The 72089-nt window shown below is 40.3% G+C and overlaps 1 protein-coding gene across 2 annotated transcripts; it reads right to left on the bottom strand.

The window, feature by feature from the left end:
* Positions 1 to 18242: 18242 nt before the first annotated feature.
* Positions 18243 to 54655, bottom strand: MYB (MYB proto-oncogene, transcription factor). 2 transcript variants are annotated; one of them, XM_066248354.1, is made up of 16 exons: positions 54278 to 54655; positions 49723 to 49840; positions 47865 to 47936; positions 45170 to 45262; positions 44703 to 44923; positions 42751 to 42982; positions 41459 to 41539; positions 40897 to 41001; positions 39340 to 39594; positions 38076 to 38426; positions 36433 to 36575; positions 35161 to 35275; positions 34944 to 35069; positions 33957 to 34067; positions 31694 to 31801; positions 18243 to 18551 (listed from the first exon to the last, which is right to left on the bottom strand). In XM_066248354.1, exons 1-16 carry the CDS (start codon positions 54298 to 54300, stop codon positions 18435 to 18437), a joined length of 2271 nt encoding a protein of 756 aa, XP_066104451.1. In that variant the 5' UTR covers positions 54301 to 54655; the 3' UTR covers positions 18243 to 18434. The 2 variants fall into 2 exon arrangements, with proteins under 2 accessions (XP_066104451.1, XP_066104452.1); XM_066248355.1 differs by lacking the exon at positions 38076 to 38426 and having other exon boundaries at positions 54278 to 54653.
* Positions 54656 to 72089: the final 17434 nt, after the last annotated feature.

Genomic DNA, 72089 nt, shown 5'->3' with positions numbered 1-72089 from the left:
TTCAAAGCCAGCAATGTGAGTCTCTCACACTCTGACTCTGACATCCACTTCTGCTTTTTCTGGAGAAAATTCTCTGCTTTTAAAGGCTTACTTGTGTGCGTCAAGCTCACCAGTAGAATCTCCACTAAGGTCCACTGACTTACATCAGCAAAATCCTTCCATAGCAGCACCAAGATTAGCATTTGATTGAGTCTTCAAGGTGCATATAGGAAATTTGGGGGGAAGGGGCATCTTTAGAATTCTATCTACCACCGCGACCAACTTGAAAACACCTTCGTCCCCTTGAGGGGTCTTGGATTAGCACGGAAGCCTCCCTACCCAGAGCTGGTGCGAGTGTGGTCTCCCAGCATAGCTTTAGCTCAGGGGTTCCCAAACTACGGCCCACGGGCCGCATGCGGCCCCCTGAGGCCATTTATCCGACCCCCGTCGCACTTCCGGAAGGGGCACCTCTTTCATTGGTGGTCAGTGAGAGGAGTATAGTTCCCATTGAAATACTGGTCAGTTTGTTGATTTAAATTTACTTGTTCTTTATTTTAAATATTGTATTTGTTCCCATTTTGTTTTTTTACTTTAAAATAAGATATGTGCAGTGTGCGTAGGGATTTGTTCATAGTTTTTTTTTTTATAGCCCGGCCCTCCAATGGTCTGAGGGACAGTAAACTGGCCCCCTGTGTAAAAAGTTTGGGGACCCCTGCTTTAGCTTATGGAGTCGCCTGCTGCTCACCATTGAGAGTTTGTCCGCTACGCTTCAACATCTTATTCTGCCTTCTTTGAGTTGGGGGATTAGAGATTCCTCCTACTTTCTTGTTACACTAAAAATTATTTTAAAAATATTTGTTAAAATTTATATAAGATTTAGTTATGTTGTAATAAGAGGAGATTTGTAATATATATGCCCCTATAATGATGGGTTCAATGTCCACTGGTTCTTCATGAATTAATTGAATTTGTGTTGTGTGTATGCGTGAATTTACCAATGGAACAACATGGCAACTGAGCAGCAACCTGGACATTAGCCATGAACGTCCAGAGCAGATAGATGGCAGCCCTGCTATGCGCCAGTGTCTAGGAAGCACTTTGCAAAGTGCAATGGGAGATACAGAGATAAATGCAAGAAGATCTGACATAAAAATCTGGTGAGGAAAATGAGCTGCACATGTAAAGATAATGGAGAAATTTATGTGTCAAAGGGGAGATACGATGAAGTCAGAGGGGAGAAAGATGATTTCTAGCTAAGGGATCAGAAGACAGCATGGCAGTGCAGCTCGTGAGGTGGGGCCGTGGGGACCAGGCATCTGAGGCCTTTCACACTCTCAACTAAAGAAAAGCCGTTTGTCAAGATTCTGCCAGAACTCCTGCTATAACATGCATGTCAATGTGCTGGCAAATTGGAAAAGGTACCTTCACCTCTAATGCAGGAGTAATTTTTCTGAGTTAGATTTAATTGTGATTATTTAAAGATAAACTATGACATCAAGACATCAATTTCATGGCATTAAGAGACTCAGAGAGTCTGACCTGTGGTGGAGCTTTGACCTGGAATGCCAAGGTCACCAGTTTGAAACCCTGGGCTTGCCCAGTCAAGGCTCATATATAGGAAGCAACTATTAAGAGTTGATGCTTCCCATTTCTCCCCCCCACTTTCTCTCTCTTTCTCTCTCCTCTCTCTAAAAATAAATCCACAAAAAGATCTTAAGAAATAAAAAAAGAAATTCAGAAGCTAGCCAACAGATTATTTGTTGCTATATTAATCTCTGTCCCAAGTGTTATTATAAGATATTAGGTATTATCACATAGGTTTTCTATAGCTCACAAAATCTTTGTTTCAGAATTCTCACCTTTTGATGGGCAATCCTGAAACAGGATTTGGTCCACAGCTGCACATCTGCTTTAAAGAGGAAGCTGTGCTGACCTTTTTTAGTAGCATCCTCTGGGGGAAAGGTGAGTGATGTGGTGAGAGCTTTGGTAGGCTGCTTGCAAACATGGCTGCAATTATTCGGCTCCCTTCACATTCTGACTCTGTAGCTCTCCCCAGCAAGGGGTGGAGTCTGTTTTCTCTCCCTTGACTTTCGGCTGGTCTTGTGGCTTGCTTTGACCCATAGAATGCAAAAGAGGTGACTGAGACCTGGTGTCCAGCGACTGTGTCCCCCGGCCTGCCCTTCTGGAACTCTGCGGAGCCGCGGGGTTTGCAAGCCCAGCACCCACACGCTGGATCCAAAGGCAGAGCTGGATTTCAGTGCTTAGGGAACCTAGCTGGGAACAGCCTGCAGAAGTGTAGGCTCACAGAAATAATTCATGGCAGTTCGGTTAAGACACGGAGTCTGGGGTTGCCTTCTCATACTATCAGAGTTCCAGTTCTCTTCTGAGGCAAGTTAAAAGGGCAAGTTCCACTCTGTTCTTTAGTAGCAACATTAAATAGTGATCAGGGACAAAGATTTCTCACAGAAATTTGGCCAGTGTGACATATTTTGTTTCAATAACGTGCAAATTATCTTTTTGTGATAGATCCACACAAATGTTGTGTAATTTACTTAAGAAGTACAGTTAAAGGTCACAATATGTTATTTCCAAAAAGCAGAAACACTCATTAAATGTACGAAGAGTTTCAGGGGCTTCAGAAGAGAAAAAAGGGGAATTAAAAATATTTTTTAAATCTATTGATTTTAGAGAGAGGAAGCGAGAAAGAACCAGACAGAAACATTGATCTGTTCCTGTGTGTGCCCTGATCAGGGATTGAACCTGCAACCTTCACATTTTGGGATGACGCTCCAACCAACTGAGCTGTCCAGCCAGGGCATAAAAAGGGAATTTAGTTGAGGGTTTCCCAGACCACCGACCTTTCACATTGCTCCAGCGGTGCTGTACACATAGCGTTGGCCAAATTTGGGAGTAGGTAGGGCCTGAAGAGGGAGCTTGTCTGAAACATCTGGACAACAACAACAAAAGTTGTTTTGCCCTTTTTATAAGTAATATTTATAAGGTACTCTATCCTTTACAGAGCATTTAAATCTTATAACTTTAAAATGTGGGCATCATCCCCCCTATCTTACACGTGAGAAAAACAAGGCTCAGAGAGATTAGTACCTTGGCCCCACGGAGGCGTTGACAGCATGTTCTTTTTACCATTTGACACCAAAACCCAAGCTTTCCGTGTGTTAATAAATGGTCAGGGGCTTGGAATTTGATAGTATGTTTCATTCAAAGTCTTCAAAATGTTAACCACCTGTTCTTCTGCATTACATTGATGTCTTTCATTTGGGAGATATTGAGTCCAGCAGTAACTATAACGACGTCATTTAATTAAACACATGCGCACAAAACCTCTACAGACTTATCTGCATGCTCGGCTTTCAGGTGTTTTTAATACACCATTAACCTCACTGTTGACATTGTGTTCATCTCACCCCCCCCCACAACATTTTGTGACTATTTTAAAGATCTAGAGAACTTGAATGAATTTTCAAGAAAACACTTTTATACTCATTGCTAGATACTATAATAAGTATTTTACAACACTTACTCTTACAGGGGTCCCCAAACTTTTTACACAGGGGGCCAGTTCACTGTCCCTCAGACCGTTGGAGGGCTGCCACATACAGTGCTCCTCTCACTGACCACCAATGAAAGAGGTGCCCCTTCCGGAAGTGCGGTGGGGGCCGGATAAATGGCATGCAGCCCGTGAGCCATAGTTTGGGGACGCCTGCTAGCATATTGTCTACTATCTACCAGTTCCTCTGTATTTACCTTTAAGCAGACAGTTTGGTCGCTCAGGACAAAACACTGTCAAGAATATTGCTTTGTGCCTGACCTGTGGTGGCTCAGTGGGTAAAGCGTTGACTTGGAATGCTGAGGTTGCCAGTTTGAAACCCTGGGCTTTCCCGGTCAAGGCACATATAAGAAGCAACTGCTATAAGTTGATGCTTCTTGCTCCTCCCCCAACCCCCATTTTCTTTCTCTCTCTCCTCTATCTAAAATCAATAAATAAAATCTTAAAAAAGTTAAATTACATTTAAACTTAAATAAAGAATATTACTTTGCAAACAAAGTTTTGTCACTTCACCTTGGTAGCAGAGTCTGCAGACAAAACCACTGATGATCTGAAAGTCAAATTCGAAGGAAGGATGCCAATGAAAGCGCCAACTGCAGTCAGTTTCAAAATGACTTACATGATCTGAATGGAGGCGCTGCCTGCCTGCTGAAGGAAGAGCTGCCGGAGTGCAGCTCTCGCCCGCTGACCCAGTGAGTGTTCATTCACAGCAGCTCTAATCCTGAGTCATATTATGGGCTTCTTTTCCTCTCTCTTCTCTCTCTCTTTCTCCTCCCTTCCTCCCTTCCTTCCTTCCTTCCTTCCTTCCTTCCTTCTTTCCTTCCTTCCTTCCTTCCTTCCTTCCTTCCTTCCTTCCTTCCTTCTTTCCTTCCTTCCTTCCTTCCTCCCTCCCTCCCTCCCTCCCTCCCTCCCTCCCTCCCTCCTTTCCTTCCTTCCTTCCTTCCTTCCTTCCTTCCTTCCTTCCTTCCTTCCTTCCTTCCCTCCCTCCTAAGACTTCCCCCTTGGTAATAATATAAATAAAAATAAGACATGATGGAATCAAGAATCGTGGGAAGTGGAAAGGCAGGAGACCATCTTGTGACTCTGCTAGAGGCCTGGTACTGAGATGAAGGGTAAATTCACTGAGCACAGAAAACTAAAAAACATGTGTGGTGATGGAAAGAAGCAGCATAGCAACTCCAAAAGAATGATATAGCTAGCCTGACCAGGTGGTGGTGCAGTGGATAGAGTGTTGCACTGAAAGGCAGAGGACCCAGGTTTGAAACTCTGAAGTTGCTGGCTTGAGAGTGGGCTCACCAGCTTGAGTGTGAGGTCACTGGCTTGAGTGTGGGATCATGGACATGACCCCATGGTCATTAGCTTGAGCCCAAAGTCGCTGACTTGAGCAGGGTGTCACTCGCTCTGCTGTAGCCCCCTGGGAAAGGCAAATATGAGAAAGCAATCAATGAACAACTAAAAAGACTAAGGAACTGAAACAAAGAAGTGATGCTTCTCATCTCTCTCCCTTCCTGTCTGTCTGTCCTTCTCTGTCCCTTTTTCTCTGTCTCTGTCTCTGTCTCTCTCTCTGTCTCTCTCTCTCTCTCTCACACACACACACACACACACACAAAGAATGATATAGCTAGATGTTAGAAGGAAGAGTGGTCAACGTGTGCCATGGGGGTGAGAGGGTGGAGAGATTGGGGGTACTGAGAAAGGGGCCTTGGAAATACTCCCACCACTAGTTTAAAACCATAATGTCCACGATGTAGCCTGCCTCCTTATTTTATGTCTGGAACATGTGACTTCATGCCTTATTCCACTTTTTTTTTCTTCCACTTCTTAATACAAGCATTAAACCGAAGGATTTGAAACTTATGGGTTTGGGAGTCCCACAGATTCCAATGTTTACTGAAAGATTTTGTAAATTGGGCGGGGGAAACCCTGTGGTTGCTTGACTTTGGCTGCTGGGAGTTTCTCCAATAAATGAAGCCCAGTGACTCCTTCCCCTGCTTAAACCACAATCTCTGCGTCTGGGGATAAACAATAAGCAGATGTTTACAGAATGTTACTGCCTACTAAGAGAGCACTCAGAGGGGAGCAATCAGAGGAATAGAGAGTAAAATTTGGAGGAATTTAGGCAACTGTCTTGCAGTAAAAAGAGTAAGAAAAAATTCTACTTCACCTAAATTTATTATTAGTGTAGTACATTATTTATGGATTTTCTTATGAACAAGATTAGTTGGACGTTGGCTTGAAAAATAAGGGTCTCAAATAATAGTTTGGAGAAAATAATTAAAAATACTAAGCCCAGGATGAAAATAATCATGTCATCCTAGCTGGTTATGGAGATAGTATGAGGTTATGACCATTGCCAAAGAGATGGATGGGGGCTTGGAAGGAGCACTTATGATGGGAAGGGCTGTAGAATCACAGTGGACAGGAGGGAACACAACTGAGTTGTGGGAATGGAAGACTTCTTGGGGCACTTGGACCATTACAACTGCTGTGATATCCCAGACAACCCTCAGCTCTCCACAAGACCTAAGTCTAATTGTGTCTTAGGTCTTGGCCGTCTTAAGCACCTCAAAGAACTGAAAATAGAGACTGACTCTTATTCTTAAGGTGCCCCTCTGTGTGTGTGTGTGTGAGGAGCAGAAGGATGTTATGTAATCTTCACTCACACTTTCATGTCTTTCCTCCTAGGATGTATTAAAATTCTAGAGATATTAGAGACAAAATAATTTTTTTAAAAGTTTTTATTTATTGATTTTTAGAGAGGAGAGAGAGAAAGAGAACGGTAGGGGAGAAGGAGTGGGAAACATCAAGTCATAGGAGTTGCTTCTCGTATGTGCCTTGAGTGGGCAAACCCAGAGTTTAGAACCAGCGACCTCACCATTCCAGCTCAACATTTTATCCACTGCGTCACCACAGGTCAGGTTTAGAGACAATATAATTTTATTTATTTATTTATTTTTTATTTTTTTGTATTTTTCCGAAGCTGGAAACGGGGAGAGACAGTCAGACAGACTCCTGCATGCGCCCGACCGGGATCCACCCGGCACTCCCACCAGGGGTGACGCTCTGCCCACCAGGGGGCAATGCTCTGCCCCTCCGGGGCATCGCCCTGCCGCGACCAGAGCCACTCTAGCGCCTGGGGCAGAGGCCAAGGAGCCATCCCCAGTGCCCGGGCCATCCCTGCTCCAATGGAGCCTTGGCTGTGGGAGGGGAAGAGAGAGACAGAGAGGAAGGAGGGCAGGGGGTGGAGAAGCAAATGGGTGCTTCTCCTATGTGCCCTGGCCAGGAATCAAACCCGGGTCCCCCACACGCCAGGCCTATGCTCTACCACTGAGCCAACCGGCCAGGGCCGAGACAATATAATTTTATAGTTGATTACTAAACTATGTTTATAGTTAGAGGTTGCTATGGACTGAACTTTATCCCCTCAAAATTCATATGTTGCAGCACTTATCCCCCAATATGACTCTATTTGGAATTAAGGTATTTTTTAAGAGGTAATTAAAGTTAAATAAGGCAATAAGAGTGAGGTCTTAATTAGATAGGATTGGTGGTTGTATAAGAAGATGAGGAGAAAGACCTCTTGCTCTCTCCATGTGCACACAACACAGAGATGTCATGGGATGTCAAAGTGGGAAGGTGGCCATCTACAAACTATTGTAGAAAGAGAAACTTCACCAGAACCTGATCATGCTGGCATCCTGATCGCAGACTTTCAACTTCCAGAGTGTGAGAAGATAAGTTTCTATTAAGCCACTCAATGTGTGGGATTTTGTTACAGCAGCCCAAACTGACTCATACAGTGCTAATAAGACCAGCATAAGAACCTAGATCTGACTCCTGGTCGCTTTTTGCTTTTCTATTTATTTTTAACAAGCCCTCTTACATTATTATTATTCCCCCCCTCTCCTTCTCCCTCTGTCATCTTCATCTCTATCTATTTATCTATTTTTCCTAAGTGAGTGTTCTGTTCTTGAATTCCAGCTAATCTAGTGGTGATAGAACTTGACAACATGGAACTTAAAAGGGGTTTTTCAGTGAACCAGGAACCAGTAGGATAGGGGGTTTCTATGTGCTTTTTAGTATTCCTTGTTTCCCTTTTGAAGTATTGATAGTCATTCTTGAAGTTTTGCATTTCTCTCTAGAGCATAAACTCCTTGAAGACAGAGGCTGTCTTGTTCTTGTTCACTGCTATAGCCTTAGCATCTCACATAGACAAATCACCAGCTTCACCTTCTGTCACAATTCTCCCATTTATATGTTCAACAAACATTCATGAAAGACTTATTATGAGCTAGGCACTGTGCCCATGGAAGATGTAGCACCTGGTTTCTCAAAGTGTTGATCCTGAACCAACAGCATCAACATCACCTTGTAAGAATGAGAACCACTGACGTAGTAGGAAGACTACCAAGAGAAAATGAAATTGAAACAGGACACTGAAGGAGGTTGAGTCACGTAAAGTTGCTGTAGCTGTGGGTCAAAATTTGTCAAACATTGGCAACTATATATGGTTTAACCCAATAGTTCTCAAGTCCCAAACAAAAACAGTCATGGCACATAGTCAACAAAAGGACCGGGGAAATGAAGAAATCAAAAGCTCAATTAGTCTGTTTAACTGAAGCAGAATCCACGAGCCTCACCTCTAATAATAAAACTGCTGTTGAGATTCTCAATCAGTCTTCCTCCAGGGTTGGGATTACAAGTCTTTTCTGCAAAGGGCCTGATCATACGTATTTTAGACTTTGCAGGCCGCGTGGTTTCTTGTGTATCTACTCAACTCGGCCATCGTAGTGGGAAACCAGCCATAAACAATGTGCAAGTTAAAGGCCATGACTGTGTTCCATTAAAACTGTATTTACTAAAACAAGCAGTGGGCCAGATTTGTCCAAAGTCCGTGATTTCCCAACTTCAGCTCTGTGGTGTGGCTTTTCCATAAGAATGCTAGAGAAGAGATGTAAGTTGCCTAAGACATTTGCAGCTGGCTAGTCAAGTTGGGTAAAGTTATATTAAGTACATATAAGACACAGAGAGCTTCCATATGTTGGGAAACTTTCAAGTGATACAATACAGTATTGTCCAGTTCCTTGGGATAAAAGGAGTCCCATTTGTGTATCAATTGTGAGGATTGGGGCATAGGTATGAAAGGAGCCCCAAAGTGTGGAAACTCCTTTTCCCTTCTTTTACAATTGCTATTTAGCAAATGTTACTGTTTTAGTTTGCTAGGGCTACCATGACAATGTACCATGGACTAAATGGCTTAAACAACAGGAGTTCATTTTCTCACAGTTCTGAAGGCTGGAAGTCTGAGATCCAGGTGTTTGGAAGGGTGTATTTCTTCTCAGGCCTTTCTCTTTGTTTGTAGATGGCTGACTTCTTGTGTTTCTACATTGTCTCTTTTTGTGAATCTGCATCCTAAACTCTTCTTATCAGACATCAGTCATGTTGGATTAGGGTCCACCTGCATGACCTCATTTTTCACTTAATTAACCCATGTAAGGCCGTATTTCCAAATACGGTCACATTCAGAGGTACTGAAGGGTAAGACTTCAGCATTTGAATGGGGGGCAGGAGAGAACGTAATTCAGTCCATAACAATGATCAGATGCATAACCTTCATGAGCAATATATGCAGCAAATAAAGAAATCTTCTAAAATCACTGGAGTTTCCCATTTGCTGCGTCCTAAAGACTCCACTTACTCGGACGTGGTTAGAGTTGGAAGAAGCCTGTAGCTGAGCTTATCCAAACTTCATTTTATAGTTGAGTACAATCAGAAAGTGACTAAGAAAATAGTTGAGCACATCAGAAAGATGAAGCGGTTGACCATAGACACAGTGAGAGGTAAAGAAAAGACCATGTAAGGTTACTTACTCACATTCTTTCCTGGATTTTTCAAATATATTTTGAACACCTACCACATGTGGAGCATTGGGTTAGGCACTGAAAAATAAAGGGTCTTCCCACCATGAAACGGTTTAGACATGCACCATCCCATGAGCCATAATTAAGCATGTAGCTCTGATGTGACTGGAGAAGGTGGACAAATTTGTGAAGGGCTGAACATTTGTTGTTTTCATTACTAATAAAAAGCTAGGAGTACTTTCTAAAATTTCTATTAATAAGTTCCAAGCCCTTCCTTAATTTTTTTCCTTTTAATTGAATTTATTTGTGTGACACTGGTTAACAAAATTATATAGGTTTCAGGTGCACAACTCTACATCTCCCTTTATTTTATGATGTCATCAATTATAAGCTTCTATGAATTTAATACCAATTTTCAAAGAAAGATCAGGCTATGTTAAAGATATGGCCTGATGTCAGGAAAACATAAAAAAAGGACATGTTAGAGTTAGAGAAATAGTTATTAAAATAGAAAGTCTGAAACAAGACTTTTTTTAGTCCTTTGAGGATATCCAAGACCATATTATTCTAGCAGTAATTTGAATATTTTATGTGTCAAATTATTAGAGTTTTTAATTCTGCCTTGCATGGGAAGTGCTCAATAAATAATTGTTGATTAAGTTAGTTAGGGTCTTGGCAAATAATAATAATAATAATACTCTCTTACCTGTTTTTTAATTTTTTTTGACTTATATATTTATGCCCTTTATTTTTCCCTTCATTGTCAATTGATAAAGTTTCCCGATGGAGTGGTATTAATTCATGTCTTCAATGCACTTTGTTTAACCAGAGTAAGATTCTAATGTCTTTTCATTTTGACTGATTTGAAATAGGGAAGGAGCCTGACCTGTGGTAGCGCAGTGGATAAAGCGTCGACCTGGAAATGCTGAGGTCACCGGTTCAAAACCCTGGGCTTGCCTGGTCAAGGCACATATGGGAGTTGATGCTTCCAGCTCCTCCCCTCTTCTCTCTCTCTGTCTCTCCCTCTCCTCTCTAAAAAATGAATAAATAAATAAAAATAAAAATTATAAAAAAAAATAGGGAAGGAAAACCAAATGGGGATAACCTGAGTAAAACCAAGTATGTATGTATATATATATATACACACACTCTCCTATTCAATGATCATCTTCCTAGTGTTCTTCAAGATGTCCACGTGGTCACTGCTTGCACTGACCCAGAAACTGATCAAGGAAGGAAAGGTGAGAGAGTGTTTTCATTGTTAGATATTTGGGACCATTCAAGAGTAAGTGGGTGGATTTACATTCTTTAGAAAAGTGACTAAATGAAAACAAATCCTAGTTCTGTCAACATCTACCACAAAACAGGCTAAGGATGATTTATTAACTTACAAATTTATTTCAGAGGGTATTTTCCAGCGGGAAACCTCACAATTCTAAGTACTCCAATGTCTCTGGGCTACTTTGAATTTTGCCTTTGATCTGAGGACTTCCATGTGCTTTGTAACTATATACAGGATTAAGTACTTCCTCCATTTAAATAGAAACCCAAAAGCACAGAGGTGTAAGGTGAGCTGAACCAGGATTTTTCTGCAAATTTGTTAGAGATTAGTTAAGAACCAGGGCCTTGTGGATGAAAACGTTGTTTTGCCTGTGTTTATGTACTAAATTTCTTGAGATACAAATTTCTTTTTGATAGATCAGGGGTCCCCAAACTTTTTACACAGGGGGCCAGTTCCCTGTCCCTCAGACCATTGGAGGGCCGGACTATAAAAAAACTATGAGCAAATCCCTATGCACACTGCACATATCTTATTTTAAAGTAAAAAAACAAAATGGGAACAAATATAATATTTAAAATAAAGAACAAGTAAATTTAAATCAACAAACTGACCAGTATTTCAATGAGAACTATGGGCCTACTTTGGCTAATGAGATAGTCAATGTGCTCCTCTCACTGACCACCAATGAAAGAGGTGTCCCTTCTGGAAGTGCAGCGGGGGCTGGATAAATGGCCTCAGGGAACTGTAGTTTGGGGACCCCTATGATAGATCATGTGCAATAAGACCATATTATTAGACAAATATGTTATACGTAAAATTATGTTTCCTTACATACTGTAAAAATCAAGAAAGTGAGGATCTAAAGGTCAAGGTTAGCTTTAATTAATATCTGTAACATAGTGATTCTCTGCAGTTTAAAAAAAATTCTATATATAGTCATGGACTTAATATTTTTCTAGTACAGTATACTATAGACCAGTGGGCATTATAATGAAGAATTAGGGGCACAACGTGAATTGAAAGCCATGGGTAGTGTTAGGAGAAAAGCATAGGGTTGGTTGAGTTAAAGGTTTTTCCCAAGGCAAGGTTTTTACTGTGGTTTACTTCAGACCACCTGCATGCGGATCACCTGGAAGCTCCTTGAAATAACCCCAGGCCTACATCTGCCTCATGAATTGGAATCCCTGAGGCTGACGTCAAGAATATCCATTTTAAACAAATTCCCAGTGTGCTTCTGATGCCCCCAAAGATCTGAAAACCACTGAACTATAAAAATGTGTTCTAGATTAGAGAGTATAAATACAATAAATGTAAAAGTAAGCTAAAGATTCCTTCAAGAACTAATATTGGCAGGATTCTTTAATGGACAACATACCAAGCAAATTAAAAACTCAATGGGAGATTTGGTGTTGGAAAACAACAAGGAAGATTTTAAGTAAATTATTGGTTATTGGTCGAAATATTCCGCTCTTAAAGGAAAAAAGTGTTTAATGCAAACAATTCTTCCTGTACTAATTTATATACTATAAAATGTGAAAAGTCTCTTGTATACTTCAGATCAAAGGATATTTTTCAATAAGATTTTCTGGAATTAAACCACATTCTTTTGAAATTAAGAAGCAGTAGGAAATGTACTATGTAAAATCCAATTAACTGGGTATAAAATTCAGACTCAGCAGTCATCTGGCCCTGTTAACCTGAGGTTTAATTTTATACTATGAAAAAGGGAGCGGAACAAAATTATTTATATAGATCAGATATAAATTAATCATTTTATTTCCCTGCCTAAAACCATTTAATGAGTCCCCATATCTCTCAGGACAAAGCTCAAACTCTTGAGGAAATTGAGGGCTTCCCTCTCCAGCCTCTTATCTTTCCCATTACACCAGTTTTCCTTTTGACTGCTCCCCATTCCAACATCTCAGATATCACCATTGTTCTTCTCATGGCCAGAACCCTTTCTTCCCTCTCCCTCTTCCTAGCATAGAATAAGCACTTGACACACACTGTCACTGTGTCATTACCAACGACATTACTACTGACAATAATGGAAAGTGGGCATGTTTAAAAATACATTTTCAAGGCAAAGTTTTCAGGTGTTTCTGAGCACTTGGGTGTGAGAGAGTTAATAAGGTAAAGGGAGAAATTAAAACAACACATTCTTGGCTTGAGAAGTGAAAAAAATAATAAGGAAATTAAGGCTAATTCTTACGAATGAGAAAAATAGAAGCACTACGTGATTATAAATTTTGTTTAGACTAAATTTAAGATGCTTATGTGGGAAGGATGTTAATATGAAATAGGAAACAGGAGTCTGTAATTCCAGAGGGGATAAGAGCTGAGGATGGAGATGCATTTAAAGCAACAGCAATGATGAAATCCCCTAGGAAAAAATAATATAGAGAGAAGAGGGAAATGGCCATTTCAAAGCCAAGGGGAGGAGTAGCAAGCAGAGGAAACCAGGAGAGTGTTGCCCTGAAAGTGGTTCAAAAAAGTGGGAGTGTCAGTTCTTTTGACGGCTGCCAATAGGTGATGTAAAAATGAAGCCAAAGGAGTGACCATGAGATTTGGAAACATGGAGGCCAATGGTGACATTGACAAGGGCAGCAAGGTGGAGTAGGGGCAATGAAAGTTCATGGGGCGTGGACTGCAGGAATAGGAAACAAGAGGAGGTGGTGACCATGACATTCAAAGATCCCTTAGAGCTTACCGTAGCTAGGCTAAGAAGAGGAGCAGATAAACTGAGTACTATGATGGTGATATGGGATAAGGGGAGATCATATTTTACCGCTGGGAGATGTAGATCAGCTCTAGATGTTAATGTAATAGGAATAATTCTAGAGAGAGGAAGACATTATGATATAGGAGAAAGAGATGGTATCTGCAGGATGAGACCCTGGAGGATACAAAGGGATGGGTTTGTAGATGCCAAATGGAAGGGCTGGCCAATGACTGTAGCTGGGGGTGCTCATCCATGCTAACAAGGGGGAAGGCAAGGACCTCAGTATATGTGTAGGTCTGCAGATGGCTTCGGTGTGGAAGGTGAATGCTTCTATTTTCTCCTTCATGGATGAGTCAAGGTTATCAGCTGGGAGCTGGGTAGAGATGCGACGGAGAGGTTTGAGAGGAAGGGATACGAAGTTGGTGTTTGGAGCATGGGGAAAAGAATATACTAGAGGATATCCTCAGGAAGAATTATTTGAGTGCTCATTTACAATTTGTCGTCATAAATTTGAAATAAGATGAGTCATTATTTTTGGGTGTTTTCCTCTAGCAGATTTCAGATGCTACCCTCACCCTGCTGCTCCTCCAGCCAAGCCAGTGACCTTAGGCTCAAGCCAACAAACTTGGGCTTCATGCCAGCGACATTTGGGCTCAAGCCAGCAACTATGGGGTCATGTATACAATCTCTCCATCAAGCCAGTAACCTTGTGCTCAAGCCAGCAGCCCTGGGGTTTCAAACCTGGGTCCTCAGCATCCCAGGCTGCACCACTGCCTGGTCAGGCCAAGTCAATGTTATTTTTAAAATGGGTTTAAAATGCCTTTGTCAATCAAACAAATAAGATAGCCCATAGTGTGGTGGTTACCCCAGGGAAAGGGGATAGGGGAGGTAAGTAAAGGGTAAAGAAGGTCAAATATATGGTGACAGAAAAAGATTTGACTTTGGCTGTTGAACACACAATGCAATATACAAATGATGTATTATAAGATTGTATAATTGAAACCTATATAATTTTATTAACCAATGTCACCCCAACATATTTAATAAAAAAGAGGACTGTATTTTAGCTGACTTCCTTTCCTCAACTTTACCCTCTAAAAATGGTGAAAAGGGAAAACTTTATTTTATAATAACAATAGTTAAAGGGGAAAAAAATAAGCATCCAAACTTGTATTTTAATTTATTTTTTAGATTTTATTTATTCATTTTTATTAGAGAGAGAGAGAGAAAACCAAATGTGTATTTTGAATGCAGTATAATAGACCTGCACATCACATTCTGTCTACTAGTTTTCTTTTTCAAATTAGAAACCAAGTTTAAAAGAACTATACCCCATATCCTCCACATATTTAAACACATGCTAGAAAGATTAGGAATATTTTGAGAAGATATAACTTAGATTTATAGTTAGTTTTCATACAAAGAATAAATTTAACACACAATCATGGACATGGGCCTCAGTGGTATTCACCTCTCCAGTGGCAGGTAATAGACATGTTTTTCCTTTGATTGATTACAAGTTATTACAGTGATTTGACCAATCAACAGGCACTGCAACATTTTACAAAGATACAAATGTGCATATAGTAGCTCACATAATCTTCGTAATAACTAAGAACCTTGAGATGTACTTTTATCTCCAATATAATTAAAATTCAAAAGTAAAGTGTACTTTTGATCTTCAATAAGTAAAATGAAGTTCAGAGAGATCAAGTAAAAGTCATATGAAGTCACAGAGCTGGTGAAGACTCTGAATTTAGACTCTATTAAGCTTCAAAGTGGACTTTCTTTCAATACAACAATGTGAGAAGCCCCCTGTTAGAAGCCCCTTATGATGGCAAAAGTCCTTTCCAGTTCTAATATTGTATAATTTCTAAAGAAACAAAAAAATTCTTCACCGCACATATTTCTCATCTTAGATTCTCAGTCTCACTACTGGCGGGGAGAGAATTCAGAATCTTCTGTGTCCCTTATTCTCTGCATGTGCCCCTGCAGACACAAACTTTAAACATAGTAACTAAAAAAGACAACCATTCTTTGAGTAGTAAGTAATACTGTTTCAATTTATATTGCCACCCAAATCTCTGCTGTGAAAAGGAGGATTTTAAAAAAGTGACCAGGACAAATAAATGTTTTAGAGATGCTTGTGAAATGGGTGTTATATGAAATGAGTATTTGTACATAAAACCCAAATTTACCCTACTTTCTATTTAGTTTAGGTTTCTAGTTATTGGCTATGTACTTGTTGGAAGAGTAAATATTTACTTCAGTTCTGTATAATGCTGAGTTCACTCTTGCCATTAGTTTATTTTAAGAGTTAAAGCTTTAAGTTAATGCTGCAATCAGCAATGCACATCATCAGCCAAATGAACATCTGACATACTACATGACAAGCATCATTTAATTATGGAAAGCATATGTTATAACAAACATTTGTATAGTGCATTATTTAACAAGAGTTCTTTGTAAGACTGGACTCATTTCACAGATGAAGAAAAAAGGAACAGAGGTTAGCAACTTGCCCAAGTTCAAACTGCTAGTAAGTGGCAGAGTCAGCACCTGGAAAATGTTGAGTGAATAAATATAAAACGTTTCCTAATACTGGGCTGGTGTGTTACGATCTCTCAGAAATACAAAGAACACTAAGCAGTCCTGAAGACTAGTAACAAGGACTAACAAATCCTTGGTTCTAGGAACACCAAGTGCATCATGTATATGAGAATTCAAAGTCTGAGCTGCAGAGTGACTAAGGAAATTGTAAGGAACCCGTGTGAAAGGGATACTGGAGCACAGTGAGAACACTGAGCTGAGAAGGAAGCAGTGGAAGCTCATCTGTAAAACAAGGAGTTGGCCTGGATGACGAGGCTGGGACACTCTGTCCTTGCCCCAATAGGGCTCTGCCCTCGGAGGCTGGCTGGCTGCCTTACCTTCAGGTGCTCCCTTGCCTTCTAACTTCTGGTTGGTTCTGCCAATGAGGACTGTTGGCCAAGATGGGAAGGATAGAAGAAAAGTTAGGGATTACACTTGGTTCTCTCCCTGTAAGGTCTCCAAATGTCATGGCTCCTCTGAAGGACTCTTTCTTTCTTTTAATTTTTTATTTTAGTGAGAGAGAGCGAGAGAGCGGGACAGGGACCGACAGACAGGAAGGGAGAGAGATGAGAAGCATCAATACAGAGTTGTGGCACCTTAGTTGTTCATTGATTGCTTTCTCATATGTGCCTTGACTGGGGGGATTCAGCCGAGCCAGTGACCCCTTGCCCAAGCCAGTGACCTTGGGCTCAAACCAGCAACCTTTGGGCTCAAGCCTGTGACCATGGGGTCATGTCTGTGATCTCACGCTCAATCTAGATGAGCCAGCACTCAAGCCAGTGACCTCCGGGCTTTGAACCTAGGTCCTTAGCATCCCAGGCCGATGCTCTATCCACTGTACCACCGCTTGGTCAGGCAGGGACTCTTGCTTTCTATGACTCACAGGGCAGTGATCTTCAGGCTCACCCCCGTGGGCACGCATGCACTACTCCCGTGGTCCTCTTACTCCCTGCCAACATTTGTGCTATCAGTACCCTTGTACATGAACTCTTCTTGGATTATCCATATTCAAATGTTGTTGCTGGGACTTCCAGCTCTTATTTTGCACACGATTATTTTGTGAGAGAATGAACTTGGTTTTCTTGTTCTTCTTTCTCCAAAGTGATGATTTGTGGCTTCTTTGAGTGAGGTTCAGATGGTGTAAAAATTAACAGACGGAAGGACTCTGAGTTTACTCCATTTTCTTAAAAAGTGTAATTGACATCCACAATCACAAGGAAGAGAGAAGCCAAAGGTAAGTAAAATAAGGGCACAGCTTTATTTCACTAAAGGCAGTAAGTATCTCACCGTATTAAAAGCTCAGTGCTGTCCACCTGCCACCAAATGTTCTTAAGGCAGCAAATGGCTCTGCACCCCAGTCTCTGAGGCCCAGCTGCAAACAGGTCTGACACCAAACATTTCAAACCCTTGGAGGATGCTGAACAAACACTGGACTCTGAATTGAAGAACAGTCCAGCTGAACTCAAACAAAACATAGGACATTAACAACATAGATCTCCCAAAAAAGAAGTGCAACGCATGCTCTTAAAAACCAACAATAACAAAAAACAAAAAACAAAAAACCAACCAAAAAAAAAAAAACAACCAAAAAAATGCAAAAAAATCTCCCAAATAATTTTCCCAATGTATTACAAAAGGAAAAAAAAAGTATATATATAAAAAAATAAAAAAGTTTGAAATACTAGTGCGCAGTCGATTGCCTACCACCCCGTTTCCCTTCTCTCTGTTCGAAGCTCTACTGCCCCTATCATACTAGCAGCATGACTACAGGCTAAGTGAATAGCAGCAAACCACATTTTTCATTTGGCATTTACACAATTAAATTACTGAATAAAAATATAAATTTTTTATAAAAAACTATTTCGTACAGTAATAATTTTTAAAGCCAGCTAAAAAAGACTCATTAAAATGGTTTAGTACAATAAATGTACCTCCAATGTTATTAACCACATAAATGAGCATTTACAATCTTGATTAGTTATCATCTTGTGGTGTTAAACCAACGTTTATAGTAATGCATCGTGTTTAGTGATTAAGAAAAGTGAAATACTGGAGTACCTTTTTATGTGTAAAATCTCCAAAACGTCCTGAACAAAAATACTGGGTTTGTTGGCTCCTCTAAAATACAAATAGATTGCTTTATGTTTTTAAAAAAAATCTCCCCTAAGATATTAACAACTGACTACAGTTCATTACCTAATAATTTAGGTAATCCTGTTATTTATTTATTTATTTATTAAAAAAAATCCTTTTAGTTGGGTGAAATCTGATAAGATTTCATCCACCTAAGATGCACTTGGTGCTGCCCTTATCTGTTGTACCACAACAAAAATAGGTTCTGCTTCCATTCATGAGAAGTTTCAGGTAGAGGAACGATATATCCTAAGTCGACGTGAAGTGTTCTGAAAACCATAATGCTCGTCTGGAAACGTCTCACATGACCAGAGTCCGGGTTGAGAAGGTGTTCACATATTTACAAGTCTGACCGGAAGCTGTCATCTGATCTTCCACCTTCCCACAGGATGCAGCTTCCCAGGCCCCGCTACAAGGCTAAGGGGGAAGAAGAAGGCAACAGCAGGTCAGACAGGAAGCACATACTTTAGGCCCCAACGGGGTCCCAAATCCCAGCAGAGCCAACAGAGGGAACTTTGACCTTCAGACAGCAAAGTGGCGCACCCCAGGGAGCCTTTGTCAGATAAAATCTTAACTCTCTGACACCCAGGAATCCAGCGTTAAATGTTATTAATGATTAGAAATTGTTTATCACTAAGAGAAAAAAAAGTCCACTCCAAACAGTTATATTAAGATACAGCCACGCCATCATACGTGAGTGCCTTTTATCTATTAGGTTGATTTTACAGAGACAAAGAACGGGCATAATTCTCCAGACACCTAAGGTGAGCTCTGGGTAGCAAACTTGAGTTATTTAAAAGAAGGAACTCCCATTGTGATAGCATTGATCAACAGTTACTAAACACAGCATATGTTCTTTTAATATCAATTAAATAACAATTAATTTAGAAATACCTGTTTACCAGGATAGCTTACTTTTTAAAAATTAAATTTATTGTGGTGATACTGGTTAATAAAATTATATGGGTTTCAGGTGCCCAATTCTACAACTCATCTCTGTATACAATATTGTGCTCACTCCCCCAAGTCGAGTCTTTATCCATTACCTTTTAATTCACCTATCCACCCCCTCATTACCACACTGTTGCCCATGTCCATGAGGTTTCATTTATTTCTTTTGTCATTTTTTTCTTCTACTTTTTAAAAAAATGTTTATCTTATTGATTTTAGAGAGAGAGAGAGAGAGAGGAAGGGAGAGAGATACAGGAACATCAATCTGTTCTTGTATGTGCCCTGACTGGGGATCGAACTGGCAACCTCTGTGCTTTGGGACAATGCTCTAACCAACCGAGCTATACGGGCAGGGCTTTTGCTCTCCTTTTCAAAGACACACTAGAAGATGTAAGACGGAACTTATATCTAATGGGCAGCATCCCGACCCAGGTCCAGTGCTTGGCACTTCACACACGATCTCATTTGCACAGTAAAACTAACCCATGAGGGAAGTCCACCGTTTCCTTATTGGGCAGGAAATGGAGACTCAGTGGAGATAACTTGACCAAGGCCATTGTGAGGGTAAGCTGTGGAGTGGTTTTGAATCTAGATCTGCCTTTGCGCAGCCTTGGCTCTCCTCCCTTCCCTCTGTGTGGCTTCTAACTCTCTGTGCCCTACTTAGCTCCCTAAACGGTGTGAGATGCTTACAAAGGAAAGACAATATAATAGGGTTTCAAAAGTGGACAAGGCAGGGTTGTAGATAAATGTACAAAAAATTAATAATCTGAAGATGGGGTAAGATTTGTACGCAAAACCCTCGCCATGAAGTATAATAATGCATCTGTTAAATGTACCCCTCAACCTGGGCTCTGAGCTCCGCAGCAGTGAATGCAAAGAGGGAAACAGAAACACAGGCAGATACAAGATTTGGTGCTTCTGAGCTCAAAACTAAACCAGTGGTTTTTAAAAAGCACAACTATTCCTGCCATTGACATCAAAGGGGTTTTCTTTTATCACAGGACAAAAGAAGAATAAGAACAGAGAGACTTCTGTTCTCTAAAGCCCCGAGTGTCTTTTAGGAGACAAAATGAACTCATGTGAAACAGGTGGAGGAGTAAGAGGCAGTGTGAAGGGGTGTGGTGTCACGCCAGGTGAGGAGGGACGGGACACCGAGGGATTGCCATGGCAATGCTCTAGGGTGGCATTCAACCTTTTACATCTCCTGGCACGTAAACTAATTACTAAAATTCTGCAGTGCGCCAAAAAATTTATTTTTGCAGACCTGACAAAAATATAGGTATAATTTTGATTCATTCACACTGGACAGCGATTGTTGTGTTGTCATGTTTTATTTCACAATCTAAAGGAAAAGAGATCAGTGTCCCTGACTAAATAGGTGGCGCACATTTTAAAAATTCTTGCGGCACATTAGAGTGTCTGCCATGGAGCACTGGTTGAAAATCACTGCTCTAAGAAAAGGGCAAGAATAGGGAGGCTCGAGAAAGGCAGGATGAGACAGGAGCATAACCCAGGGGAAGAAATAGTATGAAAAGTCAGGAAGCTGAGGTTTGTACGCTGCTCGTGGGAGGGCCTGGGACAGAGGAAGAGGTAGAGTGGACTCAATCCCAACGCTTCACAACTGGTTACTATGTGCCTCCCATACTGCCAAGTGTTTTACAGGTGTCATTTCATTTACTTCTCACATAAAACATGCAGAACACTGCACCTGTTTTACAGACCAGGCAACTGAAAATGAAGAGAGGATTTAGGAAACCTGAAGGTCACCCAGCTAAGAAGTGATGGAGTAAGAATGTGAACCCAGGCCCCGGGGAATGTAAGATGCTGCTGCCATTCGAGTTCCGATCAGTGGGAAACTGTGGGGTCAGCAAGGCCTTGGAATGTCGAAGAAGGGCCTGGATGGGGTGTTGGAGTTATCAGACTTTTTAGCAAAGAGTTATAATAATTTTGAATGAACGTGGTATTTGTTCATTCAAAATTAGGGGTTTCCTAGGTGAGGGGGTTTCCTCACCTAGGGGCTGGTGCAAAGTTTCAGTGAGGTCAAATCTCACGTATCTTAACTTGTAAACTTTCATAGGTCACAGACTGGATTCCCCAGCTTCTGTCCAACCTGCCACGCCATCTCATCACCAATGTCAAAGGCACCAGCCAAGTTCACATGTAAGTGTTTACTCTGAAGGATTAGAGGCTCCACAATGAACCTGAACTACTATATAGCAAGATGGATTACTGCACTATTATCCTGGAACTGTGGATCACAAAGATGACAGGCGCAGGGGCTGACTTCTGCCACTGACTCACAGTGTCTTCCACAACAAAGATTACCAGGGTAGTTACAGCATTCTATGGATAGTTGGATAGTTCTGAGTAAGTGATGCTTCTCTGGGCTCAAACAAGTGGGTGTTTCCCTGTCCATACAAATTTTATATTTTAGTTTAGTTGATGACGTCCATGTTCTTGCTAAAAATTTTCAGTGCGGCACTGAAACACCAAACTGATACTAGAAACCTAATTAAAATAATATTAATGTTACCATCTCAAGTTTTGAGCTTGCGCTTAAATAGTCACTGTAGCAATGTGACATATACCAACTACCGTTTGGTAGCAAACAGTTAAGTATGGTGGGTGTCCACCATGAAGAACTAGAATTGATGGTGCACCTAGAACAAAGTCCGTGGATCTTAAAAAACAAGTGACAAAAGAAGCAGCGAAATAAAATATCTTAATACACTAATATCCTATATGTAAATATAAAACTACATGAAGGTACAAAAAGCCAAAGTACGTATTTTGAAGGAATGCATGCAAACACATGCCGGGGAAAAGGGAATGAAGTGAGAATGGAGATAAAAGGACAGCAAAGAATGCTCTTCTCTGGATAAGTTTTTCCACTTACCTGTACTTCAGTTGATATAGAATTAATTTTTGACATGTATAAACTAAGTATCTTTTTCCTTTTTTTGTATTTTTTGTATTTTTCTGAAGCTGGAAACGGGGAGAGACAGTCAGACAGACTCCCGCATGCGCCCGACCGGGATCCATCTGGCACGCCCACCAGGGGCGACGCTCTGCCCCTCTGGGGCGTCGCTCTGCCACGACCAGAGCCACTCTAGCGCCTGGGGCAGAGGCCAAGGAGCCATCCCCAGCGCCCGGGCCATCTTTGCTCCAATGGAGCCTTGGCTGCGGGAGGGGAAGAGAGAGATAGAGAGGAAGGAGGGGAGAGGGAGAAGCAAATGGGCGCTTCTCCTATGTGCCCTGGCCGGGAATTGAACCCGGGTCCCCCGCATGCCAGGCCAACGCTCTACCGCTGAGCCAACTGGCCAGGGCCAAACTAAGTATCTTAAAACTATGTTGACACCATCTTATGTTTGCTTTTACTATGCTTTGTGGTAAAAGTCAAATTCTGACCCTTGGCAATTTGGTACTCAAGGTAATTCAGAATTCCCAAAGTCTGTTCAGGAGTCTCTCATACCAGGTCTCATCAGTTTAATATCTTTGCTACTTGAAATATGACAGTATTCTTGTTGAATCTCCCACCTGGCTCATCATGTTTGGCTCTTCCTCCAGGGCCAGATAGTTAAAACAAGATCAATATAAAGGTACCATGTATTTTAAATTAGGACTTTGAGAATCCTTTTCCATCAGCTTCTCTTAAGTCAAAATGGAATTTACCAAGAAAGAAATCAAGTTGACTGAAATATTCAAATTCTAGAAAGCAGAGCATTTCAAGGGTGTATAAGCCCTAAAGCTCAGGGCCTAAGAAGAGAACGTCTGAAGCTCGCAGTGCCGACAAAGGCAGGGACACAGCAGCCACTGTGTACAGAACAAAGAGCACACAGTCAGTGCACGGTGCTGCCTTGTCTACGCCGCGCGAGCCCAAAGCCAGCACGTCTCACAGCGTGAATGACTAAACCTGGCCAGAGCAGACACAGACCCATGACTACAAGCATGAAAGGAAGAGCAGAAGTCCAAGGACTTGGGGAAGAAAAGAAACACTCTGACTTGGGTGGTGGGCACACAACGCAATCAACAGCTCAAATGCTACTGAGATGTTTACCTGAAACCTATGTGTTCTTATGGAACATGGTCACCCCATTAAATTTAATTTCTAAAAAACCAGTCAGGTCCAACAGCCCAAATGGCAGCTGCCTCTCCTGCTATTTCCTTCTCCCTCCTTACCTTGAAGGCCTGGGGCCCCGGGCCAACTTTTCAAGCAGACAGAATAGTTTTGACAAACAAGGATCAAATCTCCTTGTGCTGGAAGAGTATGTTTTAATACTGACATGTAGATCTTTGTACATCCTCCCATTCCCTCTCTTTAAATTTTAGTTCCGTTTACAATAAAGAATTGATAAGCACTACAGATCTGTGCAGATGAATTCTTGTTAAATTACTAACCTGTGCTACTATTGCACATGTCACTCTCCCCGGCTTCATTTCAACATTAATAATCCTACTGCACATCCTCCTCCTCTTGCCTGCGAGTCACCTTGCTTATCCTGTAACCCTGTCTCTAATTGCCCCTGGGCAGAAGTGAACTGTAAATAGACTGTCAAAGTTTTAACTGGGATATCCTGCTAAAGCACTTTAAATAAATACTCAGATCCTTTGTAGAAAATAGAAGGAAAAAAAAAAAAAAGGAGACAAGACGATGTCCACAGGTGGTTTTCTGTCAGATTATCTTCACATTTTCCACTTAGGGTAAAGAATAGTTTTTTTCATCATGTTGAACAACAACTACTATTATTATGATATTCATATAGCTGCTTCACACAATAGCTGCTGATGTCAGAAGCAAGCTATGTGCTCTACAATTTGCAGGCTTAATAAAAAATTTGAATAAGTGATAAAATATGATTAAAACCAAAGCAACTTGTGAGATAGTATTTTTTTCTTTGCTTGTTTTGTTTTTTTTAAATAATAAGCAGATATGAATGAGGTCCAAAAGAATAAGATGATCTGATTATTTATTTTTTTAGTGAGAGAGAGGGGAAGAGGGACAGAGAGAGAGAGAGAGGAACAGACAAGAAGGGAGAGCGATGAGAAGCGTCAATTCCTCATTGCAGCTTTATAATTGTTCATTGATTGTTTTCTCTTATGTGCCTTGATTGGGGGGCTCCAGCAGAGCGATTGACCCTTTGCTCAAGCCAGTGACCTTGGGTTTCAAGCCAGCAACAACTGGGCTCAAGCCAGCAGCCATTGGTCGTGTCTATGATCCCGCACTCAAGATGATGAGCCCATGTTCAAGCTGGATGAGCCCAAGTTGAAGCTGGCTCAGGGTTTCAAACCTGGGTACTCAGCATCCCAGGTCAATGCTCTATCCACTATGCCACTGCCTGGTCAGGCATGACGATCTGATTATTCTATTTAATCCATCTGAAGAAAATCATTTGGACTAAAATTCTAAAAGTTAAAATTCCCTCCCAAAGGGGCATCTTTTTAAAATGTATCAGTTACAAGAGATAACATAGAAATCCTTAAGTTGTATCTTGAAAGTCATGGATAAACCTGAGATGAACAGTTGCTAAGGTTGATGGTTACCCAACTTTTCTTATGCATAAATGCATAAAACAATCAAATGTCCCTAACTTCAGGGTGGTTAACTTGTCATAAAGAAGAGCCCTAAAAGCTAGGGGACAGAAGGTCCAGGCTATGATAGGAAGTTGCCCCATCCACCAATCTGTCACTTCCATCCAAGCCTTAAGTTAATAACTGCTAATACGCAGGGACTTTGCCTAAATTTAGAGTTTGACCTAGATATCTCTAGGGGGTCTCTCCCATCTTACATGTGTATAGACATTGCAACAGCTTGTAACGCATAGCCCAGAGCATCTAAATTTTTGAAAGAATAGCTCTTTCCTTAGTCACATATTAGTTCTAGCCTATTAAAATTAAGACAAGTGTCAAATTGCTCTATAGCAAGTATATCTTTGCTGGCCTGAGGAAGGTTCAATATCAGTGTTTAGCAAACCAAACAAAAAGTCCACAACTTGTCATATATGGAGCCAGACACACTGGATTGGAGAGCTTAACATGCTTTTCCACTCATTTAGCCTTTGTCAGGTCAACCCAAAAACTATACCCAGGAAACATGCTTAACTTATTTATTTAAAAATATTTTTTACTGAATTTATTAGAATAACATTAGTTAATGGATGTTAGGCTCAGTGGTAGAGCGTTGGCCTGGTGTGTGGATTTGTGGGGTTTGATTCCTTTCTGGTCAGGGTGCACAGGAGAAGTGACAATCTGCTTCTACACTCATCTCCCTCTTTCTTCTCTCTTTCTCTCTCTCTCTTCCTCCTCTTCCTCCCACAGCCATGGCCTGATTGATCCAGTGAGTTGGCCCAGAGTGTTGAGGATAGCTCTGCGAAGCCTCCACCTCAGGTACTAAAAATAGCTTGGTTGTTAAGCAACAGCTCCAGATGGGCAGAGCATTGCCCTGTAGGGAGCTTGCCAGGTGAATCCCAGTTGTGGCACATGTGGGAGTCTGTCTGTCTCCCCTCCTCTCAAAAAAATGTCAATAAAAGGTTTCAGGTATACAATTCTATAATATATCATCTATATATTGTATTGTCTATTCACCACCTAAAGTCAAGTCTCCTGCCATCACCATTTATCTCCCCACCCTTTACTCTCTCCTACCTTTTCCTACCTGCCAAACTTGCTTAATTTATAACAGATATTAAAAGTAGTTTCCTGAAATACTACTGACAGCTATGTAAATTCTTGCCAGGACAAGTGGAAAAAAGTGACCCAAAAGGAGAGCCAAATTAATATACATGTAGCCAGGGGGGCAGGCCAACAACAGCACACTGTACTAAAAAATGCCCCGAAAGTTATATGTCACATATAGACAGACTCTTTCCATATCTGTTGACATGCCAAAAGAAGTAACAGAAAAATAGAGAAACCCAGTGAATGAGTTGTTTCATCTCCATTACACCAAAGAGATCTGACTGCCTTTATTTCAGGAATCAGCTGAACCAGCTATCTTTTTTGGTGACCCACTGACACAGTTCTGCAAGAGTGGAACAGGGAATGAGAAAGAGTGTGTTAGAGGAAATAATACACCACAGTGCAAGAAGACCGGCCCTCTGTGAGGCCTTCTTGCCTGTGTTTCTGAGGACAGGGCTTTACATAGCCTTTGCCTAATAATACACCACCAATGTACACTGGTAAGTGGGCCGCCATTTTGAAAGCTTTATTATATCCGTTTGAACTTCATAGCAACCTTGAATGATGAGTGAAGGATATACTATGATCCCAATATAAAGACAAGAGCATTTTGGTCTGAAGAGGTTAATGAATTAAAGACATGTAATTAATTAGAAGATGGTAGTGTCTAGACCCACCCAGCAACAGCCCAGGTTGCTGTTGTCTGCATCCTAATTTATTATACTCCTCAGCAATATTGATCATGCAAAAATGGTTTTGCCCTATTTAAAAAAAATCCTAAGTAATTCACAGAAAAATAGGAGTAATCCAAAAATGCATGGAACTGAAAAAGTGAGTTTCAATTGCTTACAAAAATATTTTAAGATTCTTTGATGCTGTACAAATGTGTTTAAATGATAGTGGCTTGAAAAATTTACTTAAACTCACTTTTCAAAAAAAGCAAGGCCATGACAAGCCAAGTCAGGAAATTAAAATTTAAGGCTGTCATTCTGTGGTTACCAAAAAGAGGAAAGTGAGTGAGTAAAAGGCATATGAACACATCTTTACACTTGGGTTTTAAATAGGAATAAAAGGAAATTATAATTTAAGAGAAAAATACAGAAGTTCAGAACATTTATAATTTAAGCAGTTTCAGATCTACTAATGAAAATGTCGATCTTAAGAAACATTTGGTGGTAAAATGTATTCATTTCAAATTTAAAGTAAATTAAAAGTGTGTTGAGAAACACAGGCACCTCGTGCTGAGGAGGGAGCTCGTGCGTGAGTGTGTGTGTGTGTGTGTGTGTGTGTATGTATATGTACATTTGTGTCTGCCTGACACAGGCTCTCTCAGGGTAACTTTTTGAAAAGTGCAAGCTTTCTAGACAGAATGTTTATTTCCTCACTTGCAATCATTTTTGAGCTTCTAGACTATCCTCTACCCCCACACAACATGGGAAAAATAGAATAACGGTCTAACGTGAAAATCTCACATATTCTGACCTACACAAAAGAAACAAATATCAAAATGTATCAAAACAGGCTCTGGCCAGTTTGCTTAGTCTGTTAGAGCATCCTCGGGGCACACACAGGAAGCAACAAATAAACAGCACGACTAAGTGGAACAACAAATGAATTCTTCTCTCTCTCTGTCTCTGTCTCTGTCTCTCTCTCTCTCTCTCTCTGTCTCTGTCTCTCTCTCTCTCTCTCTCTCTCTAAAAGCAATCAATAAAAAAGGTTTTAAAAAAAGTCTCAGAACATTTCTATTATGAGTCCCTATCTGTTTTTACAATTTAAAATGAAAGCACCTTAAAAAAAGAAACCCAACAATTACAAGATTATAAAACTGCCACAAATTACTTTTGGAAAAAAAGGTCAGCATAAATTATTTTAAAAACAAATATAACATTATTTATGCATAATGGCTAACAATTGCCTCTATTTAAGTTTATAGGTTATGTATTAGGGGATATGTGGAGAGTTCTGATTTAGTAAAATTTATTGCTTCTCAAAACAACCCGCATAACAACTGGGCATACTCAGCACCTTGATTTTAGTTTCTGCATACATTTCCCACTAAAATGGTCAGAGCACCTTGGGGAATTGTCTAGTTTCCAGGAAGAGAAGAAGGAAATGTATCTAGTAAATAAAAGCCATTTAAATAAAATAAAAGTGAAAATTATGTTTCTCAGTAGCGCTAGCCATGTTGCAAGCGCCACGTATGACTAGCAGCTATTATATTGGACAGCAGCACATTTGAACACTTCCATCATTGCCTAGGTTCTCCTGGACAGCATTGGTGTAGAGATTAAGAGAGATTTAAGAGACCCAAAAAGCAAATGCAATGTGTGAAACCGTTTCAATTTTGATCCAACAAATAATAAAAAGATTCTTTTCTGGATTAATGGGAAAATTTAAATACAGCCTGAGAATCAGAATATCAAGGAAGTATTGTTAATAATAATGTATGATAACAGTATTAGGGTATATATGCAAATGTCTATTTTTAGAGAGATATAAGAATAAAATGTTGCATTGTCTGGAATTTTAGAATGCTTCATAAAAACATAGATGAGATAAATATGGCAAAAATGTTAATAATTGTTAAATCAAAATTATAGAATAGTTTCTATACTTCTCTGTATGTTTGAGATCTATCATAATGAAATGTTAAGCTCATGGCTACTTGCATTTCAAATTTTAAAATGTCAAAATATAATTTACACCTATTTTTGTATAAGCACGTGCATTTATATGTACATTATAAGCTGAACCATAAAGGCCCAGTATCCGGGCCTCAAAAGTAGTAATGGCTCTGTTTAAGGTGTTATTTCCATAAGCCAGGAGTGATTAAACCCGAAACGACAAAATACAGAATTGCACAGTTATTGTAGTCTTCAGTAAACTGTTCTTGTATCTAAGAAACATTTTTTATATAATTAGAATAGACAATCAATTGCACTATTACAAGTGGCAAATATTTTAGGAGTATTTGAATTTTAAAATATTTTAGGAATCATATTCAGTCATTTTAATTAAAAGCACTATGATAAAAATATAGGATTTGGCTAAAATCTCACTTAATATTTGACTTATTATAAGTACAGATTACAGGACTTACAGGTTAGATAAAGTACTCTGTTTTCTTTAAAAAAAAAGTACTATTAAGTCAAATAGCCACATCATTTAACAAAGGCAAAATATGTTCAATAATACCATCCCTGAGTTATCTGCCTTATTAGGTCAAATTATCTATGATAACATACATTGAAGCACTATGTTTTAAACAAATTGAATAACCAAACTGCATAAAAATTTATATAAATATTATTGAACTAAGATTATATGAAGTATATGCAATATATGTTTAAGTATTTAGAATTATTTGATATATTTTCCAATATTTATCATATAAGTTTGAAATATTTTAAAAATCACATATTTCTATGGCATGAGAAACTAGATCTTCATGTTACAAAACAGTAGAGATACTTGGTGTATAGCATTCATTCATTTAATATATATTTCTTAAAATGAATTAGTCACCTATTATAAGTTATTAAAATATATTTGGACAATGTAAGTCAGTAAACCATATAATGCAGGTAGAAGAATTAACTCTAAAATTAACGTTTGCATCTCAGTTATTCAGTTTAGTAGAATTGACAGATATCACCTTCACCATGCGATGTACACAGCTGGCTTAATCTGAGTATACAGATGTTAGGATCTGTAGAGTGCCAAATGGGACTTTGTAATATGCTAAAAATATAGATTAATAAAGTAGAGCAACTTCTTAATTTTGAGTTTCAAAGATAAGTAATGTTTTCATGAGATAAAATATAAATATGTTGATAATAAAGTTCCATACTGATTTTGAAAAAATGCAATAGCATTACAAATTTCAATGTAAACATTTGGACAATCTATATTTTATATAAAACAGTTAACCTTTAACAATATGAGGGCTGGGAGCACCGACCCTTGCACAGTCTATATAACTTTCAACTCTGCTAAAAACTCAGTCATTTCCTTGGTATCAATGAGGAAGTGGTTCCAGGACCCCCATGGAGACCAAAATACAGATACTCAAGTTCTTTATATAAGATGGTGCAGATCAATGTACACAGTCAGCCCTTTGCAATTGCAGATTCAACCAAGTGCAGATTGAAAATGCTGTTTTTGATCTGAGGTTGGTTGAATCTGTGGGTGCAAAACTTGAGGATTATACAGAAGGCCTACCAAAAAATAACCCACAAATAAATGGATCTGAGCAGTTCAAACTCATGTTGTTTAAGGGTCAACTGTACTCAAGACTTGCTGATTTTATATAACATATATGTTATATCAGTACCATGTTAAGCTCAATGGTTTTGGCTAACCAGTATTTGCTTGTGCCAAAAGCTTTTAGGAATCGATTTTAGGAAAATAACTAAAGGTTTTCACCTTAATCATGATAACTAAGTAATGATAACTGTCCCCAAATATATTTACATATTTGCTCTTTGAAATTTAGAACGCCATTTTTATATACTGCTATAAATGTAGGTTGAGTCCCAGTCTAAGTTACAAAATATATATAAAACTTAATCTGGCTTGATGCACAAATAGCACTTAGTTTAATTCTATGTTGTGAAAACCAAGGGCCATGTAATTTAAGAAGAAAGAGGGAAAGAAAAACAAAGAAGGTGTTTCCCTTCTGGAGCCAAGATCAGGGCTAGGTGAAATTTGGAAATAGCTACTTTGCCTTGACATCTTCTTAACACGCCTTCTGTGTCCTTCTTCTGGCTTGATGGAGTCTGTTCCCTTTGGCCTCTCCTAATTCATGTGATATCCTGAGTCTTCTGCACATGGGACCTATGCAGGCCTGACTGACTCAGGAACTACTCCAGATTCCCCACAGGTACTGACATTCCCTATCCACACTCAGGTCAACAGCTGTTTTTCACCAAGCAATCGGATCAGATAGAGGCCACAAGGAAAGCAATCTGATTGAATTAAGCATCAAAAAATGCTGGTAGTCTTTCCAACTTTATTACCTGCATTACATTATTTGTATCATTTAAAAAATAATGCTAACCATAGCAAATACTTAAAAAGAGGAAGTTTTAAGATACTCACAACTGGGAGAGAGAAGGCCTACCGCCATGAGGGGAAAGCCCTTTAAAGAAAGGGTAAGCTCTCAAAGCACACCGTCCTATCACAGTACACACGACTGTCCACTTCTGAACTCAAGTCCTTGATATGCTCCAGGGTTTGTGAAGTTCCCCTCAGGGGAGCTCCTAGGGATGGAAGGGAGGGTCTGCAGGTGGCTGGGTGTTGGTTTATTTAATGTTGGGAACTGCTTTAAATAATTTAGGGGAGTAAATTTGCATTCTTATTTATATTTGGTGTAAGTACAAATAAGGATTTATTGGAATTTGCTATATTTTATCAACATACACGGACTTCAGAGTTACAAGGGAAATCTCTTTTGATATTAAAACCCAGAAACAGCTGGTCAACAGGTTAGCCACATGACATCGACACTTGACTTTCTTATTTTGATCGTCAAATAAATTGTAATTATTTTTCAACTAGCTCATCTCAGACTTCATTTAAAATCTAAACAGTGTCGGAGTGTTCATGGTTTCGTGATGGAGCATAAAAAAATCTTGGAACAAAATGTAAACTATACCAATTAACCTTTTATAGACTATTTAAATGCAGAAGGAGATATTGACACATGTAATATATGATATTAGTTTCAAACACAGTAAGAAACATTTCACTTCATCATGCATTGGGAACCTGCTCTAATAAAAACTTCTAGCAACAAGGAATTTAAGGACTTTTTAGATATTAAGAGTTTTGTAAAAGTACCACTGTTTTATATCTAAAATCTTTTTAAAAACCCAACAAGATGACAGTTTTTCAGTGAATGACTTTGAAGACACTATTCCAATTGTAATTACCTGCAAGGGACTTGCCAGGGACCTGCTTTTAGGAACTGTAAATGCTTTGAGAACATTGTCTTCATCTTCTGATACTGGCGTCATTAAAACGGAACTTGTAAGAATATTCTAAAGGGAAAGAGAATAATTTGAAATTCAAATGAAGTTGGATAATATGAGAGCTTATGCAATTCTGACACTATAGAGAGTAGTTTGCTACGAGATAATACACATTAGTGGGAAAAAATGTAGGTATCTGCCAGAAATTCTCTTAATGAGCTAAAAGGGGAACTCAATTATGTACTAACCCTAATCCCACTGAGGCAAACACCAGTAAGTAAAAAAGCTAGGCATGAGACAGGCACTAAAAAAAATCTGCGAGCCCTAGCCAGATAGCTCGGTTGGTTCGAGAGCATTGTCACAATACACAAGATTGAACGTTTGATCCCTGGTCAAGGTACATATAGAAAAAGACCCATGTTTCTGTCTCTCTTCCTTTCTCTCTCTCTAAAATCAATAATTAAATTTTAAAAAATCTGCTAAATGAATTATCAAATACATGTTTTTAACAATGAAAGATTTGCTAATCTCTGCAGAGTGAAACACTTATTTTATATACTACAGATTAGTAGCAGTAGGGTATAATGGTTAAAAGTATGTAATTAAAAGCTAGACTTTCTGAGTTCTAACCCAGAACCCTATGTATTAGCTATATAATTCTGACCAAGTGACTAAGCCTCCCTGTGTCTTAATTACTCAGCTGGTCAAATGGAAATAATGTTACCACCCTTGTAAGACTGTTGAGATATTTAAATGACTTAATATATCTAAAAGTTTTAGAATAGTCCTTACCACTCAGCCCTTACCACTTAGTACATATTGAATAAATATTAGCAATTGTTACTAGCTTTGATTCACCATAAAGGACAACCAATCACAAATTACAAACTTTAAAAATGTTGTTAACTGGCCCTGGCCAGTTGGCTCAGTGGTAGAGCATTGGCCTGGCATGCAGGAGTCCCGGGTTCAATTCCCGGTTAGGGCACAAAGGAGAAGCGCCTGCTTCTCCACTCTTCCCCCTCTCCTTTCTCTCTATCTCTCTCTTTCCCTCTCGCAGCCAAGGCTCCATTGGAGCAAAGTTGGCCCGGGCGCTGGGGATGGCTTCCATCTCAGGCGCTAGAATGGTTCCAGCTGCAATGGAGCAACACCCCAGATGGGCAGAGCATCACTCCCTGGTGGGCACGCCAGGTGGATCCTGGTCAGGCGCATATGGGAGTCTGACTGATTGCCTCCCCACATCTAACTTTGGAAAAATACAAAAAAAAAATGGTGTTAACTAAGTGCTAAAAAGAAATGAGCTATCAAGTCATAAAAAGAAATGAAGGAAACAAAAGTATATATTACTCAGTGAAAGAAGCCACATATTATGCTGTATACTATGATTCCAACCATATTACATTCTGGAAAAAGCAAAACCATGTAGACAGAAGACCAGTTGGTTGCCAAGAACTGAGGGGGGGGGAGAAGGGGTGATGAGGTGGAGCATAGAAGTTTTTTAGGGCAGTGAAACTACTCTGTATGATACTACAATGGTGGATATACATCATAAATTTGTTCAAACCCATAGAATGTACAACACCAAGAGGAAGCCCTAATATAAACTAAGGACTTTGGGTGATAACTGTAATAAATGTACCATTCTAATGGGAATGTTGATAATGAGGAAGGCTGTCCATGTGTGGGGACAGTGTGCTTATGGAAAATCTCTGTACCTTCTGCTCAACATTGCCATGAACCCAAAACTACCATAAAGACTAAAGTCTGTTAAAAAAAAAAATAGTGGTAAGCAAAACAATCAAATGTATGGTATAATAAAGTTCAACTGCTATAGACACCGTGGTTAGCACTATGCTGCATGTTGCATCGAACCAACCAGGTGACAATTAAACGAGGAGGAAATACTGCATTTAAATGAAAATTAAAAGTAAAAAAAAATAACATCCTATTTTCATGGAAAATACGTATATTCATACAGCAGATGTTTTAAGTGGTAAGGACACTTAAATCCTAAGAAAAGAAATAATGACAAAATCCTCCCTGGAACAGAACATATACATAGACAAAATCTCAACTTTATAGTCAACACTAATAATCACACAGAAGTAACCATGCGAGAGAGAACGTTTCGATGGTGCATTAAGGAGTGCTGAAACCACAGTGGCCCCGCATGCTGCACACAGACTTCTGCGAGGCCCAGCATCCCACAGCATGGGCGTGCACTTACTGGCACATCCACCACGGGCGATGCCTGTGTGAACAGCTGAGTGTTCAGACTCTCCCCTTCCCAGTGGCTGGAGCAGAAGAAGTTTCCTGCTTTCTCAGTCGGAGATTCCACCTGAAAGCAAACAGGAAGTGCTTTGTTGTTTCTAGAACCAGAACTTCCCACGTAACATTTACACTAAAGAGGAAATTTCTGTAAGATGAATAAGGCCTACTGAGCAAATGTTTAACCTGCTAACTATAGTTGATGGCACTGTGTTGCATAATTGAAATCTGCTAAGAAAACAGAATTTAAATGTTCTCGCCAAAAAAAAGGTAATTATGTGAGGTGATGGATGTAGTAAGGAACTCAGTGGGGGTGAATCCTGTCACAGTGTATACATGTATCAAGTCATCACACTGTACACCTTAAATATTGTACAATTTTGTCAATTAAATCTCAATTAGCTAAAAAAAAAAAAAAAAAAAAAAAAAAAAAAAAAAAAAAAAAAGAGTAAATGTCTGGCCGGGCTCTTAAACACTTATCCTTACATGAAAATAAATTCAAGAGGTACTGTATCTAAGCTGTTAGAAACATTTCTTGCCACCAAACTCAAATTTTGATCCTTGCAAGTTAAAATCCTTTTATACTATGAATTAAAGATACTATTATTTAAATTTCAATTTCAATTCTCCAAGACACCTGAAAATTAAATATCTATGTATTGATCACCTGTCCATCTATATACAGTCGAAAGCTGCTCCCTTCTCTCTGCTCTATCCTCTCCTGCATGTTGTCTGTTCAGACATGAAGTAGACAGAAGTGGCTCAGCTTCGCAAATGAAAGGCCACATGCCCGCAGCCTGGCAGGACCTCTGAACTGCATCTTGTAGGAAAATCTTGTATAAAAAGTGGTGTTGCCACACAGTGCTGACTCCAGACACATCAAGCTGCCCACAAGGAACAAAGGGAACAGCATTCACAGGATCCTTTCAGAGGATCTCACATTTACCTCTTGTTTGATCTTCTTCAGCAAAGGCAGTCCATTTTCTTGAAACTCAGGGACAATTCCAGATTCATCAGATTCCTGCTTGATCACATCCTGTAGGTCTTCCACTAGATGAGATGGTGTCTGAGGCTGAAGGGAAGAGTGGGCATGTTTGCATCAGAGGAAAAGTTCTGTCTGAACTAGTAAGCCACCTAAACCCAAGAACTTTGCTGACACTTACTAGCATCTTCAGGGGACCGTATTTAATTTCTTGAGCTGCAAGTGCATGTTTAAATGGTGTAGGGGTTCTTGGAGAGCTTTCTAGGATTGACCTTTTGATAGCTGGAGTTCTAAAACTTTAAAAAGAAAACAAGTGTTGGTTCAATATACAAGAACATATGTCCCTTACATTCCTTTATTATATTTAATATTTTTCTATGAATATAAGATTGTTATTGATAGAGAATTGGGTATGCTGTTTAATAATACATGTATTGTTAAGAAAAAGATATTATGTACATCACATATTTTCAAATATTATACCCCCTAAGACTAAGGGCATTAAAATATTTCTTATCTTTTCTCAATCATTCTGAAGACATGTGAACTGGCCCTAGGGTTTTTTTAAAAAATTTTTTTTCCATTGATTTGAGAGAGAGGGGAAGGAAGAGCGAAAGAAAGAGAAGCATCAATTCACTGTTCCACTTAGTTGTTCCATTTAGTTGCGCACTCACTGATTGCTTCTTTTAAGTGCCCTGGCCAAGGATCAAACCAGTGACCTCAGTGCATTGATCCACCCAGCCTGGGCTGTCCCTAGGTCTTTATAATAACCATAAGCATTGTGAAGATCTGATGTCATTTACAAATCAATTTTATCTAATCATTAAAACAGGGCCCACAATAGAAAAACATGTTAATCTTTTAAACTGTACTTACTGTCCTTGGAAATAATGAGATTAAAGGTTTGTTATGACTCATATTGATGTTCTCTGCCATTTGTTTGAATTGGTTAGGCCTTTATTGAATATAAATGACTGCTTAATCACCGCTAGGATTCTAATCATATAATATTTTTGGGGATGTCAGAAGTAGTCCTATCTATAGATAAAATTTCAAAAGGAAAAAATAAAAGTAAAAAAAATACGAACTGAAAAGAACCCTACTCATTCTTACTCTGACGTTTATAATCGAAGAGAAAAGGCTGTTGAAAATCTTACTTTCAGTGAAGAAGAAAAGGCCTTACTGAACAAACAGTAAGGAAACTGAATGGAAAAGTTACATGAAAACTACCTCTGTATATATAAGAAAATTTAAAGTGAACGACAAAAGTTAATGTAGTTTATCATCCTGCCTTCCACCTCTAGGTAGTTGTAACAGACTCAGGACAGACAAGTCAGTGTGGAATATACATGATTATATACATACAAGTGGATCAGACATTTGGGGACTATATTCCATTAATTAAATATAAGTAATTAAGATAAATAACTTTAGTCTTGAGCCAAGAACTTACATAGTATTTTCCTTTTGAGCTTTCACAGTCTGGTCTCTATGAAATGGTGTCGCAACAGTAAATTTGTGACCACTGAGAGGGGTAGAAGTTAAAGAAGGCATTTCCGGGTCCAAGTTTTCATGATTACTGGAAGTGTTTAAGAACTAAACATGGGAAGAACAAGAAATTACTTAGATCAAGTCATTCTCTATTCAGCCCAATTTAAAAATCACACTGTGATAACAAGCAAGTATGTTTTACTGACCCACTATATAAAATAATAAAGGATGTTAACAACAAGTAGTGTTGGACAGGGTATTGTTTTATTTTAATTGAGCATCAAGACTTGGAGTTTGATTTCCAAGAATCAAAATCTTGGGTCAATGCTGGAAAACTTGCAAAATTGTCAGAAAATAGTCTCAATAAATGACACTCGCCATTAAAGAAATGAGATGCACTCTTCAGTAAGTTTAAAAGTGTTACAGTGACTTTTTTGGGAAAGTAACGATTGCTTTTCGTTTATATTGTTTTCCGTCTTTAATGATCCACGAGCCATCACTATAGAAGGTTTACATTATGTGGAAAATTCTTGACTCATAAAAGGTGTCTCTCAGAACATTGATGTTCTAGGGACCTAACAGGTGTTCCTTAAACAGTTCCAAGGTAAAAATAAGTTCGGGAAACACACCGAGCATAACTTCCTCTTAGAAACTCACGATGCACATCAGTGTATGAAAGACTCTGAGAGGGTCTGCAGTCAAGAAACCAATTTTTAATTCAGTGTTTCCCAAACTTAGGATGTAAGTAGATGTTTTTCTCTGGAACATCTATTAAAATCTTGCATAATAAATATTAATCAGAACACAATTTGGAAGATGCAAGCAAGAGGCAAGATGACTATTTGGGGGAGTGCATCACTTGTTTGTACCTGAAGTTGTTCTGAACACAAACTCGACAGACATAACTGGAAAAATGTTTTCAAGTGCCAAATTACCTATTGACTTCAATTATTTTCAAAATTAAGAAACACAAGTTTATGATAAGAATGATCACTTCCATGCTTTTAAAAATAATATATGAAACAAGACGATTCATTGGCAAAAAATGTGCTAATCAAATATTACGGCACAACTCGAAAGAGCCAATATTGAGAAAAGGAAATGAAAACATATTGTTTTCCGTAAGCATTTGTTTCTCATCGTCTTCCCAAACTTCTCCACTTAAAGATGGAGTGGAACCTTTAAACTTTCTAGGTGCAACCCAAGTACAGTTTGCTTCCCTCCTCCCCTGGGTCAGTGAATCACATCGTAAGTGAACAGAGAGGCAGAAAATCCGTTAAGAGTTTTTAAAAGGAGGTAAAGAAGGGGAGAAGAGAAAGGGAAAGAAATGTTAAACTTTAGTGTTGGAGGAAATAAAAGCATATCTCATGCAACTACTCATCTTTCAAATCACCCAAAAGAGAATCATGACAAAATCATCAGTCAGCCCACAGGCAGCCTGAACTCTGGGAGACAGTCTGACTTAGCACCAGCTAGATTCAATGACAGAACAAAATCAGCGAGGGCAACAGTCATTAGTCATTGTTCCAAAGGATTAGTTTCTAGATTATTAAGGCTCAGTAGTCTGCTGAAAATTAGTAACAGCTGTGCAGAAATGTGCTCTACCTGCGAGGGGGAGAAGGACAGGCTTTTGACAGGGGACCGATTGGGAGTTGAACTGCTGACGTCAGCATTTATGAAGGACCTAGAGTCTCCAGTGGCTAAGGGGCTGGCCTGGCGCCGCTTTGTTCGGAGGATGACCAGCGGGATTGTGCTGTGCCTTGCCGGAGGGAGGGGCTTGAGCGGCCCAAGTGAACCCTCACTCAACTTGCGTTTGCTAGGATCTCTTGCAGGTCTAGTCCCATTGCCCTCTCTTTGCTGGAGCTGTAGGACTTTGCCTACGTGCTGTTGGCTAGGTGAAAAATCTGCTTCTTCAAAGAGTTCGAGACTGCTGAGGTCACACCATGATGAAGAATCCTGAAACAATGTGGGAGGCGCAGAACTCTGAGGCAAGTGTGTGCATGATGTGTGCCATCACCTGAAACACAGCACTGAGAAAGAGATGCTGAATGCAAAGAAAACACCTGCCTGGCCCCCTTGTTTGACTCCTGGAGCGACAGCGTCAGGATTGACAGTTGTTCTGATACACTGCGCGGGAGGTCTGCCACGCTGCCTCAGGGCTGGTCCTACATGAGTGACCTCCGGGTCCTCTAGTAATTGCATGCAATCCAAAGCAAAAGGGAACCCTTTTCTAGATGGCACACTTGGCAACGTTCATCCCTTGCCTGATGGATACGCAAAGAAATGCTTTTTAACCAACTGGGAAACAAAGGAAATGAATTGAATATTTGCTTTTGAGGGGCTGAACTTAACTCTGTTTCACTGAAGGTGGTTTTTTTCAGTGACCTGACTGGGACTGGTAATCAATAACCAATGTTTTGTGGAGAAAGACATGCACCACCAATGAACTTATTACCACTTTAAATATATTGAAAGGTTGCTTTAAGCTCTGAGTAAACATAATTCTTAATATGCTATCCAAAAGAAAAGCACAATTCTAGAGAAACACAAAGAAGTAAACAAATTAAGAGATAAAAAAATAACTCAAATACCATCCCTATACCAAAGCTTTACCTATAGGTCATTAACTTCACTATTTTTTCAAAAAATGCATTTTAAAGGAAATGAGTGAAAAACTACTTTTTATCTGGGTAATCTACGGAATCAGATCTTTGAAAGAAAATATACAGAAAAACTAAAATCATACTCTTACCTTTACATTAAATATGCTAGTAATATGATAGTTGCTATAGAAAATGGCAATGATTTGAGAAATGGGTTTCCTCTTCCCCTTCTAAAAACATTAACTTGCCTTAACAATTCTACTTACAGAATCTATAAACTGAAGTGTTTCTGCAAATTCTAAGAGGTTCTTAACATTATCCAGAATGGCTCCTTGGTGGACGATCATGCACCTTGCTGGAGAGGCACTTTCTTCAGGTAAGGAGCCAGGATCTGCAGGCAGAGATGGAGTAGAGTGGTGTTCTTCCAAACAGGAAACAGGTGCACTGTCTCCATGAGGTCTGGTGTGGTCGGCAATGGCGGTGCTGTGCCACCCAGGGTAGCTGCATGTGTGGTTCTGTGTCTGAGGAGGGGGGTGGGGGAAATAAAGAAAGAGCGGGGAGAAGAAAGGGAGAAGGAACTTAGCAATGAAGTTGCACAAGGTATCAGATGCTGTTGGAGGAAAGATAAAAGTAGTTGCATCATCTAAAACTTGCGCCTATAGAACAGTCGTCAAGATGTTTCCTTTTATCGACGCAAGACCCTGCTTTTTAATAGTGGTAGAGTTTGTCATCTACATGGCTACCTTAATTGTCTCCTGTTGTGAAAAAAAAAATGCGAACAGGAACTAGGTTACAAATCCCAACTCTTGTATGGAGTTAACAATTTACTTTAACATTATTTCCAGTAGGACCATTGATGTTTGTTGTGAATTAAGAATTCTCATCTTCTCTTTCTAACCTACATCAAGGCTGTAGAATGCAAGAGTTAGAGTTGCTTTTATCTGCACATATTCTGGATGTTTCTATCCCTTCCTAATGCTAAGGATTGCACTGATGCAGTGAAGGGCTGCCAAATCAACGTGGTTAGGAAAGCAGAAGAGCAAATTAACAGAAGTCGCCTTTCAGCATGACCACGCAACAGGAGAAATTGCAACACATTGAAGTGAAAAAGTGGTCGAACTAACATAAGCATACAATCATTTTATTATCGAAGCAAAATTTTTTTGTACTCTTTAGAATACCTACTCTGTATCACATCTCCTTTATTCTCTTGGCTGGTTAACTAATACATTATGTTACAAAGTACAAGCTGCTTTCCCAGTTTGCTGCCCAATCACTAAAAAAGATGTCAAAATTCAGTAATGGTCCGCAGAGCTTTCACACATGCAAACAAAAGAGAGCAGCTACTGTTATTCATGGAGAGAGTATATGTATCTTTTTCATATGTAGACACTGAACATGTATCAAATCACATTTGAGATGATTATAAAGTATAAAAATCTAGGTTAAGAAAACAGATAAAGAAAAAAATGAAACAAATTGGCCTCATACAGATCCAAAGCTTTGCAATACTGCATATTTTCATTCATTTTTATCTCTGACGGTCTTTGACTTGATTACAATCCTTCTAAAGAAAAAAAATCAATAATGATCATCACTAATAGATAATTGAGTTCCTACTGTAACATAAAAGGTCGGTTTCCAATTTAGTCAACATTTTGATACCAACTGCATTTTAATACAAGTAACTTCTCATGTTTAAATATTGTTAATGCTTATATAGAGTCGTGATTATATAGTATTTAGAAGAGGACAGAAACAATACAAAAGAGCACAGGGGTAAGCTGCTATCCCCCCACTGAAGCACACAGTGACATTCTTACTGGTAGCGCCTGCTGTCCTTTGAGCTCATTCTCAGTCGACATTAGGAGCAACTCTAACTCCTTTATTCGCTTTTCTTTCTCAGGGTCTTCGTCATTATAGTGTCTCTGAAAGTAAATGTTACAGGAGAAAAAAAAGATAAGGGCTTGATTGGGAGCTGTAAACACCATGGCTGTGGCCTGCAGTCACGAGGGAACACACAGCCCAGACAGCCTCGGCCTGAAACCAAGGCTAGTGGAATTTGGCCCCCCTAGAAATCTTTGTGAATGCTATCCTAGATGTAAGGGAGCGATGCGAGGTCTGAGGCCAAAGTGGGTGCTGACTGATGGGCTGCCTATAACATAGGAGGATCCAAGAACTGCCGAGCAGACTTATTCTAGCAGTGAGGACTGCGTAGACTGCAGGCTGAAGCTCCACCCACCTCTCCCACTCATCCCTTCCCTTTTTGCTTCAGTTGCTCAGGTGACAATGAGCGTTCAGGAGAAAGAAATAAAGCCCCGTCTTTTGACGGTACCTTAAACAGCTAATGAGTTTCCTTATAAAATGACCTTCACATGATCCTACCTGAATGGCTGCAGCAGCTGGCTGGGGAACATTGACTATATTCACATGTAACGCGACAGGATATGGGACATGACTAGAGACCTAGACAAAAAGGCAAAACAAAGGGCGAGTCATTCATGGTTACATATGCTTCAGGGGACTTGGCTTCCTGAGGTTTTGCTCTAGGACTGAGAAAAAAGAAATACTTCACTGATCAAATTCACTAAACATTAAAAAAAAAAAAAAGCCTCTAATTTGAAATCTGAGCCAAGCCTGTAATAACAGCTAAATAGCTAAAACAACATCGTGAAAGAAATTTAAAATCAGTATCGATGCCGGCAGGAAGTATTCCTTAATTAGAGAAAAACAATGAAAAATAAGTCTAAAATACATTCATAAATGAATAAAAGAGTTTTTATGGGAAAAACTGATGACACTAGCAATTAATAAAAAAAAAAAAACCATTTCCCTGGGAATAATATGAGTTTTACTAAATAGCATAGAACCTCTTATGATAACTTCATTCACCTGAGACCTTTCTGGAAAGTCTGTAGTCAAATTAATGTCAAAACTATTTAAAATATGTTTTGCATGGAATTTGCATATGAGCTCTGTATTGTCAGGTACATTTCACCGTTTCCTATTGTTAATTTTTAAGATGAAAATTTCTTGATTTTTTTTTGGCTTTATCTCTTCTTTCCACCCACTAAGAACATTTTCCTGAAGTATAAATTTCGGGAAATGAGGAAGGAATGACACTGAGCCATGAAGGATAAAAGGACAAGGCAGAGAATAGCGTCACAACACTGCCACTGACTCGGCATCAAACATAAACACAGAATGAATGAGTTAAGACATTTCTGCTTCATCACTACCAGGATGAAACTTACACTTGTCTGTTGGATGTCAGTGCCAAACAAGCTCCTCTTTACCTGTAATGTTACATTCACTCTCATTTTGGGAAGGGGAAGGAATACTTGACTCTGGCTTCATCCCCGTTCCCTCATTCTTCTTCAGCAGGACCTTATTAAGTAGGTTTATGTTCAACAACGAGCTCCAAATTTAGATTAGAAGCAGCATCACAATCGAACGACTCGGATTCTAGTCGGCCCTGTCTCTGTGAGTTGTGTAACCCTGGACCAATCCTTTAATACTCTCATTTCTGGAAATACATCAGAAAGAATAATACACACCCCCCCCCCATCCTGTTTATGGGAGCTCTCCGAAAAGTACACAGCTGCGGGGCATTTTCACTACCTGGAGCTAAAATAACCATCTGCCCTGTTAAACAAAGTTCTACAGGAGTGGCTTACATTTTGTGCTTCAGAAATGTGGTAATAGGAATAGTCATTCACTGAGGGCTGACCAGCTGGAGGGAGTTGAGCTGAAGGTGGAGCCTGAGCAAAACCCAGCAAATGGCTGTTCTTCTGGAAGCTGGTGGCCACAGATGGCTGGCCGGCTTTGGAAGACTCCTGCAGATACCCTTCCTGTTCAACCTTCCGACGCATGGTAGAATTCCAGTGGTTCTTGATAGCATTATCAGTTCTGCACAGAAATATATCACACACAAATTTCTCAAACAAAAACTTCAATTCTGATTAGAGTTAATTGACAGAAAACTGTTTCTAACAGAGATCTCTTTTTCGGCCCCCTAACAGTGTCTTTTCTTTTTAATCACCATTCCAATCTTTTCTACCTCCTAAAATCATGTTTCCCCTATTATCTAATTAAAAATTCAAATGTTTCCCTTACTTACATAATAGGCAAGTGGCAGTTTTCTATAAATACTGAAATCTTAAACCTTTTATTTCATTGATAAGAGCATTTTTCAATACAACAGCTTTCATGTTGATTCTGACTGTGGTACAAGACTCGCATACATCTTAAAGGAATTTAAAGTTCCGGCTGTTCTAGAGAATTACTCCTTTGAGTTCAGCTTAGTGGGGGCGGGGGGACTGTACATGCATCCCAACAGACACGTGTCCAGTTGGCTGAATGACCACGATGCTGCTGTCACCTCACTGTCCTCTCTTGTAGCACCAGCCAGAAGTTTTGAGTGAAAAAAACTCCCACCTTTTGGAAACCACCTCAAATGATTCTGTTAACCAGACAGAGGTGAGAATGGAAAATGAGATCCCGAAGGGAGAGAGATACGAACTCCTGACATATTTTCAAAGTGCAAAGCACTTTTACTGAAGTCGTTCGAGTCTCAGGAAAACAGTTTCTCAACTCAAAAATACCGTTTTCAGCCTCCCTTTTACTATTTCGATGGGGGTGGGAAATGTATGCTAAAAAGAGGAAGTTCAGTTGCCCCTTAAATTTTAAGAAAAATCAACAGCATATCCACTCAGACCATATGGGAGAAAGGGCATCTTTTTGCCAACCTCTTAAGCTCTCCAAGCTGATCCTGAGTCGCCAGGGAGGAAATGCCCTACTAGAACATCACAGGAGAGCACTGCGTAAACCAGCCGAGTCATGGCCTTTGGTGAAAGGGCCTTTCCTCCACTTTCGGATTATAAAGCTCAAGAACAAAAAATATTTAAAATATTTTGTCTTACATATTTTTAATGTAAGCTTAAAAACAATCTGTTTTAAGTGTTTAAATAGGGAAAATGGACAAAAATGAGCTTTCCTATACATCCCTCATAATGAGGTCATTTCTGTGCCGTGTTCATTCGAAGGAAAACATAACACTGACATTATTTAAAAACGTGGAAGCAGTATGATAAATGTATAGATACACTATTTCTTTCTTCAAAGGAAAACAGTTAAGCCAAGTGGTACAATGCAATGCTGGTATCAGGAAAATGGTAGCCGAGGTCCTTCCGGTCACTTAACCAGCTATGTGAACTCAGACTAGAGACAAACTATCTATCTCAGTTTCCTTCTCTATGTTTAGAGTGTTGCAGTTTACAAAGCTCTTTTGAAAATTTTTATTTATTTTTTTTAAAGTGCTTCGACACTTAGTTTACTTGATACTAACATTAGCGTTGTGAAGTAGGTTACTACTCATTTAAAAATGAGGAAACGGGCTGACAAGAGTTCAATGACTTGGCCCCAAGGCTCACTGTAGGGTGGGCTCTGGAAGTACTCAAGCAGATAAACTCTAAGATCTTCTCTGGTTCTAAAAGCCATGGATCTGGTTTAACTAATGAAACACAATCAATCGATGGGAGATAATTCACTCATCATACATTTAAAACAGACTGTTCAATACCCACTCCCTCATTCTTCCCAATCAATATATTTTTTGACATATTATTACCGTCCAGGCAGTAGCTTTGCGATTTCTGCCCATCTGTTCCCCAGTCTCTTGTGTGCCTGGTAAATAATTCTGTCTTCCTCTTCTGTCCAGGAGGTTTTCTTAACTTCTGGATTCAAGTGGTTATGCCACCTCTCCCTACATTGTTTTCCAATTCTCCCCTTTAAGTGCTTGGCAATTACAGACCAACGTTTCGGACCGTATTTCTGTACAAGCTCTATCACCTTCAGATAAACACACAAAAATAACCTAGGTTTTAATGTTATGTAATGAGTCAGTGTAATCATTCTGTTATAAGATCTTTAGAAAATTTCTAAAAATTTGGTTTTATTCACTGAAACTATGGGCATAGAGTCTTCTGCTTCCTGTCTGCATACTTTACCTGTTTCTTCGAGTTGGAAAACATTCAACAAAGATGTCTGGTGACTATTCTGAACTGTGATTCGTATACCAGTGAAGGAAGAACTTACTCTCTGGTCTTCTTCTTTGGTCCAAGGACCCTTGATGAGCTCAGGGTTTAGTACTTTCTGCCATCGGTGCTGGCATTGCACATCTGTTCGATTCTAGACAAGTAAGATGAGATATGCATTGTCATGTAGACATGATGTGATAAGTGCACGTGAAGACTTTGTTATAATATGAACCATACATAGATAATACACAGCGAAAATGTTCAAGAACATTCTAGGGCAGGTAAATATCCCTCATTATTTACAGCTGAAGAATGTAAAAAGAATATCAAAGTTGCATCTAAAATGAGAAGTTCTAGACACTTCTCCCAGGAAGAGATACAAATGGCCAACAGATATATGAAAAGATGCTCAGCTTCATTAGTTATTAGAGAAATGCAAATCAAAACTACAATGAGATACCACCTCACACCTGTTAGATTAGCTATTATCAACAAGACGGGTAATAGCAAATGTTGGAGAGGCTGTGGAGAAAAAGGAACCCTCATTCACTGTTGGTGGGACTGTAAAGTAGTACAACCATTATGGAGGAAAGTATGGTGGTTCCTCAAAAAACTACAAATAGAACTACCTTATGACCCAGCAATTCCTCTACTGGGTATATACCCCAAAACCTCAGAAACATTGATACGTGAAGACACATGTAGCCCCATGTTCATTGCAGCACTGTTCACAGTGGCCAAGACATGGAAACAACCAAAAAGCCCTTCAATAGAAGACTGGATAAAGAAGATGTGGCACATATATACTATAGAATACTACTCAGCCATAAGAAATGATGACATCGGATCATTTACAGCAAAATGGTGGGATCTTGATAACATTATAAGGAGTGAAATAAGTAAATCAGAAAAAAACAAGAACTACATGATTCCATACATTGGTGGAACATAAAAATGAGACTAAGAGACATGGACAAGAGTGTGGTGGTTACCAAGGGTGGGGGGGGAGGGAGGACATGGGAGGGAGGGAGGGAGAGAGTTAGGGGGAGGGGGAGGGGCACAGAGAACTAGATAGAGGGTGACGGAGGACAATCTGACTTTGGGCGAGGGGTTTGCAAAATAATTTGATGACAAAATAACCTAGACATGTTTTCTTCGAATATATGTACCCTGATTTATTAATGTCATCCCATTACCATTAATAAAAATTTATTAAAAAAAAATAAAATGAGAAGTTCTGTCTCCTGAAGGCAATAGTCCTGCCATGTGAACCAAAGGACCAACATATTGTACACAGGGCTGTCAGTTTATCTTGGCTTTGACCTCAGTCTCTTGCATGTGGAAGTACTTAGGACTAAGACTAAGCTTTGTTAGAGATTTCATACTAAGGTCAGACTTTTATGGGAACCCACTCTAATGACTCCAAACAAAGAGATGAGCTTCAATTTAGAGCCACAATTCAATGTTTCAGAACAAAGATAAAGATAGGCCCTACTTTATAGCAGCTTGTAATCTTACAAGAAGGAAAGGACAGATATACAATGAATAGAAAGCAGCATTTGATTCACATGCAAGAAACCAAAGCAAAATGATATTAAGGCAGGAAAAGGAATGCTTCCTTAGGAGGAGAAATGATGTTTCCTTAGGAGAAGTCCAAAGAGCTCTTGATGTGAACTTGGAAGAACATGAAGTAACTACACCAAACATTCTTGGATGTGGCATCACCAGAGACAGGAGCCCAGAGAAGGGAAAGCAGAAATGAATTCAACTATTGATAGATCTGTGTACAGAGGGGAAGTCAGAAAGAGAACTGGAGCTGTGTGATGAGGCTATGCTGAGCGACTCTGTGTGCCAGGTCCAGGCAGTGCATTCAATTTGTGAGTCTAAGTCACTGTGGTTGGTTTCGAAAAGATAAGGTAAAGCTGCATTTTAGGAAGCTCTCCCTGCCAATGGATAAACAAGTGGAAAACTTCAAGCAGGGAAGCCAGTCAGAACGCCATTATAATTGTAATCATTCAGAGCAGAGGAAAGAGGACCGACCTATGGAACAGATAGGAGAATGAAAAGAAGAGACCAATGACAAAGAAATTCCAGAATGCTCAGTCACTGCTTAGGTGTAGGGGATGGGGAATGAAGGAAGTCTAGAAGGACTCCAAAATTTTAAACTGAGATGCCAAAAATATGGCAATTAAAAAAAAGAAAGAAAGGAAGGAAGAAAAGAGAGAAAAGAAAGAGAGAAAGAAAGAAAGAAAAAGAAAGAAAGAAAGAGAGAGAAGGAGGGAGGGAGTGAGAGAAGTGAGGGAAAGAGAGAAAGACAGAGACAGAGAAAGAAGGAAAGAAAGAAAGGAAGGAAGGAAGGAAGGAAGGAAGGAAGGAAGGAAGGAAGGAAGGAAGGAAGGAAGGAAGGAAGGAAGGAAGAAAGAAAAGAAGCTGACTTGGGGGAAATATCACAAGGTTACTCATCTACCACATAACAAATCACCAAAGTGCTCATTTATATTATCCTAACAAATGAAAAAATTTTTAAAAAGGCAAACATTTATTTAAAAATGTTGTAAAATCCCCTAATAATCTATTTAGAAACCCAAGTTATATGCATTATAATAAAAATTACAAATTATGGATCAGGTATTTCTCTCCCTACTTCTTATGTATGAGTAAATATGTAAAGTCTTAATATACTCTCCTAAAATATAACTCAACTTAAATCTTTGGGAGATTTCCTTTTCAGAAAGAAAAAGTCACTAACTTACCGGGAGATAATTGGCAATAACTTTCCAGTCATCTGTTCCATTTTGTTCCACCAGCTTCTTTAGTTTTTCATCCTAAAATATTTAAAGATAATCCTAGGATATCAGTCATTGATAGTACAACTCTCTTCAAGTTAGAGTAAAGGGGAATCAATCCAATAATCTAATTAAGAAAAAAATTAATGTAATACACTGGTTTAGAACATAGATTTATTTAGTCAGGCCAATGTCTGAATCTTGACTCAGTTATTAATTAGTAGTATAAGCTTCGGTATATTGTTTTGCTTTGATGGGCCTTAGTATTATGATCTATCTATACAATGGGAATACTGATATCAACAGGGTTATTAAGGGTAACACCAAGTAACTATGCAAAACATTTCGTATAATGCTTGGCTCATTGGATGTTTAATATATGGTAACTACTAAAAGTTTTACTCTGTGGGGGGAAAATGAACTCCAATGTTAGATTCAAGATATTTAACTACGGCAGTAGATAGGATCTTGAGTAAGAAATAGTTCAATCGCTATTCTAACATTTAGTTCGTTCAACCTCTTTCATATAAAACGTGGAAGATCACTTTTTTAAACTAAACTTGAAGGCATGTATGATGTAAGAAAATCATTTAGTTTTTGTAACAAGATACTCATAATTGAAACTTATTAGAACACAGAAGACACTAAACATCAGGGGGAAAAATATTTCAATTCACTCTTCCTAAACATCATCTATCAAGTGAAAGAGAACCCTCACATTTTTGCAAAGGTAATTCACACACAGTGTGAGTCCCTGGTATGACACAGACATGGGAATTAGAAACCAGTGTTAACAACAGAACTCTATCTCTAAGGGCCATCTAAATCAAAATCTCCATAGGTAAAATATGCATTTCCTGGGGACCTCACTGGAAATCCTTCCTGAGTATCAAGAGGAGCTCTGGTTTTAGTGAAGAAGGATAGATGGAAATGAAGAAAAATCAATACTATTAATTCAACCATAAAATCTTTTAAAACTCAGTTGCAAACTTTTTGAAACTTGAAAGAAAAATCAACTTTTCCTATACATTAATAAGTTTTCTCCTTAAATATTTTTTTTTCATTCCTACAAAGATCAAGCTTTTGATGAGCTATCAGAAAATGGTAAGAAGCAGTATATTTCCTTCCACTATCAATCGCTTTTGGAACAGAACTCCATGTATGTGGCGCTGTGAAATACTACATATTATATATTGAGAATGTTATATGAATCCATTATAACAAGACAAGCTCTATGAGTGTTTTGTTTTGTTCTTTTGTTTTGTTTTTGGAGAGAGCAATTCATCCATTTGTTGATGGAACATTTGTTAATATTCTACTTTGTGTCAAGCAATGCTGGGTTCAGGGATCACAAAAATGAACAGACGGATAGCCCTGCCCTCAGCAGACTAGGAGTCTACTGGAAGAGGAATATCCATTACAGCAACAATAAATATGAGCATAGATCCAATGATGGGAGGATGCATCTAACCTGTCTAGGAAGTGAGGAATAGCTTCACAGAAGAGGTGATATCTTCACAGGTAATGAAGTCGTAAGAAGTTGTGGGGCAAAAGGACAAGAAGAGAAGAGGCAGTGGGACACACAGATGAAATATAAAGAAAGGGGAGGACATTCCGAGAACTACAAAACGGCTGGAAATGGATGGTGTAGTGCACAGGTGGGAGAGTGCTGAGAGGTAGGTGAGTATGCTGCACAGGCAGGCAGGCTAGGATAAGATTTCAGAGCCTGAGAGTGAGTTCGAACACCTGTAGTTTAGCTGAAACTTTGTTTTTCATAAACTGACACAGTCTAGGTGTTTTCCCATGTTTTAATAACATTAGTTACCTCTTCCCTGGTCCACCTAGTTTTCCCCAAGTGACGCTTTCCAGACTTGGGAAGCAGTCCATCATAGTCATGGTCACACATCTCAAGGTCCTCATCATCCTCGTCACTACTGTATATGCTGCAGAAAACAAACAAAAAACAACAGGCAGATGTGGACTGAAACAAGATGATTTAAAATATTAGGTTATAAAATTTACACAAAAACTCTCCAACAATCTTTTTTAAAGGTCAGGATGCTAAAACTTTGCAAGTTTGCACAGTAAGATTGTTTTCTGCATTCTGTTGCTCTAGCATTGTAAACTGGACCTGCTGTTATTGGTCTCCACAGATACAGCTAAGGACCTGGCACTTTCTTTTTGCTCTGCATGTTTGAACCTGCTGTTACTGTTAGGCCAGTGACAAGTTACACATTTGGCACCCTTCCAACCAATGAAGGTTTAAGTTTAAAACTTAATGTTAAGGACAATAAAAGGAATGAGAGCCCATGTCCTTTACATAAGTATACACTCAAGATCATTTAAATACTATTTCCTAAATATAATAAATGATGCAGTTATGTTGTTCCAATGGGACTGGTGTTTCAATAAGAGAAAAAAAAACACTCAGGAAGTAATATACCCAACAATATAATTATAGTCATCCTTTAAAGATTAGAAGATTAAGAGAGTCTAAGAGGAAAGGATTTAAAAACCTGAAGAAGGATAAAACAATTAAGTGATGTGCTTTGTACATAACATTAATATCAAGAAGTTCAAAACTCTAGGTCAAGTTGATCCAACTTGTGGCCACGTTTACAATACTAAGTTTCCAGAGTAACTAAGTGAACAATTAGGTCACTTAACTGTTGGAATCCTACTTACTTTTATGTTTTTTCTACCTCTGACTGAATAGTTTTTAAAATATCTTAATAAATACCTAATTCAAAACTGAGAAGTCCCCCAAAATGGATTTGAAAGAACCCATTACTATTTTCAAAGAATCTTTTCTTTTACCTAGTTGACCAAAATGTGAATTTTGATGACTTTTGAAGCTACTCTATACTTAATGTTTATTAATCATATACTGAATATATGAGAGTAACTTTATAGTCACAGCTTACTTTTACTTATAAAATTAAGATATGAGGAAAAGTTATACTGTCTTAGAAACTTCACTAAATTTCATTGTAATATCAAGAAATCCATAAAACTGAGAACAATAAAATAATGATATAAAATAATATCATAATACAATTTAACATTTTTAAAAAAAAGTTTATATTTATATAAACTTTATCTTCCCAAAATAACTGACAAGTATACATTACCTATCCTTTCTAAGTCAAGCAAAAGTGCTTACCAAAAATACTGAATGTGAGGTTCTTATAATTTAAAACTATTATTTTGTGCAGCAATCTGAAGGTCCAGGATGCATGGTGACATGGATGGGAACCAAATGTCAAATGCCAACGCAAAAGGCCATTAAACTATAGCTACATTATATAATTATATAAACCTTTTTTTCATTTAGTATCTATCCCTTCAAACAAGAGCCTAGTCTTGTTCCACAGTGTCAACAGAGGCTCTTAACTTCTGATCAATAATTACAATAGTTTCCCTTTAATAAAAAACACAAGAATCATAACATTAGCCTAACCTGTGGTGGCACAGTGGATAAAGCATCCACCTGGAATGCTGAGGTTGCTGGTTTGAAACTCCAGGCTTGCCGGGTCAAGGCACCAATGAAAAGCAACTACTACGGGTTGATGCTTCCTGGTCCTCCCCCTCCCCCTTTCTCTCTAAAACCAATAAATGAAATCTTTTTAAAAAACCATAACATTATTAGAAGCCCATAGCTGTAGGTCAGCATCTTTTAAAAAGTTCACAGAGAACTCCTTGGAAATTCCCCAAATGAAGTGGTACCCTTGTGAAATATCCAGGATACCAAGAAAACCAGAGTATTCTGAAAGTGGAGCCATAAACTCAATTTAATTTAACTTTTTAGGTTTGGCGGAATCTGGATTATCACATTTTCAGAACTTCTCTTTTGGAAACAGCTCAACACCCAGGAACCAGCAACATCTTCAGCCGCCGATAGGGGGCAGCCAACATCAGTTGAAAAAGAACCGCCCTCAAATAGGACTAGGGTTATGGAGGCAAAGGTGCCAGTCCTAGTTTTGCCTCCACCTAGCTGCATGACTTGGACAAATCACTTCCTCTCTCTCAGCACCTCATTGCTCGCATATACATAAAGAGCTTGGATTCGAATTCTAAGGTACTTTCCAGTGCTAATAAATAATAATTCCATGGTTTCCGAGCCTCTTAACAATTAAGCCCAGAAGCTGAGATGTGCAAAAGCAAAGTCTTGGGGAAAATGTGGTGTGTGACTCCTGCAGGTCCCGAAGAGGCCATGAGGGGAGCAGAGAAGGCCACGGGCTGCTCACTCAGCTCCTGGGTCCATCAGCAGGCCAGGCACCGGGCTCACCTATGAGATTTGCATGCCATTTCTTTGCTCTATGTTGTCCTGGTCGCCTAAGTAGCATGATTAATTTCTACTAAGGGCCTGAAATAACTTTTCCTTTATCTGTATCTGACAAGATTCAGACCCAACAGTCAGAGAACTTTCAAAGGCTGATTTCAGGCTTGATGCACTCGACTTCCCCACCTGCTAGACCTGGTGTGGTTACAAGAGTACAACTATGAATATTACCTTCTGTCAAGGAAACAAACCGTGCAAAGAAACGAAAAAGAAAAAAGGTGTTGGGGGTTGGAAAAAGGGAGGGGAGCGGGAGGAAGTGCCTTGTGGCCGCTACTGTGATTCTAGAAAAGGGGTTCAGACTCATTTCGCTGACCTGGTTAATAGTCCCTGACGAGTTGATGCTGGCCCTGCAAGAAACGGCTTCGGGCCCGCAGCCGGGTTTCTCTTCCCCCTGAGGCAGGTTCAAGGCTCCCGCCCCTCCCGGCCGCCTCCCCCCCTCCGCTACCTGGGAGCCGCAGGGAAGCAGAGATGCCCCGCCCCGCCGCTTCGATCTAGAGCTCCCAGCGCGGAGCCTCCACCGCGCCTCCTCCCAGCACCCCTTCCCAGCTCTCTCCTCCACCCCCTCTCAGTTTCTGCTTTCAGAAAAAAAAAAAAAAATAGGTGACCTCGGCTCTCTACAGTTAAGTCCCAAAAGCGAAGGTGAAACCACATATGGAGCATCACTACTGCCCCGCTCGGCCGGGCCCAGGGCGAGGCTTAGGGAAGTAGGGACCGCCAAATCGCCCCCCTTTTTCTCCGGCGCCCAGCCACGCTCCCAGCCCAGCCAGGCCGGATCCGAGGGTGCTGGTGCAGGGCCCACACCCATCCTCTTTGCAACTTCCCAGTCCTGCGCGGGGACCAGCGACCGCCGGTTCAAAATCAAATAAGCACAAGAAAATCAAACAACCGGAGGAAAAGAGGTTGGGTTTGCTTTTGCCTCCAGGGACTTTCTCCCAGAACCTCTTCGCTAGGGTCTATCCGGTCACCCCTCCTCTGACTCGGCGACCTAAGGCGGCGGGAGCAGGTTTCGGGGAGGAGCCGCGACCTTAGCCGCGTCCACGTGCGCGCGCCGCTCCTGGACCTCTTGCCCGGGGGAAGAACCCGCGGGGATTGCGTCCCGGTTGCGCAGCAGCGGCCTTGGGTGCTGTGCTGCCCGCCTCGGGCTCATGCCATTGAGTAGCAGCCGTGACCGCAGCCGTGCTAGAGCCCGCACCCGGCAACTCTTAGGGAGCTTCGGCGCGCCCGGTCCGGGAAGTTCAGAGACAAGTGGAAGCGGGAGCGCCAGCAACTGACAGTTCGGACGAATGTTTCGCTCCTCTGTTCCCCTTTCCCCTCTGTCAGGCCAAAACGTAAGGGAACTTGACCCATCTACCCCAAGTGCGGTGACATGTGCGGCGCGCGCGCGTGTGCAATGTTAATATTAGAAATAATAGCCTCCCAGAGAATAATGATTAGAACCTTTAAAACCAGGGCCAAAACAATTTTGCAAATATAGAGACTCTTTTTCCTCCCCTAAAATCTTTTTTTTCCCAGCCGTCTGTCAGCTGACGCTCTTCTTCGACTCTATAAAGAATGAATGAAATTTAAATGAACTACCTGCAGCTACTAAACAATCCGGCATTTCCCCTATATCTGCCATATGCTCTGCATTTCCAAGTCCAAACAAATCGTAACGCATCCAGCAATTACGTTGCGACTCCCTCGCCGACACCCGCGGCATCAAGCCAGGGACCTAATGGGCTCCCAGGGGTTGGTTGGTGGGCACCGCTCTGCCCCCGGCTGGAACGTGTGCTTTTTCTCCCCTAAAGAGAAATGTATCCCCGTGCAACTTGCAAAATGAGCCGCGGGGCGTGCTTCCCAACGTCCTGATATATCTCCTGCACGGACTCTTCCATTCATCAGTCTCTCCAGCGGCTTCTGCTGCGGAGGCAGAGGTTCCAAGTCCTCGCAGGATCTGACAGCCCCGCACAAGATCCGGGAACGAATTCCCACCTGCTCTCCCGGAGCCTGGCGCCCCGCGCGCCCCCACCTAGGGCCGCCCGCCCGGGCTCCCCGTTACCTGTGCCGGGGTCTCCGGGCCATGGCGTGGCGGGCACAGGGCTCCGCCAGGAGCCGCGGGGACCGCAAGGGGCTGCCGCCTCCCGCTGCCCGCCTGCGTCCCTCCCCGGGTGCGCAGCGGCGTTCCGCACTGCTGGGGCGAAGTTTCTCAGGAGAAAGAAGAGGAGGAGGAGGAGGTCGCAAAGGAGGAGGAGAAGGAGGAGGAGGAAACAGGTTGATATTAAAGTGTAAACTCTGTAAACAGAGATGCCATCAAACAAAGAGCTTTGGACACTCCCCCTCCCGCCAAATCTGGCGCCCCTGCAGTGCGCACGCGCCCTGCCCGCCGCCTCCACGGTCGCCTTAGCTGCCGCCCGCCGGGCTACCGGGCTGGCCGTGCCGCCGCTCCCCTTCGGGTCCCGCGCCGCGGCGCTGCGCCTGGCGCGCAGCGAGGCTCGGGCGGCGCGCGGGCGGGGAGCCCGGAGCCAGGATGGGTGGCTGGGGGCCGCGACGGCGCCTTTTCCTGTGTAAATCCCGCTCCCCGGCACCGGTCGCGAGGGCCCGCGCCCCGTCGCGCGGATGCTGCCTCCCTCCTCCGCGGCCACATCACCGTGGCCCCACTCAGCTTGCTCCCAGGCACCAGAACCGGAGCTCGCTGGGCTCTGACTCACTGTTGCGGGGGCGGCAATGGGCGCGCAGTGGGGGTGGGGGGTGACTTCAGCATTAGGGATTGGAGCTAGAGCCGGGTTTAAAACTCAGATCTCTCGAGAGGGGAATGGTGTGGTGGTGGTGGGGAGGTGGCGGTAGTAGGGGTTAGGAGCAAATGTTTTCATAGGATGTTTGCCTAGGTCCTTTTTTCTTTTCTTTCTTTCTCTTTAAAAATAAAAATGTCTAATTTAACTCATTAATGAACAAGGACACAAATTTCGAGGGGAGCTGGAGCGGTCGCTGGTCACTATGGGACACTCCGGCAAGACTTTTGCTCCCCTCCCAGACCTCGGAGCCGACTCGCCACCTTGGTACAGTCTATCTATGCCCTTCACTCTCACCCGGGCGCACGCCCGGCCACACCCACCCTGCCCGGCCCAGGCGGCGCCCACCACACGCCTCTGCCCCTGCACAACACTTGCAGCGCGCGCCCTGATTACACACCTGCAAAATCCACCCGGTTCCAAACAGCCCGCTCCTAGCAGAACTCAGGAAACCCCACGTTTGCATGCGTGGTTTTAAGCAATTTTATACGGAGGTCGGTATCCATGCTTAGTGTAGTTTGAGGACTTCTATATGTAAAAAAAAAGGTCATCCAAGACTTTCGTGTTCATTTAATTAGGGCCTCCAGAAGAAGTAAAGAGAGGATAAGTGCTGAATTTATAAGGATTGATGATTGGGGGATTTTAGGGGAGTTTTAGTTTTACTTCCGTTTATAGATTTGTACCATTGGGTTTTTTTTTTTTTTTTTCATTCTCTGTACACACTAATTTATTTTTCCTTTAATCTTATAGGAGTTAGAGACTTCTGCTGACTAGGTTTGTGGGTGTCCCATGTGCCCTGGCAGTTCAAACTTAGCCCAGAAAGCATTTTTCTTACTAAAAAAGCTTTTTCTTACTGAAATGAGTCATAATTTTATTAAATGGTGAAAGATGTTGGGTTTCAAGACTTTATCTGGTGTTTTAAACTTTGTTTCTTAAAAATTGAAATATAGTCTAAATACTTATCAAAAAGTGTTAGTTGCTTGTAAGATTTTTAACATTCCTTGTGAGAAGAAAAACAACGTTGAAACAAAATTATTGTGAGATATTTCAGTCCACAATTCTGAAAGACAAGTCAGTCACTTGTAAGTTTATATATTTTCAAAGCCAGTATTTATTTCTAGGTTCTATAAGAAAGTTGCTTTACGTCAAGAATAAATACATTTTAAAAATATCTAGAACAAACATCTATAAACCACCCCTAATGGAATTGCGTTCTGTCTTTGGGATTGCTTTATAAATCTGACGGACATGATTCCCAAACATTGAGCCTCTTTGCCGCAATGAGAATATCTGAACCTTACCCAAAGTAAGCTCATAGCCTCTTTCCCAAGATTCTTAGGAGTTCAAACTGCTCTATGATTCTTAAACTCCTTTTAAGTAGAAAGACACCACATTCCTTTATTCCCTGTGTGCATCATTTTCCTATGTGTTGTTTTGAGAATTTATAATATTTTCATTCCCCAGACATTTTGGGATATCGGTTCACATTTTTCCTCATATGTGTGACATAAATATATTTGGAGACAAGCACAGTTCAATAAAAAGTATACATGCAATGATTCTTACGAGGCTAATTTGGGATATGTTGCCACCTGATGAGTATATGAAAGGATTAAATATAAAAATTACTATAAATTCTTGTGTATATATTTTCAAAAACATTTGCAGAATGTTTCCTGTAACTATATACATTCCCTTCCTCCACTTATATTACAAACACATTTTTAGATGACTTTTATATTTTCCATTACTCTCAAAAAAAAAAAAAAATCTTTTGCATCAGTTATTGTAGCTATGCCGGGCTAGGATAGGGCGAACTTCAGGCACGGGCTTTCATCTGCAATGCACTAGGCAGGGGTCAGCTAACTCTTTTGTGAAGGACCATATTATAAATGTTTTAGCTTTTGTTGGCTGTGTTGTATACTCTTCTTCTTTTATCAACCCTTTAAAAATGTAAGAACCATTTTTAACTCACAGGCCGTGTCCAGCCTGCAGGTCATAGTTGGCTAACAATAAAACTGATCCTCAATCTCTGAGGTATATCAGAATCACTGGGTGTATCCATGAAAAATGCAGTTCCAGGCAGTCCCCTTAGAGACTGTACATCTGAGACAGGGCCCAGGAATCTGCATTTTAGACAAGTACCCAAATGGTTATGGTAGAAGAGGTGTCCAGATCCCTGACTGACAGTCTTGATATTAGAGTGAGGGCAGGCTGGTCTGATACATTTGTGCATTTTCCAGTCATCTCTCACTACCTTCCCTGACTTCCTTCTCTTTCACCTTTTCTGAGCTAAGGGTTCAGGCTCTCAATAACCCAAATTAACTCAAGTCCATGGAAATGTTGGTAGCAAGTGACCACAAGGCTATAGCAGCCTATTCCTTCTTCCTTTACTACTAAACTTCAGCCTCAAATTTGGAAGAAAAGGAATTATCATTATGATAAATTTTACTATGATTCTCAGAAAGCAAGCAATTAAAGCATTTTATTTTACTCTAAATATTGGGGGCGAGCTGAAGGTAGAAAGATGTAGAAAAGATACATATTCCAACTTTTTTGCTTCTGATTGCTGAGAAATCTAGACCTTTTATATCTGTGATCAGTATGCCAAAGATGAATGAGTTTTATTGATGGTGTTGACAGATCAGGCTCTAGGGACTTCATGTCTCTCACTGCCTGCCTTTCCCTACCCCCTCAGCACAATTTGGTGCAGAGCATTAAGAGGGAAATAATTATAGTAAACACCAAATGGTGAAAAGACAGACAATTCTTTAGTTGTTGTTGTATCTATATTAAGCAAGAGAGAGGGACAGACAGAGATGAGAAGCATCAATTCTTCGTTACAGCATCTTAGTCATTCATTGATTGCTTTCTCATATGGAGAGGGGGGCTCCAGCCAAGCTGGTGACCCCTTGCTCAACCCAGTGACCTTAGGTTTCTAACCAGTGACCTTTGGGCTCAAGCCAGTGACCATGGAGCATGTCTATGATACCATGCTCAAGCCAGTGACCCTGCACTCAAGCTGGGCAACCTTGGGGTTTCAAACCTGGGTCCTCAGCATCCCAGACCAACACTCTATCCACTGTGCCACTACCTGGCACAGACAATTCTTGATCATTTTGGTTAAAGAGTGACAGATGGGGCACGTGTAATTAAAACCCATAGTATTTTATGATGAGCAAAGGACATGCCGGTGGTATGGAATAGTATGAGCAAAAGCACACAAAGCATATTCCTACCACGAAGCATATTCCAAGCACGAGGAACAAGGAGCTGTCTAGAGTACTTGGAGCAAGGAGAGCTTTGAAGGCCAGATTAGTGTGTGATGTGTGTGTGCGTGTGTGCGTGTGTGTGTGTGTGAGAGAGAGAGAGAGAGAGAGAATTTCTATGTGTGTGTAATGGAAGAGCTATATTTGGAAAATTAATCTAAAAGTATGTATATTATCAGATAGATCAGGGTGAGAAGAAGGTGAAGGGAAAGAGGTCAGTTAATCGGCCTGGCCTAGGACACTAACCTTCAATGGAATGATTAGGAGAGGGCAGATGAGAACGTTACATAGGCAGAATCTTCAAGACTTAGCAACTGACTGGATGGCACCATTAATAGAAATAGGGAAGTCAAGAGGGGAAGAGAAGTGTTCGCAAAGGAGATTCAAAGAGGAAAGTGAGTTTAGATTTAGGTATGTTAGGTTTGTGGTTTCGTATGGAAGAGATCTGGGTTCAGTTGTTCAGCAGGTGGTAGAGAGTGTGGGATCAGAGCTTGTCGGAGAGGTCTAGATGGGACAATGGTTTGCTGGAGTGAAATTTTGTGAGCCACTGTTAGACACAGCTATTACTAAAAATGAAATTATATAAACCTGCAATTAAATATATATGTATGTATTTTAGCATGCACATGCGCGGGGGAGAGAGAGGGACAGATGAGAAGCATGAACTCATAGTTGTGGCACTTTAGTTATTCTTGATTGCTTCTCATAAGTGCCTTGACCAGGCTGTTTCAGTTGAGCTGGTGACTTCTTACTCAAGCCTCTGGGTTCAGGTCAGCAACCTTGGGCTTCAAGCTAGTGACCTTTGGGCTCAAGCCAGTGACCATGGGGTCATGTCTATGATCCCATGCTCAAGCCAGAGACCCTGTGCTCAAGCTGGTGAGCCCACGCACAGGCCAGATAAGCCCATGCTCAAGCCTTGGGATTTTGAATTTGGGTCCTTGGGATTTTGAATTTGGGTCCTCAGTGTTTCAGGCTAGTGCTCTATCCACTGCGCCAGTGCCTGGTCAGGCCAATTATGTAAATATATTTTAAAAGGTAATAAATATTTAAAACATCATTTCCTAATTATTTTGTTACACTTTACTATTACATATGCTTTTGGGGTTATCTAACTCTATCATATCTGTCTAGTGGAAATACTGTGTAATGTATGCTTATGTGCATAGCTTTCCAGTTCTGTGTTTAGTGAAGTGAGCTTGCAATGAGCTAAGGTTGGAGTACTTACACAACAAATAGCAGCAAATGATACAAATAAAGCCTTCCCCTGGAAAACTGGTTGTTAAACCTTGACCAGGGCAACACTGGTCAATAATTGCTATATTTAAGAGTTACATCATAGATTTGCTAATATACATTTTTAGGGAGAGATGACCAAGAGAAAGTCTTTGGAAAATACTAAAGAGATTCCAAGATAAAGCTGAGATGTGATAGGGGCCAGGTGGAAAGATCTGTTGCAGAGCAAAGAACGTTTTCTAAATATACATATAAAGAAATGTTTTTGTCTTTTCTTCTTTTGATGGAATTATGTATTTTGTCAACTGATTTTGAAAGATTTACTCTGAGAAAAAGAATTTTGTGGCCGTGGTTTTAAATACTTTTGGCTGTGACAATAAGAAATAAGCTATTTTTTTGGCCCTGGCAGGTTGGCGCAGTGGTAGAGTGTCGGCCTGGCGTGCAGAGGACCTGGGTTCGATTCCCGGCCAGGGCACACAGGAGAAGCGCCCATCTGCTTCTCCACCCCTCCCCCTCTCCTTCCTCTCTGTCTCTCTCTTCCCCTCCCGCAGCCAAGGCTCCATTGGAACAAAGTTGGCCCAGGCGCTGAGGATGGCTCTGTGGCCTCTGCCTCAGGGGCTGGAATGGCTCTGGTTGCAACAGAGCGACGCCCCAGGTGGGCAGACCATCGCCCCCTGGTGGGCGTGCCGGGTGGATCCTGGTCGGGTGCATGCAGGAGTCTGTCTGACTGCCTCCTCGTTTCCAACTTCAGAAAAAAAAAAAAAAAAAGCTATTTTTTAATCCTATCTCAACATATACATACACACTGACACAGAGCTCAAATAAAATTGCTTCATGAAAAAGTACTCCCTCCATAGTCCCAACCATGTAACTCGAACCTATTCTATGCTACTGCATTCTATTCTACTCTAAATACCTCCAGATAGGAACCCTACATTGTTTTGTGCCCTGCTTATAGTTAGTGGACCACAGTTCATAAAACTGCTGAGGGGATGAAGGCCTTCCCTCTGTATACTTTAGAAAATAAGCTTTTGAAATAGCTAACTTTTCCTCAAGTGAAAATTATATCTTCTCAAAGCTTTGGGGGAAAGTCCTCAAACAAGTGTACAGAATTCATTTTTCACCCAGTTCTTCTCACAACTGTTCTTAGCCAATTCCCTCCTTCTCTGCTCTTCCCCCAGATATGTTATAAATGAAAATAGCAGTTTGCAAAGCCAGTCAGCAAAATAGCAAGCTTTTATTAATAGAAATTCTAACAGAAACAACAATAACAATAACACTTAGGTGCTTATAAAGCAACAAAATGATAAGGTGTCCGAGCCTGACAGTGTTTTCATAGTTCCTTTACTGTGAAATACACAGAGCATTTACTCAGTGTTGGGCACTGTGCTAAGCATGGGCTTGCAGTAAGAAAGACCCAGGCCCTTTGCTAGATGATTTCATGCACATTCAGGGCCTCTTTCCCATTCCTACTGTTACCATCTTCTCCTAAGTTATCATTAGTTCACCATGAACTACCGTCACAGCCCTAACTAATTTTCCACTCTGATCTCTTTCTCCCCAACCTGTTCTCACCTCACTGCTGAATCAATCTCACTATAACCACTTTGGGCAGTTTAGTCATATGTTTAAAAATCCATAATTAGCCTCTTAATGTTGAAAAGATAAGATCTGAAATCCCTAACTTGGCATTCCCTGTCTTGAGCTTGCTCTGGCCTCTGTGCCCACACAACCTTAGCCCCAGGGGTGATGGTATTTAATAATTGGTGGCTCAGGCACCAACCAATCAGAATGGGCCTGGCCATAGACAACCTGTAGAGCTCGACTAGGGTGCATGGGCCGAATGCCGTTCTGCTTCACAACACAACCCACCTTCCAACCTTATCTCCTACCACGCTCTGTTCACTCTGTTTCCTCTCTCTAAAAAACCATTGGCAATCTCAGGGCCTTTGCTTACACCATGCCTCCTGCCTGCAATACCTTCCTTCCTCCTCTTTGCTTACATAAATGTCCCCCCTCATCCTCCTGCTCCATTAAAACCCAGCCTTCCTCCTGAAGTTATCTTAGCTTTCCCTAATCCATTATCATTACTCCCACGTGTGAGTTGTGTTAATGCCTACTTCCTTGGCCTTTATTGAGCATATGACCTGTATCACTTCTTTTTCTGTTTACTTACATATTTGTCTATTCGTCCATGTATCTATCACTTTATTTCTTATTATGTGCCTATCTCATCTTGAGTATCGATTATAACTGGCAGGGGAGGGACGGTATCTTCTACTTTTCTATATACTAAGTTTGGAGCAGGGTCTTAAGCACAAGTATGCATGGAAATATTTGTAGTACTGATGACAATTAGTGAGGGATTAGTTGGAGTTGTTGTGTGTGTTTTTAAAATATACCTAATAATGCTTTATATTTGGGTTTTAGGGTGTACAGTGAATTTTGTCATACATTATGTCATTTAATCTTCATAGTAGTTCTTGTCTTTCTGTCTATGGTCTCCCACCCTATATTATTTTGTCCATTTTCAGGTGGGGGTAACTAAGGTTCCGAGAGGTGAAATGATTTGCCCAAGCTCATACATATAAATTGAGGAGCTGGGATTGTTTAAACCCAGGGTTTTTATTCCAAATCCTGAGTTCTTTTCGCTACTCTGTAGTAGCCTCCAACTTTTAATTCCTACATTTTTCTTGTAATTCTACACAAATTGTGAATACTTCACATGAATTTAATTCAGTCCTCAAGTAAAAGATGATAGTCTTACAAATTATATCAATACCATTGCTTAATCGTATTAGTAGTGCCTTCTTCCTTTTTTTCTATTTTAGATTTTATTTATTAATTTTAGAGAGGAGAGAAAGAGAGAGAGAGAGAAAGAGAGAGAGAAGGAGGGAGGAGTAGGAAACATCAACTCCCATATGTACCTTGACCAGGCAAGCCCAGGGTTTCAAACCGGCAACCTCAGCATTCCAGGTCAACACTTTATCCACTGCGCCACCACAGGCCAGGTAGCGTCTTCTTTCTAATATTTGCATAGATTGTAGTCCTTTTGGAAACTTGACTCTGGAGCTGTTTTCTTTCAAAGTGGTTTTTTTTTTTTTTTTTTTTTTTTTTGTATTTTTCTGAAGCTGGAAACGGGGAGAGACAGTCAGACAGACTCCCGCATGCGCCCGACCGGGATCCACCCGGCACACCCACCAGGGGGCAATGGTCTGCCCCTCCGGGGCATCGCTCTGTTGGGACCAGAGCCACTCTAGCGCCTGGGGCAGAGGCCAAGGAGCCATCCCCAGTGCCCGGGCCATCTTTGCTCCAATGGAGACAGAGATGAAGGAGAGGGGGAGGGGTGGAGAAGCAAATGGGCGCCTCTCCTGAGTGCCCTGGCCGGGAATCGAGCCCGGGACTTCTGCACGCCAGGCCAACGCTCTACCACTGAGCCAACCGGCCAGGGCCAAAGTGTGTTTTTTCATATATTGTTTATCTGAACCTTATTTTTCCCCTCCTACTCTATCATTACATATTTATCTCCATTTATTTACTTTAATATATCTTTATAGAATATTGACTTTTATTTCTTCACTTGAAGGAGCCATCTATTTTGAAACTAGTTATAAAATCAATGCGTGCTTAATGCCAGCAAATATGAAAAGCTTTCTTAGTCTTTGTGAAATTCAATTGCTAAGAACTGGCATCTTTTCTATCACTAGATCTTCCTTCCTCCCTCCCTCCCTCCCTCCCTCCCTCCCTCCCTCCCTCCCTCCCTTTTTTCCTTCCTTCTTTCCTTCCTTCCCTCTCTCTTCCTCTTTCTTTTTCATCCTTCCTTTCTTTCCTTACTTCCTAACTTAGAAAAAAATCTCACTGCAATACACTTAAAGGTACCTTTCAGTATGTTAATATAAAAACTTTCATGATGACAGTGCTGATTCAAATCCTGAGAGCATTCCATAGTAAATAGATTTCTTTTTAAATGTAATATGGGAACAGATTTTATTAATGCAAAACATGGAGTGATATATAATCTTGAGCCATGTTATGGCTTTATTGGTTCCTTTTGAAGACTGTCAACAGGTTTTGCATAGAATGACTCATTCAAAAGCACATGCCAAGCGAAGTTTTGGTATTAGAATAGGCTGCGTTGTTGGTGCTCTCTCTTAGAGGATTGTATCACCACCCTCTCAGTTAGTCAGGCCAGAACTTGGGGAGCCACTCTAAACCCTCTCTCACCCCAACATTCAGTTAAGCACAAATTCCTGCTATGTTCACTTATTTAAAATTTATTCCCTCGTTTCTCTTTCATTTATTCCCTCTACCACCACCTCAGTTTTGTCATTTATCCCCTCTCTGACACTGGGCTAGCCTCCTTAAAGTCATTCTTGTCACAGTTGTCAGAAAAATTTGTAAACATAGATCTGGCCATAAAACTTCTTTGCTTGAAATTCTGCTTATAACAGTTTAAATGTATATATAGATATATAAAAATATAATAAATATATATATATTTTTCAGTGAGAGAGACAGACAGGGACAGAGATGAGAAGCATCAGTTCTTCATTGCAGTACCTTAGATGTTCATTGATTGCTTTCTACATATGTGCCATGACCCTTTGCTCAAGCCAGCGACCTTGGGCTTCAAGCCAGTGACCTTTGTGCTCAAGCCAGTGACCATGGGGTCATTCATGTCTGTAATCCCACACTCAAGCCAGTGACCTCGTGGTTTCACATCTAGGTCCTCAGTGTCTCAGGCCGATGCTCTATCCACTGTGCCACCACCTGGTCAGGCTGTAGCAGTGGCCTTTGACCAGAATATCTGGGTCATCAGACTACACATGCCTCCCTTATTACCTCGCCCAATGCCCCCTTCACCCAGAAAACAACTGACCTACAGGATAAAGATCACAATCCTCAGTGTTGCATCTAAAACTCTTCATAGCTTTATACTATGACCTAGTAAGAGTGCACTCCTTCCGTGTCACCACACATTCCACAAGGATCTGTGCTCAGGCGCCCGGCTCATTCTGATCCTCTGCTTGCTGCTCTCCTGCCATCCTGCTTTGGTGACTAGTTCCTTTTTGTCATTTCAGCCTCAGTTTCAAGGTCTTCCGCTCTGGGGGGTCTTCCACGGCACACTGTGAGTGCATTAGTGCCTCTAGTGGAATACCTATATTATATCCAACCCATGTTTTCTGTCCCTCACCCTTTGGAACAGTAGCTCTCATATTTTAGTGGCATAAGAATTGCCACTGAACACACAGATTTTTAAGTAACCATATCCAGAGAGTCTAACTCAAGAGGCCTCACTGGGACTCCGGAATCAGCAGTTTATCACCGAGAATCAGGTGATGCTGATGCGATGGCTTATGACAAGCCTCTTAGAGGCCAGTATTTGGGGTTCTATTAACCTTCATGTAACCAGTTAGTTTTCACTTCACAGATACTCCATAAATGTTTGAAGCACTGGATTAAATTGACTAGAACTTTTAAATCAAGAGTTATGTCAATTTCAGGATTTTTTTTTTAGGCCTTTTGTCTATCTTTCCTCTTTTACTTCAACAGAAGCCCCACACGTCTTTGCCTTCTTTCTGGCTGTCTCAAAGGAAGCAGCATCCCTGAAATATCTTAGCGATGAAGAATCTGAGAATTGAGCCAGCCAAAAATTAAAATTTATCAATGAAATGAAAAGTGATATTATCTGTGATTTTCTCTAGTTACCTAAGTAATTAGATTTTTTCTTGAGTGATGCTGCCAAAGAAAATTTAATACCAGCTACCTGTTTACTTTAAATTGTTTTAGTGGCCATGTTTTAAAAAGTAAAAAGAAGCTGACAAACCTAATTATAATAATTTTACAATTTCATTTTATTTCACTTACTCAATTCAAAATATTATAATTATTATAAATATTATAATTTCAATGCAAATCAATATTAAAAATTATTAAGAATGTATTTGGCATTCTTTTTTTATGGTAGTAACTCTTTGAAATCTGGTGTGTATATTATACTTGCAGTTGAATTTTCATCAGAAACACTTGATATGTTATTAGAGTTCATAAAACGTGTAATTTAGAGAGTAAATTTACATATCCAACCTGTTTCAAAATATACTTAAAAGTTTTCCAGTAACTGAAGCAAGTATCAGATTTTAAATGTATTATTAAATTAATCACAAATAAATAAAATTTAAAATTCATTTTCTCAGTCACACAAGCCACAGTGCGATTGCTCAATGGCCACACGTACCTAATGGCAACTGTATTAGTGTAGCTATAGAGCATAGAATCGTTCAGATTAGATACTAACTGACCAGCTGTCTTCAAGCTGTTGATACTCACCCTTATCATTTTCTTAAAAATAAGATTTGAAGAATTTTTCTATGCTACAATTAAGAAAAATTTTCCCAATAAGTTTCACTTAGATTATCTATCATTAGACTTCTAGTTGACTAGTTAACATGTTACCTTAAATGAGTGACAAGGATGATGAGGTCATTGAGAGGAGGCGGGCTACCATGAGGGCTGAAATATATACCTGTGATTGGAGTCAGAATCACTGAGTTGTGCTAGCACTCCCAAACAAGTTGTGTCACTTTAAACAAAATGCTTAATTAATTAAGCTTGTATCTTCATCTACATAATAGAGATGGTACCTATTCTATGTACCATCGTACAGACTCAAAGTGAGGTACAAGTGGCAATACAGGTCAAAGTGTTTTATAAACTGTGGATAACTTACTATAAGAATGCAAATACAGTTCACGACTAATAAATTGAAACTTTAGATTAATAGCTACCATTTATTAAACAATTGCCATATGGCAGACACTTTGCAGGCTAACTATAATTCTTATTTTTTCCCGGTAAGTGATATGATCTCCATTTGACTGAGAAGGAAACAGACAGTTGAAAGTTTAAATTCATGTGCAAAGTTACATGATCTTTCAAGGTTTAGAACGAAAATCTGAACCTAACCCTTTTTGATCCCAAAGACTATGGGGCTTTCCTAGAGACTTTACCTGCTCCCCCCTCAAAACAGTATAGTTTCTAAATTTCTTTTCAATAATGGAATAAGATAATCCAATTATGACCTTTGGAAATAATGAGTGAGCTGAGAATGTTACTCATTTTGAGAGGGGTTGTGGAATTCCAGGCCGCTAGCAGGGTTTACCCATTGCAACAAGCAGAAACATAACTCCTCAGGGCTTTTGAATGTGATTTATTCCAGATAATTTCCCAAAGAAGGAGTATGTGACCTTCTGAGGTCAGCACTTACTGACATTTCTAGCTGCTAGTCATGCCTGGAGCCATAGGAATTAGTTGGTACATACACTCATTAAAGAAATCAACTGGATGTTCATTCCTCGTACTGTGATCAGATTTCATGTAAATCTAAAAACTTCTTTTTTGTGGACTAGGTAATCTGACGTTCAGAGAAGAAAGGGAATCAGCAGCACATACTCAAATCATCAGAGATGACTAATACTGAAGTCCAAAAATCAAAAAGGCAAGGTTTTAGGCACCCTCTCTATCTCCTCTTTGTACCAAAATGGATGCAAGGCAGCTCTAGCAATGTGGCTTCATAATTTTATGTCGCTTTGGTATATAGTAGAAAAGAAATATTTGTCTGTATTTTTTTCCCCTCTGGGATTTAGAAAATAATTTTCAAGATTCGCAGTTATTATGGTGCTGTGGTAGCCAAATTCACATACATAGAGCATCTTTTACTTTTTTGGAAGCCAAAAAACACACACTCCCTCAGGGTTTAATTGGTGAAGGTCACGCTAGGTAGGCTGGGACACCCCATCAGCCTCCTCATGGGAAGAGAGTCTGTCTGCTGCCCTCCTCACTGATCCCATCTCCTGGGTTCTGGGCAGGCCAGGTCCCCTGAGCTTGGTCCCCAGGCAGTCAAGGGGCAGCGCAGCTAGAAGGCCTTGCGCACCGTTCTCAGGGTCAGCAGGAGCAGGAGCAGGAGCAGCAGCGGCGTGACTGATACAGCTGGAGGTCAGCAAAGCTGCCAGCCAGTCCTTTAGCACTGGCGACAATGGTGAATGTGACAAGTCCGTGCTCTGAAGGAGCTCAGCCAGGGGAGACCAGAGTGTAGCAATTACCATTCAAGGTGCATAAAGTTCTGTGGGAGAGAGCGTAGGTTATCCGTAATTATAAAACAATCAGAGATGTTGGTGAGGACTTCCCCTGTATAACCCAGTCTACATGTTTTCCGTAGACTGGTCTGTCCAAGCATATTTTTCCTGTGCACCTGACAGTAACCCTAGGGTGATATCGGATCGGACTCCTGTTCAAACTAGTGCTTTGAATGAAATGACCGTACTGACCCACTTATAACTATTATGTCATAGTAAGTATTCATTTTTTTAAAAATAATTTTATTTTATTTTTATTTATTTATTTATTTTTTTTTTTGTATTTTTCTGAAGCTGGAAACAGGGAGAGACAGTCAGACAGACTCCCGCATGCACCCGACAGGGATCCACCAGGCACGCCCACCAGGGGGCGTCGCTCTGTCGCGACCAGAGCCACTCTAGCGCTTGGGGCAGAGGCCAAGGAGCCATCCCCAGCGCCCGGGCCATCTTTGCTCCAATGGAGCCTTGGCTACGGGAGGGGAAGAGAGAGACAGAGAGGAAGGAGAGGGGGAGGAGTGGAGAAGCAGATGGGCGCTTATCCTGTGTGCCCTGGCCGGGAATCGAACCGGGACTTCTGTATGCCAGCCTGACGCTCTACCATTGAGCCAACCGGCCAGGGCCGGAATAATTTTATTTTTTTTAATGGGGCGACATCAATAAATCAGGATACATATATTCAAAGATAACAAGTCCAGGTTATCTTGTCGTTTACTTATGTTGCATACCCATCACCCAAAGTCAGATTGTCCTCTGTCACCTTCTATCTAGTTTTCTTTGTGCCCCTCCCTCTCCCCCTTTCCCTCTCCCTTTCCCCCCTCCCCCTGTAACCACCACACTCTTATCAATGTCTCTTAGTTTCACTTTTATGTCCCACCTATGTATGGAATAATGCAGTTCCTGTTTTTTTCTGATTTACTTATTTCACTTCATATAATGTTATCAAGATCCCACCATTTTGCTGTAAATGATCTGATGTCATCAATTCTTATGGCTGAGTAGTATTCCATAGTGTATATGTGCCACATCTTCTTTATCCAGTCATCTATTGACGGGCTTTTTGGTTGTTTCCATGTCCTGGCCACTGTGAACAATGCTGCAATGAACATGAGGCTGCATGTGTCTTTACGTATCAATGTTTCTGAGTTTTGGGGGTATATACCCAGTAGAGGGATTGCTGGGTCATAAGGTAGTTCTATTTTCAGTTTTTTGAGGAACCACCATAGTAAGTATTCATTTTTGAGTTGAGGTTTGGTTGAGAATCAACCCAGATCAGACACTGGAGTGAAAAACCTCATTCTGTAGGAGATAAATCTTAGTGAGTGTACCCCATCTCGTGTACACCACTTAAGAAGAAACCTAGAATTAACCTGGCTTTTTCAATTTTGTTAGGTTTTAACTCTGTCTAAAATAAATATAGTATCCATAATGTATATATTATATTCAGCATGTTGTGAAATGTTTTTTTTTATTTTATTTTAAAAAACTTGGATTTTTGGATATCACCGAAGTCTATAAAAGTACATATTGCATTCTTGTTTTCCTTAATGTAAATAGTCATGTCACTGCCACTTGAACTACTGTGTGAGAGCAACTATCTACTAAGTGAGGTAAGTCATTGATGGTATCAGGGCCTCCATTGTAGTTCGATATCCTGAGATGAACTCTGTGGCCAGGTATGTGATCCTAAACTCTTAGTTACTTTGGCTGGCCAAGAGATTAACTCTTGCAATTACTTGCCCGAAGGAATAAAACTTCAGGTCAAGGCCCTGGCCGTGTGGCTCAGTGGATAAAAAGTCAACCTGGTGCACCAGAGGTCGCAGGTTCGACCCAGGTCAGGGCATATGGGAGAAGCAATCAATGAGTACACAACCAAGTGAAACAATGAATCCATGCTTTGCTCTTTCTTTCCCTTCCCCCTTCCTCTCTCTCTCAAATCAATGGGAAGAATGAAAAGAAAACAGAAACTTCAGGTCAGTATGAAAAATGCAGTTTTCATCTTGCTTTTCCCCCTCCAAAATCTGAGAGAGTCTTGATTTTGAAGGTAGTCTCACACAGTTTAACCAAGGGCTTTCAAATGAGATTACAGTTTGCTTGTCAGCAAGTAAAAGAGAAGCAGCAGATATTGCCAGGAGACCCAGATCCCATCTCTGGACCTGCTGCTGAGACGCTCTGTGTAGCGAGCGACAGCTTTGGGGATAACAATTAGAGCTCTATGATTTTCTGCTTTCTCTTCACGGCTCCCCCACCCCCAGCCTTTACTAGGGATTATTTGGAGGGGACTTGTCTTCAGAGCCATTTTTCATCTTGAGATGGATTGTTCTGAAAGCAGGTGACTCCTGAGGTAAGGACAGCAGCTGACCGTCCGGAATCTGCTGAGGGATCTATTGAGATCGCCTCACTTTGGGGGGCCAGGGGCTGCAACACTGCAGGCTCAGAAGACAACTGCCTGAGGAATATGTGGGAAAATAGTTTATACATGTAAACTATTTTGAGCCTATACCAAAATTCATCAAGGAAAAAAGGGTGGGAGAGTAGAACTAGCAGTATTCGTAGTGCTTATCCACTAAAGCAGTAGTAGTCAACCTGGTCCCTACTGCCCACTAGTGGGCATTCCAGCTTTCATGGTGGGCGGTAGCAGAGCAACCAAAGTATAAATAAAAAGATAGATTTAACTATAGTAAGTTGTTTTATAAAGATTTATTCTGCCAAACTTAGCGAAAATCTGACATAAAGTACTTGGTAAGTAATTATTATTATGTGCTTTAACTTGCTGTAACTCTGCTTTATAAATTTTACAAAGTAAAGTTACTTCCCTACTTTATAAATCACTATTAGTGTGGAACCAGTGGGCGGTTAGACAATTTTACTACTAACAGAGATACAAAAGTAGGCGGTAGGTATAAAAAGGTTGACTATCCCTGCACTAAAGTGTAGGGGGTCTCATTTCTAAACCACTGTTTACATTACAATATTGCCAGCATTCTGTCTTACACCTTATTATCAGCCATGGTTTTCTTTCATTAAAGGATTTTTGTTGATTTTGCACTTTACTCCAGAGCTCCTCCCAGAGAACACTCAAAATCCAATGAATAACAAAAATCCAAGGGGTATTATAGAGGTTCCCAACCTGGGTCTGGAAGTAGACTTTAGAGGACACTTTAAGTTGCATGTAAATTATAATGACTATTTTTATTTCATTTTTGAAAGGGAGAATTTTCATAGCAGCCATTAGATTCATCAAGTCATTGGTACACCTCAAAAGTGAGGTATATTGTTATGTGCCATTTTGTTGAATGAATTTAATTCTGCCTCAGGAGATAAAGTTGATAGGAAGAATTCTAATCTAAATCTAATTTTTAAATTGTTTAGTTCATCACTGTGAATTTGATGAAACCATAGCAGGTATGTTATCTACTATATATGAATATTAGAGACAAATGGAAGTATTATATTTTATAATTATTAAAAATAAAATCATGTGCATTTTTCCAAAACTTAGAAATTTCTACTTCAAAAACTGAAACTTAATTCTTTTTTTTTAGGTGAAAAGAAGAGAGATAGTGAGGCAGATTCCTGCATGTGTCGCGACCGGGATTTATTCAGCAACCCCATGTAGGGCTGATGCTCAAGTACTGAGCTATTTTTAGCACCTTAAGCTAATATGCTCCAATTGAACTATTCTCAGTGCCTGGGGTAACACTCGAACCAATTGAGCCACTGGCTGTGAGAAGAGAAGTGGAAGAGAAGGGAGGAGAGGGGAGAGGAGAAGCACATGGTCTCTTCTCCTATGTGCCCTGACTGGGAATCAAACCCTAGATATCCATACACTGGGCTGATGCTCTATCCATTGAGCCACCAGCCAGGGCCAAAATGGCTTAACTTTTTAAATTTTATTATATTTATCAGGGTGATTAGGCTGAGAAAAGAGGATAGTTTGTAGGGTTAATAAAATTATATAGGTTTCAAGTACCTATTATATAGGTAAAATTATATACGTTTCAATAGTACCTATTATATAGGTACAATTCTATAATACATTACCTGTGTATTGCATTGCAATAGTGTTCACCATCTCCAAGTCAAATAAGAATTGAAACTTCTAAAATGTAGATTTCCAAAAAAAGATGAAAATTTGTGTAAGGTTTTAATGTAAGAGCAAAGTTCATCTTTTCCTCTCCCCAGAAATAAACATTGAAGTAAAGACTAGTCATACACTTTTATTTTTTGCACTTGAAGAACTGAAAGCTTTCTCTGTTTGTTATTTTCTGAGGGAGGGGGTTTCCTGTGTGTCGTTCTGAAGCCCTGGGGATCCCCTCATCTGTTTAGACCTAGCTACCTTTTCTTTTATGGCAAGGATCCTTTGAATCAATAAGGGCTGCTGTGGCCTCTGTTTGCCATCCCCTGGCAGAGCTAACTGCAATTTTTCTTACCTGAATCGGTGGACT

Source organism: Saccopteryx bilineata, chromosome 12 (assembly GCF_036850765.1).
Source record: "Saccopteryx bilineata isolate mSacBil1 chromosome 12, mSacBil1_pri_phased_curated, whole genome shotgun sequence".
Taxonomy (NCBI): Eukaryota; Metazoa; Chordata; class Mammalia; order Chiroptera; family Emballonuridae; genus Saccopteryx; species Saccopteryx bilineata.
Note: the sequence above shows the minus strand (reverse complement) of the source record. Positions and strands in the feature narration are given on the sequence as shown.

Coding starts and splice junctions, on each gene's coding strand:
- MYB (XM_066248354.1), bottom strand. CDS start 54,300: ATGGCCCGGAGACCCCGGCACAG. Junction 45,263..47,864: donor TTATTGCCAATTATCTCCCG/GTAAGTTAGTGA, acceptor TTACTTGTCTAG/AATCGAACAGATGTGCAATG. Junction 35,070..35,160: donor ACGGTCCCCTGAAGATGCTA/GTAAGTGTCAGC, acceptor TCTTCCCTTCAG/CCTCAGACACCATCTCATCT.